At 37.4% G+C, this 67943-nt stretch overlaps 1 protein-coding gene and 2 non-coding genes across 3 annotated transcripts; all 3 read right to left on the bottom strand.

Moving 5' to 3' along the window:
* Positions 1-15020: 15020 nt before the first annotated feature.
* Positions 15021-15452, bottom strand: LOC108488003 (uncharacterized). Its single transcript, XM_017792323.1, has 2 exons — positions 15363-15452; positions 15021-15305 (listed from the first exon to the last, which is right to left on the bottom strand). Exons 1-2 carry the CDS (start codon positions 15450-15452, stop codon positions 15021-15023), a joined length of 375 nt encoding a protein of 124 aa, XP_017647812.1.
* An 11034-nt stretch (positions 15453-26486) lies between these two features.
* On the bottom strand, positions 26487-26593 carry LOC128282957 (small nucleolar RNA R71). Its single transcript, XR_008273305.1, has one exon. It is a non-coding gene; the product is annotated as a small nucleolar RNA R71 (small nucleolar RNA).
* Positions 26594-34021: 7428 nt separating this feature from the next.
* Positions 34022-34128, bottom strand: LOC128283284 (small nucleolar RNA R71). The gene has a single exon (XR_008273625.1). It is a non-coding gene; the product is annotated as a small nucleolar RNA R71 (small nucleolar RNA).
* Positions 34129-67943: the final 33815 nt, after the last annotated feature.

Raw genomic sequence — 67943 nt, 5'->3', positions numbered from 1 at the left:
AGCATGTAGGGTACTTGAGAATTACTATATTGGTCCAAAAATGGCCCATATATTTTCGATTGAATTGCTTAAAACTGCAAAGAGATCCTACATGTATTGACTAATACTAATTTCTAGCGTGGTCTGTCAACATCCTAGGAAAAACTTCGCACTTAAGCTTGTTTATAGTACTTATAATTTTCATGTAATTTTTTAGAGTTGGAGTTGGTCATTAAGATCTCTATTACCATTGTAATTTTTTTTTTGTGGCTTATATTTTGGGGCACCTATTCAATGGCAATATCTAAGGCTAAAGGATTATTATTGCATAAGGTCCATTCTATGTTATCAAATTTTCCTTCTTGGAATGCTTTTAATTTTATTCTTGTCTGTTAGAATTAAGTGACCCAAATTCTTATTTAAATAAAATACGATGGAAAATAAAATAAAAGTAAAATCCATATAGAACTAGACTTCTTTTATTTTATTTTAGAATAAGGTTTTTTAAACCTTATTAAACTTCATCTATTTTATATTGGTTAGGATAAGGTGTTTCAATCCTACTACAATATGGCTTTACAAGCCTATAAATAGTAGTCTATTCCTCTTGTATTGATTCAAATTTTCGACATAGTGAATTTTCTTCTTCTCTGCCCGTGGTTTTTTTCTCGAAAGGGTTTCCACGTAAAATTTGTGTGTTTTTTTATTTTTTATTTTATTTTTCACAAATTGGTATCAGAGGTTCTGGGTTATTCATCTCGATCACGGTAATGGCGTCTTTGAAGTATAAAATTTCACTGTTGGATCGCAACACTAGATTTGTGTTGTGGCAAATTAAGATGCAAGCAGTTCTTGCACAGATGGATCTGGAGGATGTCCTGCTAGGGATAGATAAGATGCCTTCGACATTAATAGATGAAGAGAAGAAGCGTAAGAATCGAAAGGCGTTAACACAATTACATCTACATTTGTCCAACGAAATTTTGCAGGATGTGGTGAAAGAGAAGACTGCCGCTGCATTATGGAAGAGGCTAGAACAAATATGTATGTCGAAAACTCTAACAAGCAAGTTGCATATGAAGCAGCGTCTTTATGCTCATCGTTTGGAGGAAGGTGCGTCTGTACACGAACACTTAACAATTTTTAAAGAAATTCTCTCAAACTTGGAGGCCATAGAGGTTTAGTGTGATAAGGAAGATCTAGGGTTGATTCTACTTTGTTCGTTGCCCCCGTCTTATTCAACCTTTTGAGGCACGATTTTATATAGCCGCGAGTCTCTCACAATTGATGAGGTTTATGATTCTTTAACCTCGTATGATAAGATGAAGCATCTTGTGGTTAAACTCGACTCTCAGGGAGAGGGTCTCATTGTTCGTGTTAGACAAGATTGGAATCCTGATGATGATCGTGGTAGGACACAGGAACGAAATCCTCGTGGTAAATCTAAAGGTAGATCGAAGTCTTCAAACAGAGGTAAAACTTGTAACTTCTGCAAGAAGAAATGGCACATTAAATCTGAGTGCTATAAGCTACAAAATAAGATTAAAAGGGAGGCTGCGAATCAAAAGGGAAAACAACCAGAAAATTCCGGTGAAGTTGATGTTGTAGAAGATTACAGTGATGGTGAATTTCTAGTTGCTTTTATCAATGATTCTAAAGTAAGCGAGGAATGGATACTTGATTCAGGCTACACCTTCCACATGAGTCCCAATCGGGATTGGTTTAAAACTTACGAAATAGTGTCTGAAGGTGTTGTTTTGATGGGAAATAATGCTTCGTGTAAAATCGCAGGTGTTGGAACAGTTAAAGTTAAGATGTTTGATGGAGTTCTCAGAACACTTAGTGAGGTACAACATGTTCCAGAATTGAAGAGAAATTTAATTTTGTTAAGTACTCTTGATTCAAAAGGGTACAGATATACAACTGAAAGTGGGATTTTAAAGATTTCCAAAGGTTCCCTTGTTGTAATGAAAGGGCAAAGAAAAACTTCCAAGTTATATGTTTTGCAGGGTTCTACTGTTACTGGTGATGTAGCTGTCGCTTCCTCTTCCTTGTCAGATGATGATATTACTAAACTTTGGCATATGCGCCTAGGGCATATGAGTGAGAATGGCATGGTAGAATTGAGTAAAAGAGGACTTCTTGATGGGCAAGGAATATGCAAACTAAATTTCTGTGAGCACTGTGTTTTTGGGAAGCAAAAGAGAGTTTGATTCACTAGAGGAATCCATAACACGAAGGGAATATTAGAGTATATTCATTCTGATCTGTGGGGGCCATCCAGAGTGCCTTCGAAAGGTGGAGCTAATTATATGCTAACCTTTATTGATGATTTTTCTAGAAAAGTTTGGGCGTTCTTCCTGAAGCAGAAAAACGATGTGTTTTCTGTATTTAAGTTTTAGAAAATTATGATTAAAAAACAGACGAGAAAACAGATAAAATACCTCCACACAGACAATGGCTTAGAGTTCTATTCTAATGAGTTTAATAGATTGTGCAAGTCAGAAGGGATCATGAGACACTTGACAGTTCGTCATACTCCATAGCAAAACGGCGTTGCAGAACGAATGAACGAAACGATCATGGAGAAGGTTCGATGTATGTTGTCAAATGCTAACTTATCGAAGTCATTTTGGGCAGAAGTATCCTCTACTGCATGTTTTTTAATCAACCGATCTTCATCCATTGCCATTGAAAAAAAGACTCTACAAGAGGTATGGTCTGGTAATCCTAGTAATTATTCTGATTTAAAGATTTTTGGGTGTCCTGCGTATGCTCATGTTGATAATGGAAAATTGGAACCGAGATCCATTAAATGCGTTTTTCTTGGTTATAAAGCTGGTGTAAAAGGGTATAAGTTATGGTGTCCTGAAAATAGAAAAGTTGTGATTAGCAGAGATGTTGTTTTTGATGAAACTGCTATGCTACCAAACTTATCTCTTAAAGACTCTTCCAATAAAGAAAATCAAAAGCAGGTGGAGCATCAGATTAATACAGAGCCAACTCCTCAAGCCAGAACAAAAGTTGAGAATAGAGTTGCTTCTTCACCACAATACTCTATCGCCAAAAATAGAACTAGAAGAGAAATTAAACCTCCAAAGAAGTATGTCGAGGTTGATCTAGTTGCTTATGCTTTAAATGTGGCTGAAGATATAGATGCCAATCAAGAGCCATCTAATTATTCTGAGGAGGTTAGCTGTAAAGACTCAGAAAAGTGGATGTTTGCTATGCAAGAAGAGATGGAATCACTCCACAAAAACAGAACATGGGACCTTGTGAAACTTCCTAAAGGTAAAAAGGCTGTTCGTTGTAAATGAGTGTTTAAAAAGAAAGAAGGGACTCCAGGAGTTGAAGAACCCAGATATAAAGCAAGACTTGTTGCAAAGGGTTACAGTCAAATTCCAAGAGTGGACTTCACAGATGTGTTCTCTCCAGATGTTAAGCATAGTTCGATTCGAGCTTTGCTTGGTATTGTGGCCATGCATGATTTGGAGCTTGAGCAGTTAGATGTAAAAACTGCATTTCTGCATGGAGAACTTGAGGAGGATATTTACATGCAACAACCAGAGGGTTTTATAGTCTCAGAAAAAGAGGACTATGTTTGCTTGCTAAAAAAATCCCTTTACGGTTTGAAACAGTCACCAAGACAGTGGTACAAGAGGTTTGATTCCTTTATGACTTCTCATGATTTCAAAAGAAGTAATTTTGACAATTGTGTTTACTTTAAGAAAAACAGTGATGGTTCTTTTGTGTATCTACTTCTTTATGTTGATGCCATGTTGATAGTAGCAAAAGATAAAGGAGGGATAAGAAATGTCAAAACCCAACTAAGTAAAGAATTTGAGATGAAAGATTTAGGACCAGCAAAGAAGATACTTGTAATGGAGATTCTCAGAGATAGAAAAACAAGTAAATTGTACTTAAGTCAGAAGGGGTACATTGAGAAAGTTCTTTGCAGGTTCAATATACAGAGTGCTAAGCCTGTTAGTACTCCTTTAGCAGTCCACTTCAGACTTTCATCAGTTTTGTCTCCACAATCAGATGATGAGATTGAGTAAATGTCACATGTTCCATACTCTAGTGCAGTGGGATCTCTCATGTATGCTATGGTTTGTTCACGTCCAGATTTATCATATGCAGTCAGTGCAGTTAGCAGATACATGGCGAATCCTTGTAAAGAACACTGAAAAACAGTTCAGTGGATTTTAAGATACTTACGAGGTACTACTGATGTTTGCTTACAGTTTGGAAGAACTAGAGATAGAGTCATAGGGTATGTTGATGCTGATTTTGCTGGAGACCTTGATAAAAGAAGATCTCTCACAAGTTATGTCTTTACAATCGGAGGTTGTGCAATCAGTTGGAAAGCCACTTTGCAGTCTACAGTCACTTTGTCTACCACTGAAGCTGAGTACATGGCGATTACTGAGGCTTGTAAAGAAGCTATTTGGTTGAAGGGACTCTTTAGTAAACTCAATGAAGACCTTCAAATCAGCACAATATTTTGTGACAGTCAGAGTGCCATCTTTCTTACAAAAGATCAAATGTTTCATGAGAGAACAAAACACATTGATGTTCGGTATCATTTTGTTCGTGATATTATTACTAGTAGTGATATTGTTGTGAGCAAAATTTCCTGCAGATATGATGACTAAGTCACTTTCTATAACCAAGTTTGAGCATTGCTTAGACTTGGTTGGTGTTCATTGTTGAAGTTAAACCCTTAAGGGGTTTTATGGAAGAGGTGGAGAACTTGTTTATTGAAAGTTCGCGATGAAGAACTTGTTCATTGAGAATTTGTGTCAAGGTGGAGATTGTTAGAATTAAGTGACCTAAATTCTTATTTAAATAAAATACGATGGAAAATAAATAAAAGTAAAATCCATATAGAACTAAACTTCTTTTATTTTATTTTAGAATAAGGTTTTTTAAACCTTATTAAACTTCATCTATTTTATATTGATTAGGATAAGGTGTTTCAATCCTACTAGAATATGGCTTTACAAGCCTATAAATAGACATGGTCTATTCCTCTTGTATTGATTCAAATTTTCGACATAGTGAATTTTCTTCTCCTCTGCCCGTGGTTTTTTTCTCGAAAGGGTTTCCATGTAAAATTTGTGTGTTTTTTTTTTATTTTTTATTTTATTTTTCACATTGTCATTTCTATTTGATCTTCTAGAAGGTTTCTTTTTTAAAGAGCTTTGTTTGCCCCAAACTAGAATGATGAAGCTTTTTAGAAGGTTTCCTCTTTAAGGAGATTTGTTTGCCCCAAACTAGAATGATGGAGCTTTTTCTTCCTTGTGGGGTCTCGGCTTTAATAGGTTGCCCAATTTACTTTCAAGTCTTGCATGAGTTGGTTATTTCGTTGGTAGAGTTTTTTTTTATTTATTTTGTTCACATTGTTGATGGGATTTCTACTACATTGTTTTCACTTGTTCTTAAAGTTTGACAATTAATTATGAGTTCGCATTCAATTGGAGTTTGGGTTTGTGTAGTCTAGTTACCAAGGGTAAGGTAAGGGCACATTTTTATTGGTGTTGGTGATGGTGGAAAGGGTATTGGGAACTGTTTTGTTGTTGGGCTGAGTACAGGTATTGGTTCCAAGGATCGTATAGATTATACAATTGGTTTTCAACTAGATTTGTTATAATATTTCAAATTTGATGATCGAAAATATCTTTGGTGGGATGAGCCAAGTTAGTCCACACTTATTATAATAATTGTTAATACAAGAAAAAAAAAGTTGAGTGTACTAATGATTGTTGATATAGGTAAGAAAGGTTAACGGTGATGGTGGTTTATATAAAGATGTTGCGTTAAGAGCCAGAGAGAAGATTTTTCTCTCTCACTAATAAATAGGAGTGTGTATATAAATGTTCCTTAGTTAGATGTTTTTCATTAGCACTTGATAACCAAGTCGTGTGAGTCTGCTTGCACATATGTTAAGATTTGGTTCCTAAGTCATATATTCCTTTACAAGGCTCCCCAATTTGCATAACAATCAATAAATATGTTTTATAGGTAGTAACTAGCTGTTGGTGAGGTTTTTAATGCTGGCAAGATGATGAGCCTTAGCTATTAGAGAAGTGAACACTTAGCGTAATTATATTGTAACAAGATTGAAGGCATATAAAATTTTAATTAAACAAAAGTGTTTTCATCTTGTTGATACAAGATTTAGTTGGTAGCTCTATTGATCAGTTCATCTTCTTCTTAGTGAAAGTATGGAGAAGAAAGGGGTTCTCTTGTGAAGAAGGAGATGGGGAAAATAGAGTTTTTAGAGAAATGACCCCCTTTTAAGATTCTTTAGAAGTGTATATAAAGGGATTTTTTGCGATTCGAATTTCAGGTTGGGTTATGATATATTCTATAACAATTTGTCCCCCACATTGTCGAAGAAGAGTTATAGAGTGACTCTTTTGAGATAGACTTAGACGTGTGCAACATGTAATTGGGAGCTTACTACGTAAGTTTTAGCTCGAAACTTTACTGCATAAGTTTTATTATCTGACAGCGTGGTACATCACTTAAAAGGATATTAGGGAAATGGTTTTTAAAGACCATGAGATTCTTAAATTTTCGTAAGCAGACAGTTGTGGTTGTAAATCAAGGGATCGTGAGAATAGAGTTACAATCGTAAATCAGCGAACTCTTAATGAACTGTTCATGATAACAAATCAATGAACTGAAATTGTGATCATAAATCAATGAGCTTTAAAATGACAGTTGTAATCGTAAATCAATGGACTGTTTAGGTGGAGTTGCAATTGTAAATCGACAATCTCTTAATGAATTGTTCATGATCGTAAATCAATGAACGGAAACTGTGATCGAAAATTACCAAGCATAAAAAATGACAGTTGTAATCGTAAATCAACGAACTGTTTAAGTGGAGTAGCAGTCATAAATTAGTGAACTCTTAATGAATTGTTCATCATCGTAAATCAATGAACTAAAGTTGTGGTCGTAAATTAGCGAGCTTTAAAAATGACAGTTGTGATAGTGAATCAGTGAACTATTTAAGTGGAGTCGCAATCGTAGATCGACGAAATCTTAATGAATTGTTCATAATCGTAAACCAATACTGAAGTTGTGATTGTAAATCAACAAACTGTTAAAGTGGAGTCGCAATTGTAAATTGACGAAATCTTAATGAATTGCTCATGATCGTAAACAATAAACTGAAGTTATGATCGTAAATTAGAGATCTTTAAATCTGGTTCATGGGATTCTTAAAATCTCGCCAGCAAAAGGTGGATTCTAGACCTTGCACCTTTTTAAGGTAGAGTGAGGCTTGCCTTAAATGTAAAGGGTAAATTTTGAATCATGGATCACAATAAAGATATAAATAATGTCGATGGCTATAGAAATAACAAATGATATACATTACTAATTAATTGACAAAATAATGAGAAAAATAAGTCTTGCGATGCATTAGTTACTTTGGCATTGCATATATCAATATAAAGGAATATATGTAAATAGAGTTGAAAATTTATATTTTGTTAACAAAAGCTGTACCGATCAATTTGGCACGATGCTTTTGAATTCGATGATGCATTATTTATGGTATATTTACCCCACAAGGTATGTTGCAAGATACTTGTCCCTTTGTGAACCATGCTTCGCTAAATTTACCACCATCGCCCATATTGATTCCTTCTCCAAAATTTGCAATCTTTGTCGAAATTCATTACCCTCATAAAATTTCTAACCTTTCATTGAGGTAGGCTTGAAAAAACTTGGTGACTTTTCCCACTTGTAATTTATCCCTTTGACGAGCCATAGTGGAGATAAGTTTGGTGAAGTGTTAAACTTAATAAAAACATCAATAATTATTATATCATATAATTATACTTTTGTTGATGTGTGCATAAAAACACTAAAGGATTATGTCTCTTACACTTATCATTACAAGACATGAGAAAAATGTCAGTATCTTTTGTAATACAAATTTATACGATGACCTTTGTGAATTATGTTATAATTACAACCCTTGACGAAATTACTCCAGCACAAACACATCTACACCACCTTGAAAGGAAGCTCATCTATATCTTAACAACTAATGGTGAAGGGTGGGTGCAATAAAACATGGCTCACCAAATCAAGTTAAAGGCTTATCGAGCTTTGAGATGGAGAGGTTAGAAAGAACTAAAAAAATTTGGTGAAGGATAAACCTTCTAAATTACAAATGATAAATAAATAAATTAGAACTTAACTTTTACATGAATTTTCATATTAAAAATCTGCATTCAAATATTATATGTTATACGTATGCTTATTGCTAACAGGACATTGATTTATTACAATGCCAAAGAACCAAAAAATGATACAAATTGTATGAAACCTTAGAAACCAATCTATGTTGTCAAGAAGTAATGTGCACCCCAAACCCGGCTAGGACGATCTGACCTGAATCTGAAACATCATATTATTCACCGAAGTGACTTCGAACACCACACGTGTAACAACTCGATAGTCAGTGGTGTCGGAAAGTGCATTCCTAGGACTCCATTTCCATAAATCGGACTAGTAAATATTTATTAAAAATATTTACGAAGTTAGTTATGTAGTTAATTAGATTTCGGTTAAGTGAATTTGCATGAATTAAGAATTATTATTGTGTAAGGACTAAATCGCGTATAGGGTAAAAGTTAAAATATAGATTAAAAATTTATTAAGGGACTAAAGTAGCAAATATACATTTGCCTTGTTTAGTGGATGGCATTATGAAGCATATATATTATAAGATGTAAACTTATTAAATATATTATAATAGTTAATAAATTAAAAGTTATATATATATGTATAATTTAATATTAAAATATGATAAATGAAAAGAAAGTGAAATTTGATGATAGAAAGCATGCAATTAAATAGAAAATAAAAGAAAGAAAAAGAAGGAAGGAGGCACGACATCTAAGGGTTTTTAAGGTTAAAATTTAAATTGGTTAGTCAATTTAGTCCATTTTCTTGTAATTTTTATATTTTTGGAATCTCGGTGTTAAGTACTACTTGACCCATGTCTAAATTTTAACATTGATTAAGATTTTAAATGTTGTTAATGTTGAATAGTTTTAGTATTAGAGATTAAATTGATAGATTTTAAGCTAAAAATGGAAAAGGATTAAATTGTAAAAAATTATAAATTTTGAGTAATAGGGACTAAATTGTGAAAAATTCAAAATTTAAGGGTTTAATTGAAAATATGGAATTAAATTTAGTTTAAAGTGAAATTTGTATGAAAATATAGAGTTAATTATAAAGAATAAAAATTAGTCTCGGTTTAGGGACTAAATTAGAATTTAAGCAAATATTGAGTAAAAAATATTCAATGTGAAATTGAATTGTGCTGTATTGATGTATTTTAGTTATTTTAATTCTGTAGCTAACATTGTACCGAAATCCTCGACTAAAAAGGGGATGGATAAAATCGACATCAAATAGCTTGGAATCCGCGGTTTGTGTTTCTATAATCTGAACTATGTTGTAAATTATTGCATTTTGATTTCTTGCATATGGTAAGCATTGGAGGTGAGAACTATTGTGTTTTACAATTAAAATGGATTGATTTGGTATGTGATGAATTTATTGAATTTATATTGATTGAATTGAATAGGTGTATATGTGATAATGTGCTTATATGAGATTTGATACTGGATATATATATTGAAAGCAAAATGGAACCCTATTAACTATATCAGGCTGAGTTGGATATAGATGACATGCCATAGGATAGGAAGGGTTCAGGGATTTCTTCGACTTCGAGTCGATGAGGCATTGGGGGCCAATTTTCTTCTGTCTAACCGATGAGACACTATGTGTCAATTTATATAATGTTGGCCACAATTATTACATTGGATTTGTCTGATGAGGCACTGGGTGCCAAATTGGTATGTTGGTTGGTTCCGTGTATCTGTCCGAGTCCGAGTCTGAGTCATGCTAATAGGGGTACATAAATAATAAAGTTCTATAATTGATATTGAAATGGCATGGCATGTGAAATGGAAATAGGATAGTGGATGGAAAATGAAATGTGAAATATGTTGTGAACAAATGGAATATATGGGTTATGTATTCATGAATTGAATATGGAATGGATAATTCCATTGTTTAAATGAAATGTGGATTGATATGTTAAAAGCTATTTACATAGCAAGTAATGTGAATTGAGATATTTGTTAAACAAATCGAATATGATAGCATGTGAAATTTGAGTATGGTATGAAATAATGGTATATGGTAATTGTAAGCTTAGACAATAGTATGTTCGTATAATTAAAATTATGCATTCTTGTATCATTATGTCTTTAATTGTTCGGATTATAGAAATATCACTGAGTTTTGCTCAGTGTACGGTTTTGTTTTTCCCGTGCGCAGGTTAGGTACTTCTCTTTTGATTTCTAATTTAGCATCCAACAATGTTCCCAATCTTAAATGTGGTGATGTTTATCTTTTTATGTTGGCATGTACCTAGGATGTCTTAGATTGATAGTTATTTTGTGAATTGTTTGTAATAGAGTTATAAGCATCATGTTGGGTTGAGCATATATTTCTGTTTGGAGCCATAATTTGGCATGTTGTTTTGAACCAATGCTTTTCAGTTGTATGTGAATTTAATTTGATGTTTTAGGTAGTTATAAGCTAGGCTAAAATGATTGATTTTGGCATGTTAAAACTTTGATTTGAATGATGCATGGATGAAATGTTTTGATGGTATAACTTGCGGTACCAATGAGGGTACATTGGCTAGGCACCTAGAACGATTATTTTGGCATGTTTGATCATGTTTTGAATAGGTTAAACGATTGGTAATTGAGTTTCTTAGTGCCCAAGTAAGTAGGAAATGATAAACTTGAGTTTTAAGGTATTTTTGGGTGCACACGGCCTGGCCACACAGGGATGTGTCACACACGGGCAACACATATGGGCGTGTGACCCAAGTCAGAGAGTTACACGGCCTGGCCACACAGGTGTGTGACCTCTGTTGTTGAACGTTTTCTAGATTTTTCCTAAATTTTTTAAATGTTCTCGATTTAGTCCCGAATCATTTCTAAAGTGATTCTAAGACCTCGAGGGCTTGAATAAGGGACGATATGCATGTTTCATGATGGGTTATGTTATGATTATTTGAAATGTTTTGAAATGAATGATTTAGATTATGGTTACTTGGTAATGCTTTGAAACCTTATTTCAGTGACAAATACGGGTTAGGGGTGTTACAACACGACATTTTAGTATGCAATTAATTATTCATTTTTTTCAATCAACAGCGGAAGTTACATGCTTGCATTCAACTCATATATAGACAGTAATAAACAATTGAAACCTAGCTACATGTTTTTCCTAACAGAGTTTACTCAAACGAGGCATAAGGGAAAAAATGTTATTTCATGTCCTAACAATGTAAACACACGTGTTTAACCGATTTAAAGGTATGTTTGGTAAAGAAACAATTTAATCCGATTTGTAATTCTTAGTTACTTTTTAAAACAAGCATATTAGGGATTGAGTCATAATATTGAAAGAACATTAAACATAATCTAAATACAAAATTACCAGTAGATTTATGAAATTAAATCATGTAGGACTTTGGCACGTGAATTCTAAAACATTTTGTAAACGCTTTGGACTCCAATTGTACCAACCATCTAACGAATAATCTGCAAAGCTATGAAAACTGGCCTCTGGAGTGAAGGCACTACGTCGGGATGACGTGATATCTCATATCGCGACATGCCTTGAAGGGTGGCCTTTGTTGTAACAATCCATTTTCAGTAGTGTCGAAAATAGTGGTTTTGAGACCACAATTCCAATGAATAAATTATTATTTTATTATTTATTTAATGTCTACAGGATTATATTAAGGTCGTATTAAAGTTTCATTGAGAAATTTTGATGTTTAAATGGTTAATTAGGTGAAAAGGACTAAATCATAAAAGGTGTGTTGAATTCTATTAGTTAAAGAGCTCAAATGGCTATGAAATTTTAAACTAATGGACTAAGATAGTAATTATACCATTTAATGAGTTAGTGGATAGTTATGGACAAGGTTTTATTGAAAGTTTTGATTAGTGAAAAGGGTAAAATGGTAAAATGGTAAATACTATTAAAATCAAATCGGCTAAAACCATCATCTTCCTCATATTTTTTCTTCATAGCCGATTCATCCATGGTAGAATAGCTAGGGTTCGGCTAAGCATTGTTCTCACTTGCATAGTATGTATTCAAGCCTCGTTTTTAATGATTTTTATGTTTTTAAATTTGTTTTAGCTTAATCTAGCTAGCCCAAGGGTTAATTTGCAACACTATTAGAGGTTGAGGGACTTTCCATGGATTTTTTAATAGGTTTTGAAGTTATTTGATATATTATTAATATTGGTTATGAAATAAACATGTTTTGTTAAGTGATTTTTGATGAAATTGCATTTAAGGATTTATTTGTGACAATAGTGAAATTTCATGTTAAAATTATGAACTGTTGGTTTAAATGGGTTGATAAAAGTTCATATGAAATTCAACTGTTGGTTTAAAATGGTTAATTTTTAAGGATAAAATTGTGAAAAGTTAAAATGTTAGGGGAAAATTTATAAATTTACATAAATATGAACTATGGATTAAATTTGTAACACCCCAAACCCGACCTGGACGTTATGGCCGAATTTGGCGATGTCACATGATAGTGCTTTTGAAATTGTATCGTTGCTATCACCTCATTTCCCGTTTTAACACACTTCATTATCTTAACATTGGTTCTCAAACTGAGTTTCCTATTTAGTTTATCATCATCAAGACGTTAACCTACGCAGAAGCTTTCAACACTGTTGAGTGGTCGTGAATATTTTGATAAAACGTTTGTTTATTTTGAAAACCAAAGTCTTCCTACTACTAGTAGTAAAACCCTAAAATGTTGTAAAACCCAAATTTAAACAGAAACCTGTAATGGCCATAATTACATCAAAATTCCCCAAATAAAAATTAAAACCATGATAAGCATAAAAGCGTAAATTTATCATGAGGCAGAAGTAGTGGTCACTGTCGAGTCTTCCGTTGTACCGATCCATCTAATGCTGGGGATTACCTGAACAGATTAAATAGAAAAAAAAGGGTTATCTTTTGCAAACTCAGTGTGTAATCCCTCCAGAAAAATATACACACAGCATAAGATCCGAAATCAGTTATATATTTACATATAGTTCAGGCCTGAGCCCTTTACAGAATCGGTGTGGACCTTAGCCCACACAGATATAGAATCAGATACGAATTAGGGAATTAACCCATCTCAGATATAACATGAAAAATAGAACAGAATAATAGAGTCCTACCCACTAGCCTCTACACACCAACTCTGTCCAACCCTGCACACCATGTGGGGATATAATCGACCCACCCATCCCTACACACCATGCTATACCAAATGTTGCACATAATCAAATAATTGCAGCTGAGCTGCCAGATATCAAGCTTAAGAGCCTTTCAAAATACTTCCTCCAAAACATCAACCCAACCTCGATGCAATGCAATATACAAATATGCAATTTATCAGATCATACAATCAATTTAGATATCATAGTTTATGCTCAGTACCGAAATCAGACAGTCAGAATACTCATTTAGAGGTTTAAGTAACGCTTACCGATCCTACAGTAGGTCCAAAGTCGACTTGGGCGACCCGTGTAACCCTACAGATCATTTCAAAAGAATGGGTTCACACGCCTATGTGACCTACCTGTGTGGGCTTACACGTCTGTGTGGCCCACACGACCCAATTTGGCATTGGCTGTGTAGATCACACGGCCTGGCCCAAAATCCTACATACCTGTGTGGTTCACCCGTGTGGACCCACACGCCCGTGTGGCCAACACGGCCCAGTTGGTAAAGCCCGTGTTTCACACACGGCCTCACCTGGCAATCACACAACGGTGTCCTTCGCGTATGGCCTAGCCTCGTCATTCACACGGCCGTGTACTACCACACGACCTACCACACAGATGACCACACGCCCGTGTATCCTTCGCGTATGGCCTAGCCTCGTCATTCACACGGCCGTGTACTACCACAAAACCTACCACATGGATGACAACACTCCCATGTGGCGTGGACAGAATCATTTTTCTGCTCTCGCCGTTTCTCATTTTTTGTGTTTTTGGGTACACACCTTGTTCTTATTTTCACTTTTCACAACCCGAAAACGCTGATACCTATAATCAAGATATTCGACCCTTGGAAATTCTAAAACTAGTCTCCAACGGAAAAATTCCCAAAACCAAATATCGACTTACTGCTTCAAAATGATCAGCACCTCTAATCAACTCGACAAAACGTTGATTCCAGCCTCCTGAATGACTCCTAAACAATAGTAAAACACCTCTTAATCACTTAATCAGAGCAGCGCTCCATAACAATAAATAAACACTTACCAACGATTACCACGTCTAAGAGACGCCAAAGCTGGCTATTACGAAAACAAAATGGACAAGAGGAAAGAAAGGGACATTTTGGCATTAACAAGAGAAGGGAAATTGGCAGCAAAAAAGGGAAAAGGGAGGAGGGTAGCCGGAATTTGCAAAAAAAGAAAATAGAGTGCCAACAAAATTGATAACCCCCTAATCAACTGCGAAGATTCGAACACCAGACCTTTAGCTTAACGACACACCCCTTAACCACAGACCAACAGGCCCATTCTGACATATTTTACAAGCAATAAAATATAAGCCTAATAGACCAAGTTCAGGCTTTATTCATTAAAATACCAAAATTTACCCAAGTTGTGGCTTGAACTTGGGACCTCACACACACACCCAGAACACTTAACCACTGAAGCAGATACACAGTTGTGTCAAGTTAATACAGGTACATATACAGGTATTTTGGGGTGTTACAACTCTACCCCTAAAACAAAATTTCGGCCGTGAAATTTTATCTGATTAGAACAGATGAGGATTCTGCTGATGCATCACATACTTAGGCTCTCAAGTGGCCTGCTCAGTGCTATGATTTTGTCACAACACTTACACTAAGGGGACAGACTTCCTTCATAAAACCTTAACATCATGATCTAGAATCTGAAACGGCTCCTCCTCAAACATTAAATCTGGCCTAACCTCAATTTCCTTCACAGGAACAATATTCGTCAGATCAGAGTGGTAGCATCTCAACATCGAGACATAGAAAACATATTGAATGCGATCTAGCTCCGGAGGCAGGTCCAACTGATAAGCGACTGGTCCCACTTGTCTCAGAATCTGGTACGCCCTAATAAATCGAGGGATTAGCTTGCCCTTGCGACCAAACATCAGTACCTTCTTCCATGGCAAGACCTTGAGAAAAACGAAGTCTCCCACAGAATACTCTATTTATCGACGCTTCAGATCTACATAGGACTTCTGCCTATCAGAAGCCGTTTTCACTCGATCCCAAATCAATATAACTTTATCCTCAGTTTCAGAAACCAATTCTGGATCCATAACACGTCACTCACCCAACTCAGTCCAGCACAAGGGAGTGCGACACTTACGATCATACATGGCCTCGTAAGGTGCCATCTGTATACTAGACTGATAGCTGTTATTGTAGGTGAACTCTGCTAATTGCAAATACACCTCCTAACTGCCTCAGAAATCGATAACACAGCCCTTCAACATGTCCTTCAATATCTGAATCACCCTCTCCGACTGACCGTCTGTCTGAGGATGGAAAGCAGTACTAAAGTCCAACCTTGAGCCCAGAGCCTCATGTAATTTCTTCCAAAATTGAGATGTGAAACGAGGATCCCTATCAGAGATAATCGAGACAAGTACCCTTTGTAGTCTCACTATTTCTGATATGTAGAGCTTAACCAATTTCTATAGAAAGAAGTCTGTCTTAACCGAGATGAAGTGAGCAGATTTGGTCAATCGATCCACGATGACCCAGATAGAATCCTTCTTATTGGGTGATAGAGGTAACCCACTAACAAAGTCCATCGTTACTCGCTCTCATTTCCATAGTGGAATCTTAACCGGTTGCAACAAACCCAAAGGTAACTAATACTCAGCTTTAACTTGCTGACAAGTCAAACAACGAGCAACGAAGTCAGTAACCTCACGCTTTAACCCTGGTCACCAGTACAACTCTTGTAGATCTCGGTACATCTTATTGCCACTGAGATGCATAGCATAAGGGCTACTATGCGCCTCCCTCAGAAACGACAGTCTCAAATCCTCATCATTCGGTACACAAATCCGACCGCAGAAACACAATACCCCATCCTTGTTAATCTCAAAATCCGTAGTAACACCACTCTTAACCTGATGAAAATGCAACTCAAGAGACTTATCCCCAAGCTGTTTATCTCTAATCTGGTCAATCCATGCCAGTTTCACTTGAAGTTTAGCTAGCAGACTCGCATTGTGAAAAGTCTAAGTCGAGTGAACATCGCTTTTAGATAGGTTATAGCTCTACGACTCAATGCATTGGCCACCACATTAGCCTTACCAAGATGACACTCGATGGTCCAGTCATAATCCTTAAGTAGCTCAACCTATCTATGTTGCCTAAGATTCAACTCCTTTTAGCTGAGGAGATATTTAAGGCTTTTGTGACCAGTGTAGATAGTACACTTCTCACTATACAAGTAATGCCTCCAGATTTTCAGAGCAAAAACAACCGCTGCCAACTCCAAATCGTGCGTCGAATAGTTAGCCTCATGAGTCTTGAGCTGTCGAGACGCATAAGCAACTTCCTTTTCATCTTGCATCCGAACACAACCCAGACCCACATGTGACGCATTACTGAATAGCACGAAGTCTTTACTTGGCTCAAGCTCTATCAGAATAAGAGCCTGAGTTAAAAAAGTCTTGAGCTTATCAAAGCTCTCTTGCTGTACAATAATCCAAATGAAATGAACTCTTTTATGTAGAAGCTTAGTCAACGGGGCTGCAATTAAGGAGAACCCCTCTACTAATCGTCGATAATATCATGCTAGCCCCAGAAAGCTACAGATTTCAGACACATTCTTTGGCTGTTTCCAACTCAACACAGCCTCAATCTTACGATGATCAACATGAATCCCCTCAGTCGAAACCATATGTCCAAAAAGGTCACTTCTCGAGTCAGAATTCACACTTACTAAACTTCGCAAATAACTATTTCTCATGGAAAATCTGTAGAACCACTCTGAGATGCTCATCGTGCTCATCCTTTGCCTTAGAATACACCAAAATATCATCAATAAATACAACCACAAATTGGTCTAGATGAAGCTGAAACACACGGTTCATCAAGTCTATAAATGCCGCTAGTGCATTAGTCAAACCAAAGGGTATAATTAGGAACTCGTAATGTCCATATCAAGTCCTAAATGCTGTCTTATGCAAGTCAGCCTCTTTTACTCTCAACTGATGATATCCCGGTTGTAGATTGATCTTAGAAAACACAAAAGCCCCTCTAAACTGGTCGAATAAGTCGTCAATTCTCGGAAGTGGATATTTATTCTTGATCGTTAGCTTGTTCAACTGTCGATAATTGATGCACATCTTTATTGTCCCATCTTTCTTCTTTACAAATAAAATAGGTACTCCCCACGGAGACATAATGGGTCGAATGAACCCACGATCTAACAGTTCCTCAATATGAGCCTTAAGCTCTGCAAGCTCTTTCGGTGCCGTTCAGTAAGGAGCGATAGACACCGGAGTTGTACTAGAAATCAACTCAATTCGAAACTCTACCTCTCGGCTCGGAGGCAACCCTGGTAGCTCCTCAGGAAACACATTTAGAAAGTCCCTCACGGTTCTAATATCCTTAACCAAAGAGTCCTAAGAATCAGAAATACTAACATAGGCCAAGAATGCCTCACACCCTTTTCTCACTAGCTAATGCAGAAATCACGTTAGTCAAATAGTCACATCATTCCGCAACCATAACTACCTCATTGTCCTCCTCGGTCCTTAAGACAACCCTTTTCGTTACACAATCTAGACTCACCCGGTGTTTAACCAGCCATTCCATTCCCAAAATCAGATCAAACTCCTCAAACGGAATCTCTATTAGATCAGCCAAAAATACCATCCCTTGGACCCTTAACAGAACATCTCTATCCAACTTACTAACTCGGACAGATTGTCCCAAAGGACTTAAGACAATTACCTCACCATCAGCACGCTCAAGTGGAATCCCCAAAGGTTCAGACGTAGAACTAGCTACATATGAGTGTGTAGAGCCTATGTCTACTAGTGAAAGATAAGGTAGATCAAATCTTAAAAACTTACCTGTAATGACGTACAGAGCATCTCGATCCTCACAGCGATGAGCAACATAAACCAAAGTAGGCTGCCTTGCCTCAGTTGGTCCAGCACCTCTACCCGGTGCCCTCTGCCCTTGGCCCAAGCCATTACCACCCCTGGCCTGACCTCGGCCCCTAGGTGGCTGCTGAACTACCCTCGGTGGCTGTGTAGTCTCAGTAATTGGAGCTTGCATCTAATCAGTTGTCGATGGACAATCTCTAACATGATGCTCAGTGGACCCACATCTCAGACATGCCCTAGTAGTTTTCCAACACTGGCTCGGATGGCGTCTACCACAATTCCCACAAAGCGCTACCCCAATATGTGTAACAGAGGCCCAACTCTCACTGGCCCATCAGTCCTGGCCTTTTTCTTAGGCCTCATCCCAGAACTCGAGGGCTCTAAATCTCTCTTACTCTTCCCCCTGTCGGTTTTGGCGCTCAGTGCGCTTTACCTCTTTGGCAATCTTCACCTTTTCCACCAGAGTAAAAAAAATGACACTCTCTTTGCAGTGCTATCAGAACTCGCAAACTGTCCCTGAGACCATCCTCAAATCGGACACAACACTCATACTCAGTCACCACTATGCCTTGCGTATAACGACTCAACCTCAGAAACTCAGCCTCATACTCGGCCATCGAACAATCCTCCTGCGTGAGATTAAAGAACTCCCGCCTCCTAGCGTCAGTATAATTGGCCACTACATATTTACCCTGGAAGGCCGTCTTAAAGAAATCCTATATCAGTCAGTCGGACTGGGTGCCCTCCTTAACTGTCAACCACCACTGGTACGCCTTATCACGAAGTAGAGATACAGTCTCCTTAAGCTTCTACTCAGCAGTAAAATCCAGGTCGTGCATAATTCTTTCCGTGGCCTCCATTCAACACTCGGCCACATTAGGGGCGACTCTAGTGACACGTCTGAATAACTCAGCCCTATTGGACCGGAGTCATTTTGTAGCCGACCCTTGGCCCCTAGTTTCGGTGTTGGCTCCAACGAACCTCTCTAAAATCCTGAGCATAGCCTGGGACAGTACGTCATCCCCAGCCATGTAGTCTTGAAACCCAGTCTCTGTAGCAGGTGAGACCAGCGTCTAGCTCGTATCCAAATTCGACATACTACCTAATAACGAGGATTAAGCTCGAGCCCCTCTACGGCCTCTACCACGACCTCTAGTACCTCGTCCACAGATACCTCGTGCGCTCATTGTAGATTTCAAATTTTATCTGTATTAACAGTTTTATGCATTAGTTACAGTTCCAATATTTATTAATAGATATTTTATGCAGTACAGTATCAGAATATTTAGAGTTGGTTATCGTAAGCAGTAGTCTCACTATAGTTTTCAGTTTACACTACCTAGAGTGTTTTCCGTATAATTCACTACCTAAAGTAGTTTTAGTATATTCTAATCATACTTTTAGACAATTCTAAACAGAGATTTAGAAACTTACAAGATCGGCGCCAGAGACTCGGTGTACCACATACTTAGTCCAAAAATAATTCAAACCATTTAAAATCATTTCTCAAAACCAAACTTAAAACCAAAATCCGCACCCGAGTTTTACAACCTGGCTTTGATACCACTAAATGTAACACCCCAAGCCCGGCCTGGACGTTATGGCCGAATCTGGCGATGTCACATGGTAGTACATTTGAAATCGTATCGTTGCTATCACCTCATTTCTCATTTTAAAACACATCAGAATCTTAACACTGGTTTTCAAACTGAGTCGCCTATTTAGTTTATCATCATCAAGACGTTAACCTACGCGGAAGCTTTCGACACTGTTGAGTAGTCGTGAATATTTTGATAAAACATTTGTTTATTTTGAAAACCTGAGTCTTCCTACTACTAGCAGTAAAACCCTAAAAATGTTGCAGAACTCAAATTTAAACAAAAACCCGTAATGGCCATAATTATATCAAAATTCCCCAAATAAAAATTAAAACCATGATAAACATAAAACCATAAATTTATCGTGAGGCAGAAGCAATGGTCACTGTCGAGTCCTCTACTGTACTGATCTATCTAATGCTGGGGATTACTTGAACAGATTAAACAGAAAAGAATGAGTTTTTGTAAACTCAGTGTGTAATCCCCACAGAAAAATATACACACAACACAATTTCTGAAATCAGTCATATATTTACATATAGTTCGGGCCTCAGCCCTTTACGGAATCAGTGTGGACCTTAGCCCATACAGATACAGAGTCAGATATGAATTAAGGAATTAACCCATCTGAGATATAACATATAGAACAGAATAGAATAACAGAGTCCTACCCACCAACCTCTACACACCAACTTCGTCCAATCCTTCACACGATGTGGGGATATAATCGACCCACCTATCCCTACATACCATGCTGTACTGAATGCGGTACACAATCAGATAATTGTAGCTGAGCGACCAGATATCAGGCTTAAGAGCCTTTCAGAATATTTCCTCCAAAACATCAACCCAACCCCGATGCAATGCAACATACAAATATGCAATCTATCAGATCATACAATCAATTTAGATATCACAGTTCATGCTCAGTACCGAAATCAGACAGTCATAATACTCATTTAGAAGTCTAAGTAACGCTAACCGACCCTATAGTAGGTCTAAAGTCGACTTGGGTGACCCGTGTAACCCTATAGATCATTTTAGAAAAATGGGCTCACACGCCCATGTGGCCTGCCCGTGTGGACTTACACGCCCGTGTTGTCCATATGACCCATTTTGGTCTTGGCTATATAGATCACATGGCCTAGCCCAGAATCCCATACGCTCGTGTGTCCCACACGGCCCAGTTGGTCGAGCTCGTGTGTCAGACACCGCTTTACCCAGCCATCACACGGCTATGTCCTTCGCTCACGGTCTAGCCTCATCATTCACACGGCCGTGTACTACCATACAGCCTACCACACAGGTGACTACACGCCTGTGTGGCATTGACAGAATCAATTTTTGGCTTTCACTATTTCTCATTTTTTGTGTTTTTGGGTACACACCTGATTCGTATTTGCAATTTTTACAACCCCGAAACTGTCGATACCTATGATCAAGATATTCAACCCTTATAAATTCTAAAACTAGTCTCTAAAAAAAATGCCCAAAATGAAAGATCGACTTACCACTTTAAAACAACCACCACATTGGATCAACTCGACGAAACGTTAATTCCAGCCTCTTGAATGACTCATAAACAGTAGTAAAACACCACTTAATCACTTAATCAGAGTAGCATTCTATAACAATAAATAGACACTTACCAACGATTACCACGTCTAAGAGTCGCCAAAGCTGGCTATTACAAAAACAAAATGGATAAGAGAAAAGAAAGGGAAATTTCACCAGCAACAGAAATAGGAGAAGGGAAATCGACAGTAAAAGAGGGAAAAGGTAGAAAGGTAGCTGAAATTTTCCAAAAAAGAATGCAGAATGCCAACAAAACTGATAACCCCCTAATCCACATCCCTTAATTCTCTCCACCAACCCCTCAACTCAAACTTTCGATAAAACATAATCTCTTAGCCAAAATTTACAGCAAAAATAATCCTCTTGCCACTGCAGAGATTCAAACACCAGACCTCCAGCTTAACGATACACCACTTAACCACTAGACCAGCAAGCCCATTCTGACATATTTTACAACAATAAAATATAAGCCTAATGGACCAAGTTCAGGCTTTATTCATTAAAATACAAAAATTTACCCAAGTTGTGGCTTGAACTTGAGACCTCACACACACACTCATAACACTTAACCACTGAAGCAGATACACTATTGTGTCAAGTTAATACAGGTACATATACAGGTATTTTGGGGCGTTACAAAATTGAATGCTAGAAGTACTTAATTAAATGAAATTATTTATTTAGATCAAGATAAGCCAAAATTGGACTTAAATTGAGGAAAATCTAAAGCTTTGGATTAGTTTGGATTCCACTTTTACGACCATATTTATTGAGATAAGTTCGTATAAACTGTGATCGTTTCTGTAACATCCCAAAATTGGGCCTAACCGAAATAGTGGTTTTGGGACCACAAATCTTACATTAAAATATTTGTTTTATTATTATTATGAGGTCTTGGATATGAAAATAAGCATGTCCTAAAGTTTCATGAAGAAATTTTAAGTATAAGGTGTCCAATAGAAATTAGGGACCAAATTGAATAAATTGCAAAACTTGGCTTCTAAAAGGAATTAGTATGAAATTTTTATATATTATTAATTAGGAGGCCTTAAATATCAATTTACCAAATTTCTAAATTTTTGGACAAAAATGGGCATGCATGAAAGTTTTTTGAAAGGTTATTAAGGAAGGGCGTTTTGGTCATTTGGTAAAAAAATTAATGAAAAGGGAAAAAGGAAGCAAAATTCTGCCATTTCTTCTCCATGGCTGCTGAAAATTAAAGGGTCTCCATAGCTATGGTTTTCAACATTTTCAAGCTCAATAATAAGTGCTCCCTAGCCCCATTTTTAACGTTCTTCGTATTTTTGAGATCCTCATAACATGCACTCTCTATTTCTACCCATATTTCAAGCTAGAGTTCATGCTTAGAAATTTACCCATGCATGAGATGCTTGTGTTTTGATGATTTATGGAGGAATATGAGAGTTTAAAGGATAGTAAACAACTTTTACTAAGTAGTTTTTCATGGAAATGGCTTTAGGGACCATTTTGTAAAAGTTGTGAAAATGGGTAGAAAGATGTGAAATGAAAGAAAATGTGGACTGATATAAGCAAGAAAAATATCAACTAGGCTTGGTAACTTAGACATTTCATGCATTTCATTATACGAGCCTTAGGACTAAATTGTAAAAAGTGTGAAAGGTTAGAGGAAAATTTGTCATTTTTCCTGGGGGTGAGACTTAAGCCGAAGATGAACATTGTGAGGTATTAATAATTTATTTTTACTGATATAGATGCCGAGGAACCAATTCCGGAGGTCAACTGTGGAAAACGAAAGATTTTGGAATAACCAAAATACGAACCCGAAGCAATTACTAGGTATGTTCATGTAACTCGAAGTCGACTTTTAATATACTTAAAAATGTATATTCATGTATGCATTATAGTATTGATAATTGTTGTGAAACAATGCATGATAAATATTGCGTTGATGAATGTACCGGTTGAATAAAAGGATATCCGATGGATTCTCTAAATAAAATAACGGTAAAAAGGATCTAGTTCGGACGGGTGTTCCTTTAGTGATCGAGTCTCTCGAAGAATAAGTGTGTTGAAATGGATTTAGCCCAGACGGGTAATCCGATTAGGATCTGAATTTAGCCTGGACGGATAATTCAGATCTGAGCTCATTAGAGCACATGCCGATGAGTCTACATTACTCTATGAGTCTACATTACGAGGGATTTAGCCTGGACTAGTAATCCCGCCGTAAGAGCGAGGTTCACGGGTGTGCATACTTAAAATGGTCACTTGCACAATTTGATGGTAAATGGGATATCCATCAAGATTCCGAGGAATTCAACAGGACTAGAATGAGAATGAGAATGGAAATGCTTGAATTGATGGGCTCATCTAAGACTAATGTTATAATGCATCGATATGAGACTAACTTGATTATTGAGTACATGTGATAGGGAAATTATACTATGCATGTTGGCATGAATATCCGATATGGTTGTATGATAAATAACCGGTAAGTTTACCTTCCCATTATCCGAACTTACTAAGCATGTAAATGCTTACCCCTCTATTTTCCCTTGTCTTACAGAGCTCACGGACTCGTGAAGGTTGGAAGTCGATTGGAGAAATCACCAAACTATCTAATTTTCTTGCTTTGGTATATAGAAACTTTTATTTTGTTATAATGCCATGTATAGGATTCTTGGTCATTTTGTTATATGTGTCATTTAGGTAGCCAATGTAAGGGCCTGAATGATATGCTTATTCATTTTGTATATGACCATGAGATATGACTCATTTTGATGTAGGTTGTAAACCTACTAAATGTGCATGGTTATATTTGAATGATTCATGTGAATCCCTATTGTGTTATATCATGAATGGATATGTGAAAAGTTGCCATATCACTTGGAAATGGTTTAGGTCATAATGGACACGAGTTATAAGATGTGCCAAGTACAAAAATATGTGATTGTTGAAATGGTAACTGATAAACTGTAATTTATACATATTTTTATCCCATGCTTAGCTTATTTTTGGATGAATTATCCTTATATTTGGTGAATTCGATGCTCCTAATCTTTTAATTTCATGTTTTATACTTAGGCGAGCATAGGAGAGTAAAAAGAGCAAGAAACAGGCCAAAAAATGGAAAAAATGGGCCAACGCGGGAAATTAACACGGCCTGGGCTTCCTCACATGGGTAGACCACATGCCCGTGTCTAGTCAGCAGTCCTTAGCATTGCCTACATCACCCCATATGCTCATGTCCATTTAGCAGTCTCTTACACGGCCTAAGCCACCCACACACGGGTGTGTCCCTGTCGAGCTCAAATCTAATTCTATTCGGAAAAGGCAACTTTTGAGGGTTCTTAGGCATTCTAAAGGCTATATAAACACCCTAGAGGAGGATTAAAACACACATGGGGTATGAGGCAAGGGATTACTCGAAGAAAGCTGATTGACCCATCTCAGAAGCCAGATTCACCTTCAAGACTGAAGATCTCCCTTCAATTCCCTTCAAGAGTTTATGGGTTTTCTTTATTTTTTGTTATCATTATTCTTTTGAGATGTTTTCTTTCATAAATATGAACTAAACCCCCTAAATACCTAAGGGGAATGAAACCTAAGACGAATATTGTTATTATTATCTGAATTAAATGATAAATATTTGACTTGTTCTTAATTATGAGTTCTTAATTCTTGCTTTAATATTGCAGGATATTGATTCAAGTATTGATGTGCTTATTCAGAGGAGCAAAAGTCTTTGTCTAAGAGTAGATCTAACATAATTAAGTGGAGTTGATTGCACGCCTAGAGATAGGGTGACATAATTTTGCCAGATTAGGGTGAAACCTAATAAGGGAATTCATAGATCGAGTTAATGCAACACTAGAGGTTTTAATTAGAAAGAGATTTCAATTAATCAACCTAGGGTTAGATGTTGTTAGTCTCGAGAGAGATAATAATATAACTTAGGGATTTCTACGGATCAAGTCAAGTGAATAAATCGTCTGATTTAGAGTCAATAACAAGTGAAGTCTAGGTGGATTTTTTTCCTTTAGGTATTGTCCAAATTATTCGGTTTTCCCAAAAGTTATTTCCTCAATTTACTTTCTGTGCATTCTTAGTTTAGTAATTAGTTTAGATAAGACAAACCCCTTTATTTTTAGGCTAGATAATAATGATAAAGTTAATACTAGTACTTTTAGTTCCTTTGGGTTCGACATCTTGGTCTTGCCATAAGCCATGCTACTGTTTGATAAGGTATGCTTGCCTTTGTCGTGATAATAGTTAGTTTTCAAGAACGAACATTCATAAATTATAAAACTTATCATGATTTACATCACATCAAGTTTTTGGCACCGTTGTCGGGGAACTAAGATATTAGGAACACTTAATTTTTATTACTTTAGCCATTTATTTTATTGCAATTTAAATTTTATTTTTGTTTATATTACTAAAATTTATTTTATTTTCTTCTTGCAGGTTTTTATAGTTTATGACTAGAAGAAACCCATCAAGACCATTACTTTTTGATAGTGAGATCGAACACATAGCTCACAGAAACTGAAGGGAAATAAGGCGAAGCCTAAGATACATAGAGAAAAGGGCAAGAGGGCGATATTCCAACTACAACCGAGGAGATGGCTGAAAATCAAGAAAATCCGCTACCTCCTGCGATTGCTGCTGATCCAGTAAATCAGAATCCTGCTCTACGCATTATGTATGATTATGCTAAACCTAATTTAACAGGAACTAAGTTGAGTATAGTTAGGCCTGCTATTGCTGCAAATAATTTTGAACTGAAACCTAACACAATTCAAATGATACAACAGTTTGTTCAGTTTGATGGTTTGCAGGATGAGGATCCAAACACCCATTTAGCAAATTTTCTGGAGTTTTGTGACACATTTAAAATCAATGGTGTTTCTAATGATGCCATTCGCCTTCGGTTGTTTCCCTTTTCGTTAAGGAACAAAGCTAAACAGTGGTTGAACTCGTTACCACGAGGGTCAATACTACTTGGGAACAAATGACCGAAAAGTTCTTACTTAAATATTTTTCGCCGGCTAAAACGGTTAAGTTGAGGAATGACATCTCTTCTTTTGTGCAGATGGATATAGAGACACTCTATGATGCATGGGAGAGATACAAGGATCTATTAAGAAGGTGCCCTCACCATGGGTTACCTTTATGGTTGCAGGTTCAAATGTTTTACAACGGCGTGAACCCCTCAACAAGGCAACTTATTGACACAGCTGCTGGTGGGACTATCAATAACAAAACACCTGAAGTGGCTTACGAATTTATTGAAGAGATGTCACTGAATAACTACTAGTGGCAAGTTATGAGAACAAAGTCAACAAAAGCAACTGGTGTTTTCAACCTCGTTGCAGTTACTATGCTATCTAACCAGGTAGAACTTTTAAATAAAAAGATTGACGGTTTATGTGGTTCTACTCAGGTACATACCATGATGAGGTACGATTCTAATGGAGGAGGAGTACCAGAATATCAATCTTTCAACCCTAGCACTGAGGAGGAACAAGTCCAATAAATGGGTAACAATAATTCTAGGCCTCAAAATAACCCACATAGTAACATTTATAACGTAGGTTGGAGGAACCATCCCAATTTCTCGTGGGGTGGTCAAGGAAATCAAAGGCCACAACATCCTCCGAGTTTTCAACAACCACTTTACCAATAGGAAAAGAACCCGAACCTTGAGGAGATGCTAACAAATTTTATCTCGGTGTCAGAAACTCACTTTCAGAATGCCGAGACAGCACTTAGGAATCAACAAGCATCGATCCAAGGGCTTGAAACTCAAATAGGACAGCTCGCTAAATTAATTTCTGAATGATAACAAGGTAGCCTGCCGAGTAACACTGAATTTAACCCAAGGAAACAACTCAACGCAATTACCATTCAAGATAAGGAAGGGTTAGTTGAACCTGAACCAGAACCGAGGTAAGGAATTGTGGTAAGTAAGGGTAAAGGTGAGGTAGTCCACAATGAGCAAAAATCGATAAGTAGAGACTACAAACCACGGGTGCCATACCTTAATGCAACAAGGAAAGACCGTACAGATGAACAATTTGGTAAATTCCTTATTGTATATTAACTTACCGTTTATTGAAGCTTGTTTGCAGATGCCAAACGCAGTTAAATTTTTAAAGAAGCTTTTAGCAAATAAATGGAAGTTAGATGAGGCATCGCATATGGAGATGAATGCAGTTAGCTCAGCCATTCTGCAGAATAAGCTAGCCAACAAATTGAAAGATCCAGGGAGTTTTAGGATTCCTTGTTTAATTGGTAGCTTAGATGTTAGAAATGCTTTTGCTGATTTAGGGGTCAGTATTAATGTCATGCCCTACAAAATGTTTAAACAACTAGGTCTTGGGAAACCCAAACAAACTAGGATGAGCATTCAGTTAGCAAATAAAACAATTAGATTTCCTAGGGGCATTATTGAAAATGTACTCGTTAAAATTGAAAAATTTATATTCCCTATCGATTTTGTTGTTCTAGACATAGAAGAGGATAGTGACGTGCCTTTAATTTTAGGAAGGCCCTTTTTAGCAACTACTAGAAACCATTATTGATGTTGGTACAGGTGAACTCACACTTCGTGTGGGTGATGAAACAATCACTCTTCAAGCTCGAAATTCTACTAATACTGATCATGTGGTGCAACCTTCTTTGCAGGAAACACGTTCGAAAAGCATACGTGAGCCTTGTTCAAATAATAACAAAAAACCCATCTATGAAGAACGAAGGCTACAAATTGAGGAACTAGATGAATGGCAGACACAGAAACTGAGAGCACACGATAGACCAAAACCACGCCAGGAGGAGCTCAATGTTTCACCAAATCAACTTAAGGTTGGAGACAAAGTACTACTAGATACAGCAGACCCTCATATTGCCCTTTTTGAACCTAATGGAGCAATCCCTCTTACGGTACTCAGCATTTTTCCATATGGGATAGTCGAGGTAATTCATCCTAAATTTAGTACCTTTAAGGTAAATCATACACGTCTAAAACCTTATTTTGAGTTTGATAGCAGGAATGAGGAGTGTAAACTCCTCGCACCTTCATGACAACGCAAAAGAGAGGAAAGTCGAGCTTAGACTATAAATAAGCGCTCCTCGGGAGGCAACCCAAGCACTAACCTCACTAAATAGGGTTTAATTTTTCTTTAATTATTCATAGTTTAGCTGCAGGAAATTTTGACTTTTGACAGGGGCAAACATGGCCTAGCCCACGGGTGTGCTTTAGGCTGTGCTCATACCACAGGCTGCAACACGGCTGTGCGATACGACCGTGTGAAAATAGAGAAAAAAATTTACCCAAAACACGGGATTTGATACATTGCCACAGTCGTGCGATGTGGCTGTGGGCAATTCTGTCAAATCAACATAGGAGTACGACACACCCGTGTATATTAACCGTGGCTGAAACTTCCAAATTAACACGGGCGTATGACACGCCCGTGTCACCACCCATGGTCGAGACTGTCAAAAGAACACAGGTGTGCGCATATATACACGGACGTTGGAGAAGTAAATCACATCGCGCACGGTTGTGCGATACGACCATGTGACCACACGGCCTATCCAAACGGGCGTGTCCTTAGGCCGTGTGGTGATTCCCTATTTCGCGATAAACACAGGCTAGACACAAGCCACACGGGTGTGCGACATAGCCGTGTGAGACTAGTGTTAGGCGACACAACCGTGCCTTTTTTTTTAAAACTCGTTTTATTTTTATTTCCTATACTTTTATTTCTATTTATTTTTGAAGACTCATGTTTTATATTTTTTAAACTCTACATATCTTTATGGTAGTCATTGAATTATTCCCTTAATTCTCCTTCATAGTAGTGTCTTCTTACCTTCAGAATCATACATTTCTTTCAGCTTTATCTTCAGTTCTCACTCTAGCTAATCCAAGAACTTCATTCACAATCTCAGGGAAGTTTCACTCCTCTTCCCCTCTTTCGATATTATATCGCTATTTTATATCTTTGTACATTAAGGACAATGTACATCTTAAGTGTGGGGGGGTTATTTATATCATTATCAGAAAAATCCCTGAATTTTGTCTTGTTCTCAAATAATCTTCTCATATCATTATTAGAATGAATTTTGATTAGTTTATGATTTTTATTGATATATCTTGAATTAAATCATAGGAATTTATGCATTGATTGTTTAAAATTTAAGGAATTAGAGAATCGAGCATGATAAGTTGATTTTTGAGAATTAAAAAAAAAATTAGGTTGTTCCCCCAAGTTTAGGTATTATCTTAAGTTGAAATTCACAGGTTAAACATCAAAAAACCATAATTTTTGTGAGATCTTGAGCCTTTAGAGCATATATTATTTCTTTCATGCTCACTTTAATTGTTGCTTTGAGTGCGTCAATATTGAATTATTATTCGAGAACTTGCATCGATTATGCATATTAAGACCACACCATTTGATTTGATATGTCGAGATGATAAAGGCACTTAGGCTTAACCCACTCACTCCATAAAAGTATACCTTCATAATTAACCCTTAGTGCACGCCCTTGAGCCCAACAACCCATTCATTGATCTAGCCTCAATATTAACCCATAACCCATTATTGTTGAAATCCCCTAAATTAATTTGATCCTTATTTTTTTTGAGATTTGATTTGAATAAATTACTTAACTATGTTTTATTTTTGATAGCTAGCTTATGTTATTTGACTTGTTCTTAATTAAAAAAAAATTTATATACATACATATTAGTAGTAATTCTTTGTTTTTGAGCCTAAGCATTTGGTATTCCATGAAGAAAAGCTCAATTGTAGGATCTTCTAATTAGGAATGGAATTTGTAGTTTTAGTATTTTTTCTACTTAAGTACTTTTTCAATTCAATCTCGATTCTAACCTTTTCTTTCAGCTTGTGACCACACCCCCTAACCAAAGCCACGTTACAACCCTCTAAAGACCTTTTGATTGATGTGTCATCTCAATATATAGTGGGGGAGATTTGATTTTCACACAAGCCTATGGTAATAACTTTTCATATTGACTGATGAGTGCTAAATTGTTATCCTTAAACACCTCGAGTGCTTTGAGTGAATCTTTAGTGAGGATGTTGAATTCTGTGCTATTTTGAATCCAAGATAATTACTTAGACGATGGGAGACACCTATGTTTTTGTGATAAAATTCTCAACTTGGAATGTTTGAAACTTTGATGTTCTTCTAGTTGAATTCTCAATGTATGATTACTTATGAATTATTTTGAGATACTATTGATGAGAATTATAAGTTGAGAAGAATTTATTTTGATTGTGAGTTGAGGATTTTGCTTAAGGACAAGCAAACGCTTAAGTGTGGGGATATTTGATAAACCGTACTTTATACATATCTTTATCCCATACTTAGCATATTTTTGGATGAATTATCATTAGATTTGGTGAATTCGATGCTCCTAATCCTTTAATTTCATGTTTTATACTTAGGTGAGCATAGGAGAGTAAAAAGAGAGAGAAACGGGCCAAAAAATGGAGAAAATGGGCCAACGCGAGAAATCAACACGGCCTGGACTTTCTCACACGGGTAGACCACACACCTGTGTCTAGTCAGTAGTCCCTAGCACGGCCTACATCACCCCACACACCCGTGTTCATTTAGCAGTCTCTAACACGGCCTAAGCCACCTACACACGGGCGTGTCCCTGTCGAGCCCAAATCTAGTTCTATTCGAAAAAGGCCACTTTTGAGGGTTCTTAGGCATTCTAAAGCCTATATAAACACCCTAGAGGAGGATTAAAACACACACGGAGTAGGAGGCAAGAAATTACTCGAAGAAAGCCGATTGACCCATCTCAGAAGCTGGATTCACCTTCAAGACTGAAGATCTCCCTTCAATTCCCTTCAAGAGTTCATGGGTTTTCTTTATGTTTTGTTATCATTATTCTTTTGAGATGTTTTATTTCATAAATATGAACTAAAACCCCTAAATACCTAAGGGGAATGAAACCTAAGACATATATTGTTATTATTATCTAAATTATATGATAAATATTTGACTTGTTCTTAATTATGAGTTCTTAATTCTTTCTTTAATATTCCAAGATATTGATTCAAGTATTGATGTGCTTATTTAGAGGAGCAAAAGTCCCTGTCTAGGAGTGGATCTAACATAATTAAGCGGAGTTGATTGCACGCCTAGAGATAGGGTGACATAATTTTACCGGATTAGGGTGAAACCTAATAAGGGAATCCATAAATCGAGTTAATACAATAATAGGGGTTTTAATTAGAAAGAGATTGCAATTAATCAACCTAGGGTTAGATGTTGTTAGTCTCGAGAGAGATAATAATATAACTTAGGAATTTCTACGGATCAAGTCAAGTGAATAAATCGTCTGATTTAGAGTCAATAACAAGTGAAGTCTAGGTGGATTTTTTTCTCTTAGGTATTGTCCAAATCATTTAGTTTTCCCAAAAGTTATTTCCTCAATTTACTTTCTGTGCATTTGATAAACGCCAAATTATACATATTTTTACCCCAAATACTTAACATATTTATGGATGTTTATTACTAGATTTGTGGATTTTGGTGCTCTTAATCTGGTTATTTCATGTTTTGTACTCAGGAGAGCACCAAGATTCAAAAGGAGCCGAAAATGAGCCAAAAAGAGACAAAACAGACCAAATCGAGAAGATGACACGGCCTAAGCCTTGCCACACGGGCTGCTCACATGCCCATGTCTTTTGAGGGTGTCTACCAAGGCTTTCACGATTCACACGGCCTGGAAAACACGTCACACGGTCGTGGCACACGGGCGTGTCCCTTTTTCAAAGAGTTTTATTTTACATGGAAAAGGATACTTAGGGAAGAAGAAAGCCAATCCAAAGCCTATATAAACACCCTAAGTATGACTTAGAAAGCCCCCCTCCTCCAGAACTTTTCTGGAGTACAAAACCACACGCCGGGAATTACTTGAAGGAAGCCAGACGATCCATCCTAAAAGCCGCAGCTACTCCAAGACTGAACATCTCTCTTAAAATTCCTTCAGGGGTTTTAGAGTTTTCTTTATGTTTTGTTATTTTCATATTTCTGAGATGTACTCTTATTTTATTATGAACTAAACCCCTTAGATACCTAAGGGGGTTGAAACCTATGATGGATCTTGTTATTATTATCTGAACTATATGATAAATACTTGATTTGTTCTTAATGCTTGAGTTAATATTCCAGGTATTAATTCATGATTTGATGTGCTTATGTAGAGGAGCAAAAGTCCCTGTCTAAGAGTAGATTTGACATAATTAAGCGGAGTTGATCGAACGCCTAGAAATAGGGTTACGAGATTTTTTCGAATTAAGGTGAAACCTAATATGGGAGTCCATAGATCGATTTACTACTTCCCTAGGGGTTTTAATTAAGAAAGTTATTTTGATTAATTCAACTGAGGGTTAGACGTTGTTAGTCTCGAAAGAGATAATAATATAGGTTAGGGAGTCTCATGGATCAAGTTAAGTGAATAAATCGTCTAGTTCAGAGTCAGATAACAAGTGAAATCTAAGTGGATTCCTCCCTGGGTGTCGTCTTTATCAATTACTTTTCTTCAAGTCTTTTTCCAAATTTTTTCTTTGCTTTAGTTTAATCAGTTAATTAGTTTAGTTAATAAGTTTAATAAACAACCCCTCTTTATTTCTAGGTTAAATAATAAAAAGATAGTTATTACTAGTACTTTTGGTTCCCTTGGGTATGATATCCCGGTCTTGCCATTACTATATCACAGCGATAGGTGCACTTGCCTTTTCGTCGTGATAATAGTTAGTCTAGGTTTGATCTTCATTATAAATATTTATTACTTGTTACGAATCACGCGATCAAGCTTTTGGCACCATTGCCAGGGAACTAAGATATTAGGAACGCTAAATTTTTATTACTTTAGCCATTTATTTTTCTTGCAATTTAATTTAATTTAATTTAATTATTATTATTTATTAATTTACTTTTTCTTTCTCTTGGCTGGTTTTTATAGTTTATGACTAGAAAAAACCCGTCGAGACCATTACTTTTTGACGAAGAAATCGATCGTACAGTTCGTAGAAACCAAAGAGAAATAAGGCGCAGCTTAAGATACACGGAGAATGAGCAAGAAGATGATACTCAACCTCTAACCGATAAGATGGCTGAAAACCAAGGCAATCAGCTACCTCCTTTAATTGCGGCTAATCAAAATCCTGCTTCACGTACTATATATGACTATGCTAAACCCTCTTTAACAGGAACTGAATCTACTATAGTTAGACCTGCTGTAGCTGCAAATACTTTTGAATTAAAACCTAACACTATTCAGATGATACAACAGTTTGTTCAGTTTGATGGTTTGCAGGATGAAGATCCCAACGCTCACTTAGCAAATTTTCTGGAATTTTGTGATACATTTAAAATCAATGGCATTTCTGATGATGCCATCGCCTTCAGTTATTTCCTTTTTCATTAAGGAACAAAGCTAAACAGTGGTTGAACTCGTTACCACGAGGGTCAATTACTACTTGGGAACAAATGACCGAGAAATTTTTACTAAAATATTTTTCGCCGGCTAAAACGGCTAAATTACGTAATGATATCTCTTCTTTTGTGCAGATGGATTTAGAAACACTTTACGATGCATGGGAGAGATACAAGGACTTACTGAGAAGGTGCCCTCACCGTGGGTTACCGTTTTGGCTGTAAGTACAAACATTCCACAATGGTCTGAATCCCTCGACTCGGCAAATGGTTGACGCAGCTGCTAGTGGAACCATCAACAACAAAACACCTGAAGAGGCTTATGAATTCATTGAGGACTAAGCCAACAAAAACAACTGGCGTTTATAACATCGATTCAATCACCATGCTCTCTGATCAGGTAGAACTTCTTAATAAAAAGATTGATGGTTTTCTTGGTTCTACGCAGGTACATCCAGTAATGAGGAGTGACTCAAGCGGAGGAGGTGTGCATACAGAATATCAATCCTTCAATCCTACAATTGAAGAGGAACAAGTCAACTATATGGGTAACAATAACTTTAGATCTCAAAATAACCCAGACAGTAATACTTATAATGCAGGTTGGAGGAACCACCCAAATTTTTCATGGGGCAGTCTAGGAAATCAAAGACCACAACATCTTCCGGGTTACCAATAGCCACCTTATCAACAAGAGAAGAAATCAAACCTTGAGGAGATGCTCTCAAAATTCATATCAATGTCAGAAACCCTTTTCCAAAATACTGTGACAGCACTAAAAAATCAACAAGCATCAATCCAAGGACTCGAAACTCAGATAGGCCAGCTTTCCAAACTGATCTCCGAACGACCACAAGGTAGTTTGCCAAGTAGTACCGAACCTAACCCAAGGGAACAACTCAACGCAATTAATACTCAATATGACGAAGGAGTCGTTGAGCCTGAACCAGAACCGAGGCAAGAAACTGTGGTAAGCAAATGGAGAGATGAGGTAGGTTAAAATACAAACAAACCAGTGACCGTCGAATATAAACCTCGTGTGCCATACCCTAACGCGACAAGGAAAGACCGCTCAGATGAATAATTCGGTAAATTCCTTAAACTTTTAAAAAAATTACATTTTAACTTACCATTTATTGAAGCTTTGTCGCAGATGCCAAATGCAATGAAATTTTTAAAAAAGATTTTAGTAAATAAGCGGAAGTTGGACGAAGCGTCGCATGTAGAGCTAAACGCAGCCTGTTTAGCTATTCTACAGAATAAGCTACCCCACAAATTGAAAGATCCAAGGAGTTTTACAATTCCTTGTTTAATTGGTAGTTTACATATAAGTCATGCATTAGCTTATTTAGGGGCTAGTATTACCGTAATGCCTTACAAAATGTTTAAGAAACTAGGTCTTGGGAAACCTAAACAAACTAGGATGAGCATTCAATTGGCAGATAAAACTATAAGATTCCCTAGGGGTATTATTGAAGATGTAGTCGTGAAAGTAGATAAGTTCATATTTCCCGTTGATTTCGTTGTTCTAGACATAGAGGAGGATAATAACACCCCTTTGATTTTAGGAAGACCCTTTTTAGCAACTGCTAAAACAATTATTGATGTTGGCACAGGTGAGCTTACACTTCGTGTGGGAGACGAAACGATCACCCTTCAAGCTCGTAATTCTGGCATCACATCGAACATTGAAGGTAATAGTCCACACCAATCTACTAAAACTGACAATATGACTTTGCAGAAATTAAGCTTCAAAGAAGTTTACGAGCCAGGTTCCAAAAATGATAGAGAACACAATCATGAAGAATGAGGGCTACGGATAGAGGAGCTAGACGAATAGTGAGCACACAAACCGAGAACACATGATAAAATGAAACTACGCCAAAACAAGCCCGATGCCTTTCCTAATCAACTTAAGGTTGGCGATAAAGTCTTACTAGATGTCTCATATCCCCACATTGTCACTACCACACCGAATGAGGAAATCCCTCTTACGGTACTCAGTATTTTTCCATTTGGTACGGTGGAGGTGAGTCACCCCAAGTTTGGCACTTTTAAGGTAAACAACACCTGATTAAAACCCTATTTTGATGAGATTGATAGCAGGAATAAGGAGTATAAACTCTTCGAACCACCCTGACCATTCACTGGAGAGGTAAGTTGAGTTTCGACTATAAATAAGCGCTTCTCGGGAGGCAACCCGAGCACTAACATATTCTGATTTCTTTATTTTCAATTTCTAACACTTTAAATCATTAACTTTATCTTTGAATTTCAAAGTTTCTCAACACACATGGCCAGGTACACGGGCGTGCCTAAGGCCGTGGCCAAGCAAGGGAAGAAACACGGCCATGCGATACGGCCATGTGGAAGCAGGACATGATTTACCCAAAACACGGGATGCGATAAATCCCCACGGCCGTACGACATGGCCGTGGGTGAAATTGATAGGTGAACACGGGCGTGGAAATGGAAAAACACGGGCATGCCAGGGGCAAGGCTCGATTCTATTTCTTTGACACAGGCGTGAGACACACCCGTGCCGTTAAACTGTGGACAACAATACACGGGCGTGATACCCTAACACACCGGCGTGGGAGAAGCGAACAAAGCTAGGCACGACCGTGCGACATGGCTGTGTACCACACACGCCCCAGACACACAGGCGTGGGATAGTAGCAGGGGCACGACCTAAATTGCAAAATTCAAAAAACACGGGCTCACCTTCAGAGTACATGGGCGTGCCCTAGGCCGTGTGCACCTACCCTATATAAGCAAATCACTATTCATTTTCTTCTTCCTTTCAAAACCCTAGCCAAAATCTTCCCTTCTCCACTCTCTAATCCCTATTCCGGCCACCATTCCCCAGATTCTCACTTCCCCAACCCCCAACCCTCCATAAAATCCACTCCCCCTGCATCAATCCTCACTTTCCCTTCTATTTTCACTCCATTTTTTCTCCACACGGCTGTACACTCACGCCCCACGCCCGTGCTCCCCACCAACACGCCCGTACACCACCCTACAGTAGTTTTTGGTTCAGTTTCTCAACCTTATTTTTCCAACTTGCATTACTACATTGGTATTCTATATGCCTTACAAAGATATTGCTACTGTTACCAATTTGTTCTGAATAAGTTAGGAATTTACTTTAGTATTTTCTATATTTGAATTATTTAAGCTACTAAATAGCATATACTAGTTTTAGGATTTTTGCCTAACTGATGATGCATCTTTGATTCTAGTAAATGTTTTTGAATAATCATATAAATTTTTCAACTCTTGCTTGATATCGTTAAATGTTAACACATCTTGGAACTACAATATCAATGCTCCTACATTTTCAGGTACCTTATGTCATCATCGAGAGGCAACAAGGTCGCGGTCCCATCCTCAAAGAGACGTAGAGGACTGGGTTCTTCCTCAGTACGTGCTATAGCCGAAGTTCGGCACCCATTCCTTGAGTTTTCGCAAGCTTCACAGGAGGAGCTATTTCAAATACTACGCACACGACCCCTCACTACAGGTCGTTGCATCGACTGGGCTACTATTACTCATTGGGTGTCGTCTTTATCAATTACTTTTCTTCAAGTCTTTTTCCAAATTTTCTCTTTGCTTTAGTTTAATCAGTTAATTAGTTTAATAAACAACCCCTATTTATTTCTAGGTTAAATAATAAAAAGATAGTTATTACTAGTACTTTTGGTTCCCTTGGGTACGATATCCTAGTCTTGCCATTACTATACTATTGTGCAATAGGTGCGCTTGCCTTTTCGTCGTGATAAGAGTTAGTCTAGGTTTAATCTTCATTATAAATATTTATTACTTGTTACGAATCACGCGATCAGCATTCTTAGTTTAGTAATTAGTTTAGATAAAACAAACCCCTTTATGTTTAGGCTAGATAATAAGGAGAAAGTTAATACTAATACTTTTAGTTCCTTTGGGTTCGACATCCCAGTCTTACCATAAGCCATACTACTGTTCGATAAGGTACGTTTGCTTTTGTCATGATAATAGATAGTTTCAAGAACGGACATTCATAAATTATAAAACTTATCACAATTTGCATCACATCAATAACCCTAACACAAAGAGGGTAATATTATCATAGGATAAAATGAGACTTTTAGTAACATGTATAACCTTGGCCAAGAAGGTTTTAAGGGCACACTTATGTCATGTTAGTTATTTAAGGAAAATGTGAGTGTGAATAGATGTTTGAGGGTGACTAAAGGCTTGGAAAAATACCTTTAAAATGGTCTGCACGAGTAGACACACAGGCATTTGTTACACACGGCCGGCCCCTTGGGCGTGTCGCTCAATCATGTGTCCCTTGCACTTAAAATTTTTAGGTCAGTTTGCATGGTAGTAAACACACAGGCAAAGACACGGTCGTGTGGAGAACCCGGCCTAGCACACGAACGTGTGCCTTGGCCGTGTCCCCTAGATGGATGATGACGTCATAAACTGAATATCCAGATTTTTGGAAACGGGCGATGACACAGACGTGTCTAGGCCGTGAGAAGACACGGGCCAGGGACACGGATGTATGCTCGGTCGTGTGAAAATCCAAGTAGGTTCGAAATGAAAAATAAATTCTAATAATTCAAAACGGGTAAGGGACATGAGCGTGTCCTAATGCACAAGAGGTGTGAGGCTTAAACCTAAAAATTTCCTTAAGTTTTCTAAACTTCGCGGTTTAGTTCTGGATCGCTTTTAATACATGTTTTGGACCTCGTAGGTCCGTAATAGGGACTATATGATTTTGTTTGATCGGTTTTAAATTGAAATGAAATTTTTATAGCTTGTATTTTCTGGAAGTGTCCCGGTTGTGTATGGTAATGCCTCGTACCTTGTCCCGACCTCGGGTACGGGTAAGGGGTTTTACATTTAGTGGTATCAAAGCTACGGTTTAGTTAATTCTCAAACTAACGTAGTATGTAACGAGTCTAGTTATACATGCCATTATACAAGTTATGATAGTGTGACATCTCCTAACCCTTTATATTGCATTTAGATATAGTAAATGTCTTCCGATCAAGCCCAAGATGAGCCCGAGGGAGCTGAGAGCCTTGCTCTAGCTTTCATACAATGCTACTTCTAGTAGTTGTAAAATGCCACGACCTCCTCCGCCTTCTGGTCGACCTGAAGAAGAAGTGCCACAAGGTATGGCACCTGTGAGAATCAATAAGGCCCCAGTGGATAAGCTTAGGAAATATGGAGCCGAGGAGTTTAGGGCCACTATTGATGATAACCCGGAACGTGCTGAGTTTTGGCTTGAGAAATCCTTGCGGGTTCTTGACGAGCTATCGTGTACTCCTGATGAGAGTTTGATGTGCGGTGTTGCTATTGAATGACACTGCATACCACTGGTGGAAGACTGTATCCTCAGTGGCACCGAGAAAGAGTATCACATGAGAATTTTTCCAAGTTGAGTTTAAAAAGAAGTACATCAGTCAGAGGTTCTTAGATTAGAAGTGAAAGGAGTTGCTGAAACTCAAACAAGGAAATAGAATCGTGTCAAAATATGAAAGAGAATTCGTAAGGTTAAGTCAGTATATGAATGAATGGGTTCAAATAGAGGCAGAAATGTATAAATGCTTCGAGGAAGGTCTGAATGAAGAAATTAAGTTGTAAATTGGGATCCTCGTTGCTACATTAGCTGATCAAGCCAAGACAGCCGAAGAGCTTAATAATGAAAGAAATCATGTGAAGAGAAGCTCGAGTTTTAAGTAAAAGATCCAGCGGTAAGACGCACTCATTCCTCATGAAGAAATAGAAAGGTCAACAAGAACGCTCCACTACATCGGTGGGATATTCGGGTACAAGAAGTTCTAAGTGTCACAACCCGAAGTCTTCTTCCTCTATGGTGACTAGTGTGGGAAATGTAGATGATCAAAAGCTAAGATATACAAGTTGCAACAAGTTTCATTTCGGAGAATGTCGAATGAGGAGAGAATCATGCTATAGATGTGGTTCTCTTGACCACTTCCTTAGAGATTGCCCGGAGCGAGCTGATAAAGAGGTTGAATTAGCTCTGAAGCTGAATACTCCTTTTTCCTGAGGTAGACCTCCACGACATTCCAAAAGTGCAAGTGGCAGCCAAATTGTGGCCAAGGATACTACTGCAAAATCAAAGGCTCAAGGCCCAGCAAAAACTTATGCAATATGCGTTAGAAAGGAAGCCTCAGCTCTTGATGTCATTACAAGTATATTTTCTATCTATGATACTCATGTTATTGTCTTGATCGACCCAGGATCAACCCATTCATACATTTGCACGAAATTAGTGTCTAGCCTGAACATGTCTGTGGAACCAACAAAATTTGTGATTAAGGTGTCGAACTCTCTAGGTAAGTCTGTATTAGTAGATAAAGTTTGTAAGAATTGTCTTTTGACGATTTAAGGTCATTGTTTTTCGGCTGACCTTATGCTTTTTCCTTTCGATGAATTTGATGTAATACTTGGCATGGATTTGTTAGACATTCATAATGTGATAGTAAATTTTGGTAGCAAGTATATTTAATTGAAATGTTCAGATGGCGAAATTCTCTGAGTTGATTTAAGTGAGTTGAGTACACCACCTGTTGTGAGGCTCAAAATATATGAGAAAAGGGTATGAAGCCTACCTTGTTTTTGTACTGAATACCAAAGAATCAAAGTTGAAGATTGAGTCGATACCAATAGTGCGTGAATATCCGAATGTGTTTCTGGAAGAGTTGTCTGGTTTGCCTCCGGTTAGAGAAGTAGAGTTTGGTATTGAGCTAGTACCAGGAACAACACCTATTTCTATTGCTCCGTATAGGATGGCACCAACCGAGTTGAAAGAGTTAAAAGCACAGTTCCAAGAACTGACAAACAAGGGTTTCATAAGACCAAGCTTTTCTCCTTGGGGTGCTCCCGTATTATTCGTGAAAAAGAAAGATGGTTCGATGAGATTATGTATAGACTACCGATAACTCAATAAGGAAACTATTAAGAATAAGTATCCGTTACCAAGGATTGATGACTTGTTTGATCAGTTGAGGGAAGACACTATGTTTTCAAACGTGCCTAAAATATTTCAGCCATGCCTAAGACTACTTTCAAAATGAGGTATGGCCATTACGAATTTCTTATGATGCCTCTTGGGTTGACGAATGCTCTAGCTGTGTTTATGAACTTGGTGAATAGGATATTTCAGCCATACATAGACAAGTTTGTTGTTATATTGATAAACCATAATTTATACATATTTTTATCCCATGCTTAGCACATTTTATGGATGATTTTTCCTTAAAATTGGTGAATTCGATGCTCCTAATTCCTTAATTTCATGTTTTATACTTAGGTGAGCATAGGAGAGTGAAAGGAACAAGAAACGGGCCAAAACGAAGAAAATAGGCCAACGTACGAAATCAACACGGCCTAGACTTCCTCACACGGGTAGATCACATGGCCGTGTCCCTTTGGCAAGGTCAAAGCACCATTTACACGGGTAGATCATATGTCTGTGCCCATTTAACAACTTTGACCATGGCCTTAAGCAATCGTACACGAGCGGGTCACACGGGCGTGTCTCTGCTGAGCCCAAGTTTAGTCTAATTCGAAAAAGGCCAATTTTGAGGGCTCTTAGGCATTCCAAATCCTATAAATACACCTTAGAAGAGGAGAAGAGGGGCGACGCAGAGGAGGAAGCAAGGAATTTCTCAAGGAAAGTCGATCGATCCATCTCAGAAGTCGGATTCACCATCAAGACTGAAGATCTCCCTTCAAATTCCCCAAGGAGTTTTGTTATTTTTATTCTTTTGAGATGTGTTCTTTCCTTAGCATGAACTAAAACCCCTAAATACCTAAGGGGAATGAAACCTAAAACGGCTCTTGTTATTATTATGTGAATTGAATGATAAATATTTAACTTGTTCTTAATTATGTGTTCTTAATTCTTGTTTTGATATTCCAGGATATTGATTCAAGTTAAGCTCTTATTCAGAGGAGGAATAGACCTTGTCTAAGAGTAAATTTGTCATAATTAAGCAGAGTTGGTTGCGCGCCTAGAGATAGGGTGACAAGATTTTACTGGATTAGGGTGAAACCTAATAAGGGGATCCATAGATCGAGTTAATGCAGCCCTAGGGCGTTAATTAGAAATAGATTTCAATTATTCAAAACTAGGGTTAGAAGTTGTTAGTCTCGAGAGAGATAATAATATAACTTAGGGATCTTTACGGAACAAGTTGAATGAATAAATCGTCTGATTTAGAGTCAAATAACAAGTGAAGTCTAGGTGGATTTTTCCTTAGGTATTGTCTTAATCAATCGAGTTTTACAAAAAGTATTTTCCCTAAATTTCTCTTCTGTGATTTCTTAGTTTAATTAATCAGTTAGATAAACAAAACCCTTTTATTTTTTAGGCTAGATAATAAAAATATAGTTGATACTAGTACTTTTAGTTCCTTTGGGTTCGATAATCCAGTCTTGCTAAAGCTATACTACTGTTCGATAGGTACACTTGCCTTCATTGTGATAATAGTTAGTTTCAAGAACGATTCATTATAAATATTTAAAACCTGTCACGAATATCACGTATCATGTATTTATTAATAATATCCTGATTTATTCCAAGGATGAGACCGGACATGCCGAGCATTTGAGAAATGTCTTATAGACTTTACGAGATAAGAAACTATATGCTAAGTTTAGCAAGAGCGAGTTTTAGCTCCGAGAGGTCGAATTCCTCAGTCACATTGTGTCAGGTGATGGCATCCGAGTTGTTCCGAATAAGATTTCTACCATTGTTGAGTGAAAGCCATCGAAAAATGTAACTAAGGTTAGAAGCTTTTTGGGCTTAGCCGGTTACTACCGACACTTTATAAAGGGATTCTCTATGATTGCAACTCCTTTGGCAAGGTTGCTGCAAAAATATGTTAAGTTTGAATGGTCAGAAGGGTGCCAACAGAGTTTCGAGAAATTGAAGATGTTGCTAACTGAATCTCCAATTTTAGTGCAACTTGAGATTGGAAAAGAATTTGTGGTTTACAATGATGCGTCCTTGAATTGACTGGGTTGCGTACTTATGCAAGAGGGCAAAGTAATAGCTTATGCTTCGAGGCAATTGAAGTCACACAAGAAAAATTATCCAACACAAAACTTGGAGCTAGCTGCCATTGTTTTTGCCTTGAAGATTTGGAGACACCATTTGTATGGTGAAACTTGCCACATATTCACCGATCACAAGAGTTTGAAGTGTTTGGTGACTCAAAGGAAATTGAATCTGAGACAACAAAGATGGTTAGAGTTGATTAAAGATTATGAGCTGATAATTGATTATCACCCAGGAAAGGCGAACGTGGTCACTGATGCTCTGAGTAGGAAGTCCTTGTTTGCATTGAGGGTTATGAACACACGATTGGCGTTGTCTGATGATGGTTCGGTTTTGGCAGACTTAAGAGCTAGACCAACATTCTTACAATAAATTTGCGCAGCTCAGATCAATGGTAGTGACTTGTAAGTCAAGAGAGCACAATGTGAGTCGGGTGTTAAATCAGATTTTTAGATTAGTTCTGATGGTTTCTTGATGTTCAGAGATAGGGTTTGGGTACCCAAAAATGATAAACTTATCCGAAATATTTTGCAAGAGGTACATGATAGCAGTTTGTCTATTCATCCGAGAAGTACCAAGATGTATAATGATTTAAAGACAATGTACTGGTGGAATGGCATGAAAAGAGACATCTCTGAATTTGTGTCAAAATGTTTGATATGTCAATAGGTTAAAGCTGAACACTAATTACCTTCAGGTTTGTTTCAGCCTGTGATGATCCCTGAATGGAAATGGGATAGGATTGCCATGGACTTCGTGACTGGATTACCATTAACCCCGAAAAAGAAAGATGCTATTTGGGTTATGGTTGATAGACTAACGAAGTTGGCTTATTTCATCCCGATACGGACTGATTACTCTCTTGATAAATTGGCCAACTTATACATATCTGAGATTGTAAGATTACACGGGGTACAATTATCGATCATCTCAGACATGGACCCGAGATTCTATTCAAGATTTTGGAAGAAACTACAAGAAGCCTTGAGTACAAAATTGAGTTTTAGTACGACATTTCATCCACAAACTGATGGTTAATCTGAGTAGACAATTCAGACTCTCAAGGACATGTTACAGTGTTGCGTTCTTGAATTTCAGGGTAGTTGGGAAAAATACTTACCTTTGGTTGAATTTGCCTACAACAACAGTTTCTAGATGAGTTTAAAAATGGCACCCTATGAGGCATTATATGGCTGGAAGCGCAGAACTCCATTGTATTGGACAGAGTTAAAGGAAAGTCGGATTCATGGAGTTGATTTAGTCAAGCAAAATGAAGAAAAGGTTAAAGTGATACGGGACTATTTGAAAATGGCATCGGATAGGCAAAAGTCATATGCTGATTTGAAGAGAAAAGAGATTGAGTTTCAAGTTAGACATAAAGTATTGTTGAAACTGTCTCCATGGAGAAAGGTCTTGAGATTTGGTCAAAAAGAAGGTCTTGAGATTTGGTTGAAAGGGCAAACTGAGTCCAAGATTTATCGGGCCATATGAGCTTACCGAAAGAGTTATACTGCTAGCGTACCGATTAGCATTGCCTTCCGAATTGGAAAAGATTCATAATGTGTTCCATGTGTCCATGTTGCGTAGATATATATTGGACCCCTCACATGTGATTTCACCGACTGAAATTGATATTAGACCGGATAAGACTTATGGTGAAGAACCGATAAAGATTTTGGCTCGAGAAGTCAAACAGTTGAGGAACAAAAATATAGCCTTAGTGAAAGTTTTATGGCATAGAAATCGAGTGGAAAAAGCCACATGGAAACTTGAAGAGGCAATGAGAAGTCAATATCCGAACCTGTTTACTGGTAAGACTTTTGAGGACGAAAGTCCCTAAGGGGGGAGAAATGTAACATCCCAAAATTGGGCCTAGTCAGAATAGTAGTTTTGGGACCACAAATCTGACATTAAAATATTTGTTTTATTATTATTATGAGGTCTTGGATATGAAATTAAGCGTGTGTTAAAGTTTCATGAAGAAATTTGAAGTATAAGGCGTCCAATTGGAAATTAGGGACCAAATTGAATAAATTGCAAAACTTGGGTTATAGAAGCAATTAGTATGAAATTTCTATGGATTATTAATTATGAGGCCATAAATAGCATTTTACCCAATTTCTAAATTTTTAGACAAAATGGGCATACATGGAAAATTTTTGAAATGTTATTAAGGAATGACATTTTGGTCATTTGGTAATAAAATTAATAAAAAGGGAAAAAGGAAGCAAAATTCAGCCATTTCTTCTCCATGGCTACTAAAAATTAAAAGGTCTCCATAGCTAGGGTTTTCAACATTTTCAAGCTCAATAGTAAGTGCTCCCTAGCCCCGTTTTTAACGTTCTTCGTATTTTTGAGATCCTCATAACATGCTCTCTCTATTTCTACCCATATTTCAAGCTAGAGTTCATGTTTAGAAATTTACCCATGCATAAGATGCTTGTGTTTTGATGATTTATGGAGGAATATGAGAGTTTAAAGGATAGTAAACAACTTTTACTAAGTAGTTTTTCATGGAAATGGCTTAAGGGACCATTCTGTAAAAGTTGTGAAAATGGGTAGAAAAATGTGAAATGAAAGAAAATGTGGACTGCTATAAGCAAGAAAAATATTTGACTAGGCTTGGGTAAAGAAATGTGGACTGCTATAAGCAAGATAAATACTCGACTAGGCTTGGCTAACTTAGAAATTTCATGCATTTCATTATACGAGCCTTAGGACTAAATTGTAAAAAGTGTGAAAGGTTAGGGGCAAATTGGTCATTTTTCCTGGGGGTGAGTCTTAAGCCGAAAATGAACATTTTGAGGTATTAATAATTTATTTTTATTGATATATGCCCCAAGGAACCAATTCCGGAGGTCGACCGTGGAAAACGTCGAAATATGAACCCGATATAATTACCAGGTAAGTTCGTGTCACTCGAAATAGACTTTTAATATACTTAGAAATGTATATTCATGTATGCATTATAGTATTGATAATTTTTGTGACACAATACATGATAAATATTACGTTGATAAATGTCCTGGCTGAATAAAAGGATATCCGATGGATTCTCTAAACGAATTGATGGTAAAAAAGGATCTAGCCTGGACGAGTGTTCCTTTAGTGATAAAGTCTCCCAAAGAATAAGTGTGCCGAAATGGATTTAGACTAGACGGGTAATCGGATTAGGATCTGAATTTAGCCTAGACGGGTAATTCAGATCCGAGCTCATTAGAGCACATGCCGATATAAGGGATTTAGCCTGGACTGGTAATCCCGAAATTGCTCTATGAGTCTACATTACGGGGGATTTAGCCTAGACTAGTAATCCCGCTATAAGAGCGAGGTCCAAGGAGTGCATACTTAAAATGGTCACTTGCACAATTTGATGGTAAATGGGATATCCATCAAGATTCCGAGGAATTCAACGGGACTAGAATGAGAATGAGAATGGAAATGCTTGAATTGATGAGCTTATCTAAGACTAATGTTATAATGTATTGATATGAGACTAACTTGATTATTGACTACATGTGATAGGGAAATTATACTGTGCATGGTGGCATAAATATCCTTATGGTTGTATGATAAATAACCGGTAAGTTTACCTTTCTGTTATTCGAACTTACTAAGCATGTAAATACTTATCCCCTCTCTTTTCCCTTATTTTACAAAGCTCGCGGGCTCGTGAAGGTTGGAAGTCAATCGAAGAAATCATCACGCAATCTAATTGTCTTGCTTTGGTATATAGAAACTTTTATTTTGTTATAATGGCATGTATAGGATTCTTGGTCATGTTGTTATATGTGTCATTTGGCTAGCCAATGTAAAGGCTTGAATGATATACTTATTCATTTTGTATATGGCCATGAGATATGGCTCATTTTGATGTAGGTTGTAAACCTACTAAATGTGCATGATTATGCTTGAATGTTTCATGTGAATGCCTATTGTGTTATACCATGAATAGATATGTGAAAAGTGGCCATATCACTTGGAAATGGTTTAGGTCATAATGGACATGAGTTATAAAATGTGCCAAGTACAAAAATATGTGATTGTTGAAATGGTAATCCTAACACAAAGAGGGTAATATTATCATAGGATAAAATAAGACTTCTAGTAACATGTATAACCTTGGCCAAGAAGGTTTTAAGGGAACACTTATGTCATGTTAGTTATTTAAGGAACATGTGAGTGTGAATTGATGTTTGAGGGTGACTAAAGGCTTGGAAAAATAGCCTTTAAAATCGTCCATACGAGTAGACATACGGACATGTGTCTAGGTCGTGTGTGACACACGGCCAACCCCTTGGGCATGTCGCTCAGCCGTGTGCCCCCTGCTCTTAAAATTTTTATGTCAGTTTGCATGGTAGTAAACACACGGGCAGAGACACGGTTGTGTGCCTTGGCCGTGTGCCCCTAGATGGATGATGATGTCATAAACAAAATGTCCAGGATTTTGGACACGGGAGATGACACGAGCATGTCTAGGCTGTGTGACGGACACGGGCGTGTGAGGCTTAAACCTAGAAATTTCCTAAAGTTTTCTAAAATTCTCGATTTAGTTCTGGATCGGTTTTAATACATGTTATGGACCTCGTAGGTCCATATTGGGGATTATATGATTTTGTTTGATCGGTTTTAAATTGAAATGAAATTTTTATAGCCCATATTTTTTGAAAGTGTCCCGTTTGTGTATGGTAATGCCTCGTAACTTGTCCTGGTTGTGGGTACGGGTAAGGGGTGTTACAATTTCAATGTTAGTTAAATTGGATGTTTAATATATTGTTTTAACATAAATGAATCTATATAAATGTATCCATGCTTTGATGAGTTGACAGATAATGAGTCCTGTTTGAACCTTAGGATTTCTTAGGATACAAATGACATGCCATTAGGGGTTTCATGTTTCGAGTGCTGGTCTTGAATGTCCTATAGATTGCTGAGGTCCTGCATTTGTTATGGATTCTCCATAGCTCGTGTGAGTAGCATCCTGTAGCTTACATTCTGACCCACATCTCATGAGAGCAGGCCCATTTCACAACCCTTGTGAGCATTGATGTAAAGGAAATGTTATAGTTATATGTAAAGGCACGCTATGTGTGAGCTTTCTCGGGTATCCGATGTAATTTTAGATGGTTCAACGGGTACGAAAAGGAAATGAAGAGGTAAGTATGCAAATGGAATGAATCATGATCTTACGATTTAATTCATTTTTATCATGAACAAGTGTACTAACTTGTGAGTTTGATGATGTTGTATAGGCTTATACTAAGCTTATGGCACTGGTAATGTTTTATGCTCAATCTATGAATTGTATTAATGAAATGGTAAGTTATATTTAAGTTTATATGAGCTTACTAAACGCGCATTACTTACATAGTTACTTTCCTTTGTTTTATAGATAATCAGAAGCTCGACTGGTTGGAAGCTCGTCGGAGCCCTATCACACTATCCAACAATCATTTCAGTAGATTTTGTGTATTTTGGCCAATGTTAATAATGGCATGTATATGATCTTTGTAATATATGTTTTAGTATGTTTAAGTTTTTGAGGTTATGTTTGTTTGGTGCACTTTAATGCCTTACCAAGATATGTCATATTGGTCACTTTTAAGTTCTTGTAAATAAGGTTCTTTCGGTAAGTTTTGATGGCTTACAAATGGTCATGTATGGTAGTTAATTGAACTAGGGTATTATGCTTGGGAAAATGCAATATTGACTTGTTTTTGGTAAGTAATGTTTTGATATAATTGTGGTGCCTTTGTATGGCATATTGGTTAGGTGATTTAGGATGTTTGGAATGGTATGTTTATGTGCGTTTGAATGATGTTTGAATCCTTTGAATGTGTGCTCAAATGGTTTGAATGGTTAGGTATGAATTGGACTTGAAATAACTTGATTTTAGGAAATTTTTTGGGTTCACATGGCCTGGGACACGGATTATCACACGGCCGTGTGTCATTTGTAAAATTTTAATGTTTCAAGTCAGTAAGTTACACGGCCTGCGGTATGACCGTGTGGCCCTACTCAGTGAGTTACATGGGTTGGGACACGGCCATGTGTCCCTAGTGCGATTGTTAGACGGCTTAGACTTTGTCACACAACCGTGTGACCCCCTTTTTTTACATTTTTACATCTTTTTCTTAAAACTTCTATTTTGTTTTGATTTAGTCTAGAATTGCTTTTAAGTTATTTTTAGGGCCTTGAAGGCTGGATTTAGGGATAAAATGCATATGGTTCATTGGTTTATAATTAATTTTAATTTATTTGATATTATGATGATAAATGTTTTCCGATTGGAAATTAATGCTCCGTAACTCTAATCTGATGACAAAGACGGGTTAGGGGTGTTACACTTGTCCCAAAAATACGATAAGGGTGTCTCGACACTAAACTCACGTCTCGACAATGCTCGAACATTGTCTCTGTAACAACCCATTTTTGGTAAAATTGGAACAGTGGTTTCGAGACCACAAATTGGATTTCAGAAGAAAAAATATTTTTATATTATTTTATGGTCTATAGTATGATAGTAATGTCGTATAAAAATTTCATAAAGAAATTTTACTGATTACATTTTAATTTGATAAAGGAAAAAATTACACAAAGTGCAAAAGTTGAATTCTAATAGCTAAAAGGATTAAATAGCTATGAAATTCAAAAGTTGAGGTCCTTATATGGAAAATAGTTCATTAAAAATGCTTAGTGGTTAAGGATGATGATTCATCCATGGAAAATAAAATAAAGAAAAAGGATGAAATTGGAAAGTGAAATAATAAAAGATGATAAATGATAAAAAAAATAAAAATATCATCATTTATATCATATTTCCCAAATTAAAAGCATGGAAACCCTAGCCATGGAAACCTAAGCTCAAGACAACTTATTTTGCTTGATTAGGTAAGTATTCTTGCTCGTTTTTAATTATTTTTATATTTTTGAGATTATAATAGCTTAATCTAACTATCTCGGGGATTAATTTGTAAAGTTATCAAGGTACTAGGGTTTTTCCATCGATGAACATAGATGAGTTATGAAGTTTTATGGTAGAAAATGAAAGGTTGTTGATAGATAAACAACTTTTGTAAAGGAGGTTTTGATGAAATTATGATTTGGGGATTAAAATGAAAAGATGTAAAATTCATGGAAAATTTTTGAATTTTATGCAATGCATGGGCTATAAATTTTACATATAAAAATCGGCTAGGGTTGGAATAAGGATTAAATTGCATGAATTTCATTTTTCGAGCCTAGGGATGAAATCGTTATTAATTAAAAGTTTAAAGGCAAAATGGTAATTTTGCCTAAGATGTGAATTGAATTGAAAGAACATGAATTAATGTTAAATTCATTCATATAGATTCGGATAGACCAAATTCGGAGTTAGAATGAGGAAAAGAGAAAATGTCAGATTAGTAGATTTTACGTACACGAACATTAGTCGAGGTAAGTTCGTGTAACTAAATTGTGTATATTTATATGTTTGAATTAAATGTTCGTATGTGAATTGTATAAATGCCGAACATATGAAATTGGTTACATATCTGACAAAGCCCGATAAATATTAAATCCTATTTGAAAAATGGAATTCAATGGATACAGGATTTCCCGATTAGTTGTGGTCCTGCATGTGTTGCAGACACACCACAGCTCCTACAAGCATCCCTTTATAAGCCTTCTCGAGCTTCTCGTTATATGGTTCCTACGATCATCCTGATCGGTAGTGATCTTGCATGTGTTGCAGACTATCGCAGCTCTTTGTGAGATCCTGTTATATGATCGATTATGATCCTGCATATATTGCGGACACAAATGAAGTTCTTTGTGAGTGTCCTGATATGGCTTGCTTGAACTTCCCAATATATGGCTATCTAGAGCTCCTGATTAAAGGCTCTTCGTGAGCTTCCTGATTAAAAGTTCTTTATGAATTTCCTAATTATCGCTCTTATGAGCTTCCTATTATATAGCCCGGATAAGCTTCTTGATAGGCTCTTTGTGAGCTTTCCGATTAATGGCTCTTTGTGAGCTTCCTATTATATGGCTTGAAAGAGGATTTCCCAATTATGTGCTTTAAAGAGCACTCATGAATATGAATTGATGGATTTCTGATTGATAAGTAATATTCGTGACAGGTTTTAAAGATTTATGAAAGAATCATTCTTGAGACTAACTTATTATCACGATTAAGGCAAATGTACCTATCGAACAATAGTATAGTTCAACAAGATCGGATTGTTGAACCCAAAGGAACTACGAGTACTAGTATTTACTTTCTTTTTATTATCTAGCCTAAAAATTAAGAGGTTTGGTTATCTAAACTAATTACTAACTAAGAATGCACAAAAAGAAAAGTTGGGAAAATACTTTTGGGAAAATTTGATTGATTAAGACAATACCTAAGGAAAAATCCACCTAGACTTCACTTATTATTTGACTCTGAATCAGACGATTTATTCATTTAACTTGATCCGTAGAAATCCCTAAGTTATATTATTATCTCTCTCGAGACTAATGACGTCTAACCCTAGGTTGCATAATTGAAATCTCTTTCTAATTAACACCCTAGAATTGCATTAACTCGATCTATGGATTCCCTTATTAGGTTTCACCCTAATTCGAAAAAATCTTATCACCCTATCTCTAGGCGTGCAATCAACTCCGCTTCATTATGACAAATTTACTCTTAGACAGGGTCTATTCCTCCTCTGAATAAGAGCTTAGCTTGAATCAATATCTTGGAATATCAAAACAAGAATTAAGAACACATAATTAAGAACAAGTTAAATATTTATCATACAATTCAGATAATAATAACAAGATCCGTCTTAGATTTCATTCCCCTTAGGTATTTAGGGGGTTTAGTTCATACTTATGAAAGAAAACATCTCAAAAGCATAAAGATAACAAAATATAAGAAAACCCAAAACTCCTAAAGGAACTTGAAGGGAGATCTTCAGTCTTGATGATGAATCCGACTTCTCAGATGGATCAATCGGCTTTCCTTGAGTAATTCATTGCTTCCTACTCTATGTCTTTTCTTCTAAGTGCCTCCTCAGGTGTTTAAATAGGCTTTAGAATGCCTAAGAGCCGTAAAAATTGGCCTTTTTCGAATAAGACTATACTTGAGCTCGGCAAGGACACACCCGTGTGATACGCCCGTGTGCGATTACTCCAGTCCATGGTCAAGGTTGTTGAATAGGCATGGGCGTGTAGTCTACCCGTGTAAGTCGTGCTTCAATCCCGCCAAATGGACACGACCGTGTGACACGCCCGTGTGAGGACCCACGTGGGTCCATTTTCTCCGTTTTCGGCCGGTTTCTCGCTCTTTTTACTCTCCTATGCTCTCCTAAGTATAAAACATGAAATTAAAGGATTAGGAGCATTGAATTCACCAATTCTAAGGAGAAACCATCCATAAATGTGCTAAGCATGGGACAAAATATGTATAAATTACGGTTTATCAAATACCCCCACACTTAAGCATTTGCTTATCCTCAAGCAAAAATCCTCAACTCATAATCAAAATAAATTCTTCTCAATTTATAATCCCTATCAATAATATCTCAAAATAATCCATAAGTACTCATACATTGAAAATTCAACTAAAAGTACATCTAAGTTTCAAACATTCCAAGTTGAGCATTTTATCATGAAAACATAGGTGTCTCCCCTCATCTAAGTGATTACCTTTGATCAAAATATCACAGAGTTTAACATCCTCACTAAAGATTCCCTCAAATCACTCAAGGTGTTTAAGAACATCAATAAAAGCACTCATTAGTCAATATGAAAAGTTATTACCATAGGCTTACTTGAAAATCAAATCTCCAATACTATAAATTGAGCTGATACATCAATCAAAAAGGTCTTTTTAGAGGGTTGTAACGTGGCTTTAGTTAGGGGGTGTGGTCACAAGTTGAAAGAAGATGTTAGAATCGAGATTGAATTGAAAAATTACCTAGCTAGAAAAATAACTAGTCATCATTTGAATACAAGTGAGTTTCTTCTCAGAATATGGAATTAACACTCAAGCTCAAAAATGACGAATTACTACTAATATGTATGTAAGTATTTTTTTTAGAACAAGTCAGATATTTAGAAGCGCAAAACATAACTAAGCAATTTGTTCAAATCAAATCTCGACAAAAAATAGGGATCGAATTAGGGGATTTCAACAATAATGGGTTATGGGTTAATATTGAGGGTAAATCAATTAATGGCTTGTTAGGCTCAAAAGGGGTTCACTAAGGGTTAATTATGGAGGTAGGCTTTTGTGGAGTCAACGGGTTAAACCTAAATGCCTTTATCATCTTGACATATCAAATCAAATGGTGTGGTTTTGACATGCATAATCAAGCAAGTTCTAGAATATCAAATCAAAACTGACGCACTCATAATGAAAGTGAGCATGAAAGGAATAAATTATGCTCTAAAGGCTCAAGATCTCACAAAAACTATGGCTTTTAGGGAAACAACCTAAAAGTTTTTAATTCTTCAAAAATCAACTTATCATGCTTGATTCCCTAATGTCTTAAAGTTTAAACAATCAATGCATAAATACCTAAGTTTTAATTCCAGTGTTATCCATTTTTTTTGTTTCAATACAATTACAATAAAAAAAACTTATTGTATCACAACAAATTCAAAGAAAGAACCCATTATTTGAATGAAGTGAAGTGCCAAACGAGGATAAATGGATCTATTTATCTATGATCGAATTATATTTGTTCGATACACTATTGTCAATATGATTGTAAATTTTGAATATAAATGTTGAGAGTTGAAAAAGAATAAAGAATATAAAAAGCCTACAAAAATACAATGAAAAAATAGAATTCAATATCAATAAAATCATAAATTAATCAAAATTCATTCTAATAGTGATATGAGTGATTCACGTGAGAATAAGACAAAATTTAGGGATTTTTAATGATGATATAAAGACCCCCCACACTTAAGATGTACATTTCCCTTAATGTACAAAGAAAGATATATTGACAAAGATAGATTTATAATCATAAGATAGGTAGAGAAGTGAAACTTCCTGAATAATGAATGAACTCCTTGAATTGGAGTCATGAGAATAAACGGCCAAAGCAATGATGAGAGTGGAGGAGGATGCTCCGGTGGTGGTAGAGGTTGGGTTCCACAAATGTTGCGCCAAAAGAATATTATATCTCATGTTGCCTATGGTCGTGGTCGAGCAGGGCATGGCAGTCGTGGAGAACCTTTCTTAGTGGAGTTTCAAGTTCCTAAGTAATAGTGAGTTTTGGAGCTTTTTATAACTGTGATAGAACTAGGAACTTTTTTAGGAAATATATAAAGAAGAATAATTACTCGTAATGAAATAGTCGAAATTAAAAATTGTAAAATAATAATTATAAAACCAAATAAAAATAAGCTTAAAGAAAAATAAAAAGTAGTCTTAAAATAGAATAAAAGTAACAACATAAAATAATAAATAAAAGTTTTTAAACATCTTCATCGCTAGATGGTTCATGAGGTGGGGGTGGCGATGAGATGTGGAACTACTGATAAATCTGCTGTAGAGTAGCATCAATGTTATCGAAGCGTTGAAAACACTACTGCTCGAATCGAGTAAGGCGCTCAGAGATGTCAGCGTATGAAGCCGCCGCATGAACTGGACGAGAGGGGGTGGTGGTTGAGACGGTGGGTCCTCATGACGTGGAGGGACATCATCAGTAATGTCCTTTGGGTCCTCCTCCTTAATGGACTGGACGAGGCAATACTGAGGAGGGTAGGTGCCACATCGTTTTTCGATCATCCTCATACTTAGCATGCTTGAGATGTCATGTGGGGACATCTGGCCAATGAGAGTGAGGGAGAATAATTGGGCTGCTGTGTTGAGGTGTCCGAAGTACCGAGCCAGTCGAGTCAGATAGGGTTTGATAGAGATGACCCCTCTCCTGTGCTGTTCCGTTTGGTGGGTAATAAAGTAGGCGAGGTCCATGACGTGCCCATTCACCATACTCCGTAAGAAATAGGTGTCGTGGGTAGTGACGACGCTGGTGCTCTCTCGTCTACCTATCAGAGTGTGAGCCAAGATGGCATGTAGATATCTCAAGGATGGAGGGAGAGCCAATGCCTTAAAGCGGCTAGGATCGTAGGTGGCCGAGGCAGGGACGAGGTCCCTCCAGCATTTTGAGGGGGAGTAGTGGGTGTGGCAATAGAGGGTGTTGAGTTCATTATCGTTCATGAATTCCTCCATGTATAGCCCTAGTGCAATCCCGAATTCGGGTACGCTCAACTGGCATACTAGACCACCAAGGTGGAACTGGACCGTTCCAGGATCGTCGAAGTTTGTCATGACGGTCTGAAGATGGAACGTCGAGCAGAGTTCCAATGTGAACTCGAGATACGTCGGCTCGACGATCTCAAAGAAGTGCCCCAACGGGTCAGTCGTTAGCAGGGCTCAGACCGCGTCAGCCAATTGAATCTGTTCGAGTGTGGCCTAGTCAATGTAGCAGCCTACAACTAGGGGTCGGGCCAGTAATATCTGATATAATTCCTCCTGGGGTCCTAAGGGAACCTGGAGGAACGGGTGCCTAATCTCCGTGTTAGGACTCGAGGATGACACTGCTCCTTTCCTCTTCTTCAAGGCGGGAACAGCGGTCTTCTTACCACGTGAGGACGACATTGTACCTGTATTGAAAAATTGAAGTTCAACCAATATGCCCCAAGACTAGTATGGAAAATCAAGACTAAATATGAATATTTCATGAGATTTACGTACTAGATGATACAAACTAAAACAACTAAATATATAAAGTTATAGGATTATGGGAATAATGAATGAATGTATGTGGATAAGCATAAATTTTATGGAAACAAGGAAAAATGAAATAGTATAACATAATGTAGTAACTAAAATGACAAATTTTTTATTAAATAAGCATAAGTGTTTTAATATTCTAACTATGAATATTCATTCAAAATAGTTCAATAGAGTAGAGAAATCATGAAATAACCAACATATTTAAAGAAAATAGAGAGAAAAGAGTAAACAAACGCAAAAGAAAGGAGCTTGGGGCGTCAGAATCGGTGTTGTGGTGGCGCAAGGGCATGGGGGGTAGGGCGTGTGAAGTTGTAGCAGCTAGAGTTAGGGATTTTTGGGGAGGGAGATGATGAATAGTGAGGGGTTTATATAGATTTTGGGCCACACGGCTGTAGGACATACCTGTGTGGCCTAATTTTTGCCCTGTGTTTCACGAATTTTGAATTTGGGTGCGTCTGACATTCGGCCCACGCCGATGTTCTTTGGGCGTGTGGGTGCACACGGCCATGTCTTGCTTTTTTCGCTTCTCTCATGCCCGTGTACATAGGTCCACGCCCGTGTTCGTTTTGATAGTGTCGACCACGGGTGGGTGACACGGGCGTGTCGCACGCCTGTGTTACATTCTCAGTTTCAACCACGGTTTCGAGGCACGGGCGTGTCTCATGCCCGTGTTGTTTTGGCAATTTCGGCCACGGCCATATTGCACGGCCTTGGCAACTTATCACATCCCGTGTTGGGAAAATAAATCTTACCTTGTTTTCACACGGCCTAATGAACGCCCGTGTGCCTGCCCGTGTGGGCTTTAGCAAGCCTACGTTCCATGAGTTGGTTAGTATGTTAGATGTTAAAAACCAAAATTTAAAGAAATTAACACTATTAGTGCTTGGGTTACCTCCCGAGAAGTGCTTATTTATAGTCTAAGCTCGAATTACCTCTTTTCTGCATGGTCAAGGTGGTGCGAGGAGTTTACACTCCTCATCCCTGCTATCAACTTTATCAACATAAGGTTTAAGACGGGTATTGTTTACCATAATGTGCCGAATTTGGCATGAATTACCTCGACTGTACCATATGGGAAAATACTGAGTACCGTAAGAGGAATTTCTTCATTAGGTTCAGGAGTGGAAATGCGAGGATTTGCTGCATCTAGTAGTACTTTGTCTCCAACCTTAAGTTGATTTAGTGAGGTATTGAGCTTGTCCTAGCTCTATTTCAGTTTATCGAGTGTTCTCAGTTTCTGTGTCCGCCATTCATCTAGTTTCTTGATTTGTAGCCTTTGTTCTTCATAGATAGGTCCTTTGTTGTTGTTTGAACACGGCTCATATGTGTTCTTCGAAGCCGTTTCCTGCATAGAGGGTGTCACCACATGATCAGTACTAGTAGAATGATTTATTCAACCACCTTCAATTTTTGATGTGTTACTCGAATTACGAGCTTGAAGAGTGATTGTTTCATCTCCCACACGAAGTGTGAGTTCACCTGTACCAACATCAATAATGGTTCTAGCAGTCGCTAAAAAGGGTCGTCCTAAAATTAAAGGTGCGTTACTATCCTCCTCCATGTCTAGAACAACAAAGTCTACTGGGTATATAAATTTATCGATCTTAACAAGAGCATCTTCAATGATACCCTTAGGAAATCTAATGGCTTTATCAACCAATTGAATGCTCATCCTAGTTGTTTGGGTTTCCTAAGACCTAGCTGTTTAAACATTTTATATTATATCATTAATGCTTGCCCCTAAGTCAGCCAATGCATTATGAACATCTAAACTACCAATTAAACAAGGAATCATAAAACTCTCTGGATCCTTCAATCTGTTGGGTAGCTTATTCTGTAATATGGCTTAGCAAACTGCATTCAACTCCACATATGATGCCTCATCCAACTTTCGTTTATTTGTTAAAAGCTCCTTTAAAAACTTGACTGCATTTGGCATCTGCAAAAGGGCTTCAATAAACGGTAAGTTAATATGTAGTTTCTTTAAAAGTCTAAGGAATTTACCAAATTGTTTGTCTGATCGGTCTTTCCTTGTCGCATTGAGGTATAGCACACGAGGTTTATATTCTGTACTCACCGGCTTTGGTTTATTTTGGACTACCTCATTTTTACCTTTGCTTACCACCATTTCTGGCCTTGGTTTTGCAACTAACCCTTTCTCATCTTGAATGGCAATCGCGTTGAGTTGCTCCCTTGGGTTAGATTCAGTGTTGCTTGGCAAGCTACCTTGTGGTCGTTCGAAAATCAACTTGGCGAGCTGTCCAATCTGAGTTTCGAGCCCCTAGATTGATGCTTGTTGATTTTTGAGTGCCGTCTCGGTATTCTGAAAATGAGTTTCTGACACTGAGATGAATTTGGTTAGCATTTCCTCAAGGTTTGGCTTTTTCTCCTGCTGATACAGTGGTTACTGAAAGCCTGGAGGGGGTGGTGGTCTCTGATTTCCTTGGCCTCCCCATGAAAAATTTAGGTGGTTCCTCCAACCTGCATTATAAGTATTGCTATAAGGACTGTTTTGAGATCGAGGATTGTTACCCATGTAATTTAACTACTAGTTCTCCATGTTGTGGCCATAAGGTGGGTATTCTGAACTTCTTGATCCACCTTCACTTGCTTCGCACTGCATTACTAGGTGAACCTGTGAAGAACTAAAAAAACCATCAATTTTCTTACTCAAGAGTTCTACATGATTAGAGAGCATAGTGACCGAATCGATGTTATAAACACCGACTATTTTCGTTGGCTTTCTCCTCATGACTTGCCACTGATTGTTATTCAATGACATCTCCTCTATAAATTCTTAGGCATATTCAGGTGTCTTATTATTAAGGGTTCCGCCAGCAGCTACATCAACCATCTGCCGAGTCGAAGGGTTCAGGCCATTGTGAAATGTTTGGATCTGTAGCTAGAGTGGTAACCCATAGTAAGGGCATCTTCACAAAAGGTCCCTGTATCTCTCCCTTACATCGTAGAGTGTTTCTAAATCCATCTGCACAAAAGAGGAGATATCATTACGTAATTTGGTTGTTTTAGCCGGCAAAAAATATTTTAATAAAAATTTTTCGGTCATCTGTTCCCAAGTAGTGATTGATCATCGTGGAAACGAGTTCAACCACTGTTTAGCCTTATTCCTCAATGAAAAGGGAAACAACCGAAGGCAAATGGCGTCATCAGGAACGCCATTAATTTTAAAAGTGTCGCAAAACTCTAAGAAATTTTCCAAGTGAGCGTTGGGATCCTCGTCCTGCAAACCATCAAACTAAACAAACTGTTGGATCATTTGAATGGTGTTAGGTTTCAGTTCAAAATTATTTGCAACAACAGTAGGCCTAACTATGCTCAATTCAATTCTTGTTAAATTAGGTTTAGCATAATTATACATAGTGCGTGGAGCAAAATTCTGATTTACTGGATCAACAGCAATCGCAGGAGGTAGCGGATTTTCTTGGTTTTTAGCCATCTCTATGGTTGTGGTTGAAGTATCGTCCGCTTGCTCGTCCTCTGTGTATCTTAGGCTTCACCTTCTTTCTCGTTGGTTTTTACGAACTCTGCGGTCGATTTCATTGTTAAAAGTAGTGGTCCTAACGAGTTTCTTCTGGTCATAAACTAGAAAAACCTATCAGAAGAAAATAAATGAAAAATTAGAAAAGAAAATAAAAATTTAAGTTGCAATAAAAGTAAAATGGCTAAAGTATAAAAATCGAGTGTTCCTAATATCCTAGTTCCCCGGCAACGGCGCCAAAAACTTGATACGTGATATTTGTGACAGGTTTTAAAGATTTATGAAAGAATCATTCTTGAGACTAACTTATTATCACGATTAAGGCAAGTGTACCTATTGAACAGTAGTATAGTTCAGCAAGATCGGATTATCGAACCCAAAGGAACTACAAGTACTAGTATTTACTTCTTTCTTATTATCTAGCCTAAAAATTAAGAGGTTTGGTTATCTAAACTAATTAAAAACTAAGAATACACAGAAAGAAAATTTGGGAAAATACTTTTGGGAAAATTCGATTGATTAAGACAATACCTAAGGAAAAATCTACCTAGACTTCACTAGTTATTTGACTCTAAATCAGACAGTTTATTCATTTGACTTGATCTGTAGAAATCCCTAAGTTATATTATTATCTCTCTCGAGACTAATAACGTCTAACCTTAGGTTGCATAATTGAAATTTCTTTCTAATTAACACCCTAAAATTGTATTAACTCGATCTATGGATTCCCTTATTAGGTTTCACCCTAATCCGGCAAAATCTTATCACCCTATCTCTAGGCGTGCAATCAATTCCACTTAATTATGACAAAATTACTCTTAGACAGGGTCTATTCCTCCCCTGAATAAGAGCTTAACTTGAATCAATATCCTGGAATATCAAAACAAGAATTAAGAACACATAATTAAGAACAAGTCAAATATTTGTCATACAATTCAGATAATAATAACAAGATCCGTCTTAGGTTTCATTCCCCTTAGGCATTTAGGGGTTTTAGTTCATACTTATGAAAGAAAACATCTCAAAAGCATAAAAATAACAAAACATAAGAAAACCCAAAACTCCTGAAGGAACTTGAAGGGAGATCTTCAGTCTTATGATGAGTTCGGCTTCTGGGATGGATCAATCAACTTTCCTTGAGTAATTCCTTGCTTTCTACTTTGCGTCTTTTCTTCTAAGTGTCTCCTTAGGTGTTTAAATAGGCTTTAGAATGCCTAAGAGCCCTAAAAATTGACCTTTTCTGAATAGGACTATACTTGGGCTCGGCAGGAACATGCCTGTGTGACACACCCGTGTACGATTACTCCAGTCCGTGGTCAAGGCTGTTGAATAGGCACGGGCGTGTAGTCTACCCGTGTAAGTCGTGCTTCAATCCTGCCAAATGGACACATCCGTGTGAGGAAGTCCAAGCTGTGTTGATTTCCCATGTGGGTCCATTCTCTTCGTTTTCGTCCCGTTTCGCGCTCTTTTTACTCTTCTATGCTCTCCCAAGTATAAAACATGAAATTAAAGGATTAGAAGCATCGAATTCACCAATTCTAAGGAGAAACCATCCATAAATGTGCTAAGCATGAGACAAAAATATGTATAAATTACGGTTTATCTCTGATTTGTACACTTTGAGTGTACTACTTATGTATCCATCGATATTTCAAATAAATTCAACGGGCAAAATCTTGACATGAGAAAATATGAACATGAAATGAATTAATACACGTATCTGCCTGAATACATGATATATGGAAATACGAGATGATAATATATGAACATGGAATTTGTTTGATGAATATGTTCATCCATGATTATAGATTTGTACACCTTGAATGTATTACCAGTGTGACACTGACATTTCAAATTATTTAATGGGAAAAGTTCCAACATGAAATAATTTAAACTCAAGAAAATTATTATGAAAATGTTCCTGAAATGCATGGTGTTGAAAGTATATGTACATGGAAATCTAATTACTGTTAAGCCCATACCTGTTTCTTGATATTTATATGAAATATATGACTAACAAGGGTGATGAGGATATGTGTTAGGGCTCATGATCAAGTTGATTGAATGTGCTTTGTATATTTATTTTGAATTTAAATGAGTGGTAAGTTAATTACCATGTTATACGAACTTACTAAGCATTTCATGCTTACTCTGTTTTATTTTCCCCTGTTCTATAGTAATTCAGAGGCTTATTGGATTGGAAGCTTGACAAAGATCACTCACACTATCCATCAGCCCATTTCAGTGTATATATATATGTGGTAAATCAATTATGATTATAATGGCATGCGTAGGTTAATTGTCCAATATCGGCATATAAATGCTTTAATTGTAACTAGCCATTGGAATGGCTTGTGATAGATATGTTTTGTATGTGTTTGAAATGGTTGATTGATAGAAATCATATTGGCATATTGATGATTGAATTAAGTTATCATATTTGATAAGACATGCGTATATGTGAACTTGGTAATTTCAGTAAGTGTGTATACTTGATTATATGAGGTATTACATTATATATAGTGTAATAGCCCAAATTTGACCGGGCCTTAAAACCACAAAAAAAACTTAAAATAAATAAATAAATGTTTATTTATTTAAACAGTCCATATACAGAGCCCAAAAATTAAAACGCAAACTAAACCCACACTTAAACTCGTTATACCGGGCCCAAGGTCGTCATCTATAAACCCACTCCTTTCCCTTACAAGGATGACAAGAGGGTGCCATGGAGCTATGACTGCAGTGTAACAGTACCTGAGGGGGAGAGTATAGCCAATGCGTTTAGGGGCGTGCAAAATGAAGGTTCCCATACACGAAGTGGGAAGCGTTATGATGAGGGGGCATCAGAGTGGAGCCCACGAAAACAAAGGATGTTGACGTTGAGAAGAAGAAAGAGGTTGAAGTGCCTGTCAAGGAGCCGATAAAGGAGGAGGGGGCTAAGGAGTTTCTAAAGTTCCTTAAGCATAGCGAGTATAGTGTGGTCGACCAGTTACGTAGGCAGTCAGCGCGTATATCAGTATTAGCCCTACTTCTGAGTTCTGAGGTGCATCGGGATGATTGTTGAAGGTACTTAATGAAACATATGTCACCCACGACATATCCGTTGACCGTTGGTGAATAACATCAGTGCTGACAATTTCATCTACTTCAATGATGATGAAATTCCACCTGGGAGCATAGGGTCAACCAAGGCCTTGCACATCACTACTTGGTGCAAGGGATATACGCTTTCAAGTGTACTCATTGATAACGGGTCAGCTTTGAACGTCCTTCCATTATCCACATTGAACAGATTACCCATTGACAGTTCACATATAAAAACATGTCACAATGTGGTAAGAGCCTTCGATGGAACCGAAAGGAAACTATGGGACGAATTGACATCCCTTTGGAAATTGGGCCAAATACATATGAAGTTGATTTCTTGGTGATGGATATCAAGCCCTCCTATAATTGTTTATTGGGGAGACCATGGATACACTCGGCAGGAGCGGTGCCCTCCTCATTGCACCAAAAATTGAAGTTAGTGACAGATGGACGGTTAATAACCATCAATGCGGAGGAGGACATTATAGCAGCAGTCACTAGCAAGGCCCTTAATGTCGAGGCGAATGAAAAGGCTATTGAGTGTTCTTTCTGCTCTTTAGAAATCATCAATGCAACCTTCATTTTGGAAGGAAGTGAGGTGCCGGTACTCAAAATGTCTAGAGCCACAAGGATGGCCCTGCAAATGATGATGGGGAAGGGAGCATTGCCAGGAAAAGGACTAGGAAGGCAGTTACAAGGAGGGGTTCAAATCCCTAAACTGATTGAGAAGAAAGATCGTTTTGGTTTGGACTTTAAGCCAGACCATAAGCACCGGAGGCAAGAGATTGAGAAGCGCCAAGTGAGAAGAAAGGCACGTTTGAACGGAGGAGAAGTGGAGTGGGAACCGATGACATTCCCATCTATATCCAAATCCTTTAAGTCAGGAGGGTTACTGGTAGAAGAAAGTCATCAGATTAATGCTATACACAATGAGGGATTGGAGCAAGGAAGCCTCGAGGGCATTCGCCCTTACGAACCGGGGAGCTCTCTAAACAATTGGACTGCAGAGGACCTTCCTGTAGTCTTTAGGAATTTTTCAGAGTAATTCTCGAAACATGCTTCTTACTCTAGGGCATAGGAGTAGCAAGATTACATTTGTGAAAAAGGCTTATGATCATCTATTATTATAAAACATAACTTTATTATCAATTTGGACGAATATGGTTTCTTTTTATCAATCAATATTTCGTTAAACTTTTGCAATTCTCATTCTTTCATTCATAGCACATAAACAATCATTCTTAGATTCATTCATTCTTTGTATATTCTTTCATACCCCCACAGGTCCCTAGATATCAATGATATGAACACTGATACCACAACTCCTGATTTCTCTTGCGAGCAAGACATGTGTTTAGAGGAATCTCAGGATTTTGAAGATGTTCAAGATTGTGATATGTCTCCTGATCTGTTAAGAATGGTAAAACAGGAGTAAAAACGAATTATGCTGCGTGAGAAAAAAATGTAGCCCTAGAGGAAGGGAAGGAGTTGAAAATTGGAACACTGATTACCGAGGACACAAGGCATGGTCTGGTTGAATTACTTCGAGAGTTCAAGGATATCTTCGCATGGTCATATCAAGATAAGCCCAGATTGAGTACCGACATTGTAGTACATCGTCTTCCGATAAGACAGGATTGCAAACCAGTCCAATAAAAGTTGCAGAGAATGCATCCAGACATTATTCTAAAGATAAAACATGAGGTTAAGAAGCAGTTTGATGCAGGATTCTTACAAGAGGTCAAGTACTCCAAATGGGTAGCTAATATTGTGCCGGTCTCTAAGAAAGACGGGAAGGTACGAATGTGTGTTGATTACAGAGATCTAAATAAAGCTAGCCCAAAAGATAACTTTCCTTTACCGCACATCGACACTTTGGTAGACAACACGGTGGGACATTCGTTGTTTTCCTTTATGGATGGTTTCTCGGGGTACAATCAGATAAAGATGCATCCAGAGGACATGGATAAAACCACCTTCATAACCTTGTGGGGCACTTTTTGCTACAAAGTAATGCCATTTGGACTGAAGCACGCAGGGGTAACCTACCAGTAGGCCATGGTGAACTTGTTCCACGACATGATGCATAAGGACATTGAGGTGTATGTTGATGATATGATTTCCAAGTCGCGTATAGAAAAAGAGCATATTGAGGTCTTGAGAAGATTGTTTTTGAGATTGAGAAAGTTTCAGTTGAAGCTCAATCCAGCAAAGTGCACCTTCGGAGCTAGATCGGGAAAGCTATTGGGTTTCGTAGTCAGTGAAAAGGGAATAGAAGTTGATTCAGACAAAGTCAGAGCAATACGAGAATTGCCTCCACCACAAACTCAAAAAGAAGTTTGAGGATTCCTAGGAAGGTTGAATTACATCGCTCGGTTCATTTCACAACTAACTGAGAAATGTGATCCTATCTTTTACCTCCTCCGAAAGCACAATCAAGGTACTTGGGATGAGGAGTGCCAAAATGCTTCTGAAAAGGTCAAGCAGTATTTGTTGAATGCTTCAATATTATCTCCACCTAGCCCAGATAAACCGTTAATACTGTACTTGTCAGTGTTCAGTAATTCTATAGGATGTGTGCTTGGTCAGCATGACGAGTCAGGGAAAAAGGAGAAGGCAATTTATTATCTCAGTAAGAAATTCACTGACTGTGAAATGAGATATCCACCAATTGAAAAGTCGTGTTGTGCGCTGATTTGGACAACTCGGAGATTAAGATAGTACATGCTATACCATACCACTTGGCTCATCTCAAAGCTTGATCTATTGAAATACATGATGGATTCAACGATTCTAAATGAGAGAATGGCAAGATAGGAAATTTTGCTTTCAGAGTTTGATATAGTCTACATAAGTCAGAAGGCTATAAAAGGAAGTGCGGTAGTAGACTTCTTGGCCAGTAGGGCTCTAGAGGATTATGAGCCATTGAACTTTGATTTTCCAAATGAGGAGTTAATGTGTATAGCAACGACCGAAGATTCTCCTTTGAAGCTAAATTTTGATAGGGCTTCTAATGCAGTCGGAAATGGAATTGGGGCAGTCTTGGTATCCCCGAATGGCGATCATTACCCGTTCACATGCAAGTTGGTTTTTGATTGCACGAATAATATGGCTAAGTATGAAGCATGCATTATGGGACTTCAAGCAGCTATAGAGATAGGTATAAAAACCCTAGAAGTATATAGAGATACGACGTTGGTAATTTATCAGCTTAGAGGTGAATGAGAGACAAGGGACCCTAAATTGATCAATTATTGAAAGGTAGTTTTAGGGTTACTTGAGGAGTTTAATGACATCACCTTCAATTATCTCCCACAAGACGAAAATCAGATGGCAGATGCTTTAGCAACCTTGGCCTCAATGATTAAGGCGAATAAAGAGGAAGAGGTGAGACCAATTCAAATGAGTGTCTACGAGGCTCCAGCTCATTGTTATAACATTGAGAAGGAAGAAAAGGACGATAACCCTTGGTATCAGGATATATTACAATATGTGAGAGATCGTAAATACCCTGAACAGGCCAATGAAAATGACAAACAAACTTTGAGAAGGTTAGCTTGCGACTATGTCTTGTACGGGGATATCCTGTACAAGAGAAGGAAAGACCAAGTACTTTTGAGATGTGTTGATGCTGTGGAAGCTAAGCTAATTTTAGAAGAATTTTATGAAGGTGTATGTGGGACGCATGCAAATGGGTTCAAATCATGAGGTTTGGTTATTATTGGGCCACTATGGAAGGGGACTGTATCAACTATACCAAGAAATGCCATAAGTGTCAGATTTATGGGAACAAAATTCATATACCACCTTTACCTTTGCAGGTTATGACTTCTCCATGGCACTTCTCCATGTTGGGCATGGATGTCATTGGACCAATATCACCGAAAGCCTCGAATGGACATCGGTTTATCTTTGTGGTAATTGACTACTTTACAAAATCGGTAGAGGCCGCTTCTTATGCGAATGTTACTAAGTCATCTGTGAGTCAATTCTTGAAGAAAGAGATCATTTGTCAGTATGGAATGCCTGAGAAGATCATATCCGACAATGCATTGAACTTAAACAATAAAATGATAGCAGAGGTTTGTGACCAGTTCAAGATCAAGCATCATAATTCTTCTCCCTATCGTCCAAAAATAAATGGGGCAGTGGATGCCGCCAACAAGAACATTAAGAAAATAGTGGGGAAGATGACTGAGACCTATAGAGATTGGCATGAGAAGTTACCGTTTGCACTCCTAGCCTATCGAACATCTGTCAGAACCTCTACTGGGGCAACCCCATTCTCGTTAGTTTATGGGATGGAAGCAGTTTTACCTATTGAAGTAGAAATACCTTCTCTTCGAATTGTAACGGAGATAAGGTTAGATGAAGATGAATAGGTTCAATCCCGATATGACCAGTTGAACTTGATTGAGGAAAAGAGGCTAAGAGCCATTTGACATGGTCAGATGTATCAGAAGCGAATGATGCGAGCTTATGATAAGAAAGTTCGACCAAGAGAGTTCCACGAGGGAGACCTTGTACTAAAAAAGATCCTTCCTATTCAAAAAGACCTTAGGGGGAAATGGATGCCAAATTGGGAAGGGTCGTACGTCGTGAAGAAAGCTTTCTCTGGCGGTGCATTGATCTTAATGGAAATGGATGGGAAAAGTTTACCCAACCCAGTGAACTCAGACTCAGTTAAAAAATACTTTGTCTAAAGGAGAAGAGAATCTAAGGTGAAAACCCACAAAGGGCACTTTGAGGTTTCGAAAATCAAAAAAAAAAAGCAAAAAGAGAAAAATGGAGAGGCCAAGGTGAAAACCCGCAAAGGGTGCCTTGTGACCAAAAGGGTTTTAAGTTGAAAACCCGAAAGGGCGACTCAAATTTTGAAGCACCCGGTAATCTTGCTCAACAAAGAACGAAGAACGTTGCATACTGGGGCATCGACAGAGTACTTTGAATCTTCTAAACACATGCCTTCATGAAGTTGATGTATAAGCGCTCAAGCGACGATATTTAGGGCATCTAATTTTTGGCCTGTTTGCTATCTTTAGATTTTTTTTCTTCTCAAAGATAGGCTTTCAGATTAATTTCCTTTGCATCTTTTTGATAATTCATTCAAATCCAATTATTCTTAGAGATTTATTTATCTTCCATTATTCTTTAAGTATGTTGCATTGAAATAATGATAGATGAACTAAATATGTTCACAAACGAAGTTTTGCGCATTACTCTGGAATTTTTAGATAATACAAGAAACTAAAACAGGACAATTGTTCTAGAAATTCACATAAGTAAGGGATGAAGGAACTCGAGGAATTTCTTTCTTCCAGTCTAAAAGGAAAATAGACAAAACCAACAATTCAATTCTAAGGAAAGATCATCTTACAGATATCCTCAGTGGATCGTAGCATTTGAGGAAGGGTACAAGCCTACAGGTTGAGCAAGAATAATGCTTTGAGAAAAGAAAGACAAAATGAAGGGATAAGTGGTGACGTCTAGGATAGGGGTCATGTTCACAACATTTTGCATCATAACATTTTAAATTAGGAACATTCGACTCACTTCGATCATAGCA

Source organism: Gossypium arboreum, chromosome 10 (assembly GCF_025698485.1).
Source record: "Gossypium arboreum isolate Shixiya-1 chromosome 10, ASM2569848v2, whole genome shotgun sequence".
Taxonomy (NCBI): domain Eukaryota; kingdom Viridiplantae; phylum Streptophyta; class Magnoliopsida; order Malvales; family Malvaceae; genus Gossypium; species Gossypium arboreum.
This window is presented reverse-complemented; position numbering and strand designations above follow the sequence as displayed.

Bases quoted from the DNA above. Each gene is read 5' to 3' on its own strand.
- LOC108488003 (XM_017792323.1), bottom strand. From the start codon at position 15,452: ATGGATCCAGAATTGGTTTCTGAAACTGAGGATAAAGTTATATTGATT. The intron at 15,306-15,362 runs GTAGATCTGAAG...GTTTTTCTCAAG, and splicing joins CTGATAGGCAGAAGTCCTAT to GTCTTGCCATGGAAGAAGGT.